At 42.0% G+C, this 72,089-nt stretch overlaps 2 protein-coding genes and 1 pseudogene across 2 annotated transcripts; 2 read left to right on the top strand and 1 right to left on the bottom strand.

Moving 5' to 3' along the window:
• The first annotated feature begins 26,355 nt into the window (after positions 1–26,355).
• On the top strand, positions 26,356–28,345 carry LOC122008386 (60S ribosomal protein L36-2-like). The gene is made up of 4 exons (XM_042564100.1): positions 26,356–26,410; positions 26,531–26,650; positions 27,254–27,453; positions 28,073–28,345. Exons 2-4 carry the CDS (start codon positions 26,549–26,551, stop codon positions 28,101–28,103), a joined length of 333 nt encoding a protein of 110 aa, XP_042420034.1. The 5' UTR covers positions 26,356–26,410; positions 26,531–26,548; the 3' UTR covers positions 28,104–28,345.
• An 80-nt stretch (positions 28,346–28,425) lies between these two features.
• LOC122008385 lies at positions 28,426–30,900 on the bottom strand (annotated as a pseudogene).
• Positions 30,901–31,103: 203 nt separating this feature from the next.
• On the top strand, positions 31,104–35,153 carry LOC122008387 (syntaxin-52-like). Its single transcript, XM_042564101.1, has 7 exons — positions 31,104–31,254; positions 33,109–33,359; positions 33,668–33,769; positions 33,957–34,060; positions 34,139–34,239; positions 34,353–34,397; positions 34,634–35,153. The coding sequence occupies exons 2-7, from the start codon at positions 33,142–33,144 to the stop codon at positions 34,763–34,765; spliced, it is 702 nt and encodes a 233-aa protein (XP_042420035.1). The 5' UTR covers positions 31,104–31,254; positions 33,109–33,141; the 3' UTR covers positions 34,766–35,153.
• The last annotated feature ends 36,936 nt before the right edge of the window (positions 35,154–72,089 follow it).

The following is a 72,089-nucleotide window of genomic DNA, read 5'->3' on the forward strand; positions in this document are numbered from 1 at the left end:
TTATCGTCATGTCGGACTAAGTCCACCTGCAGGGTTTAACATGACAATCCTTATGAGCTTCTCTTGGGGACATTATCAACCTAGTATCTCTAGGACACAGTTTCCTTCTATAATCAACAACACACACTATAAGTGATATCATTTCCCAATTTATCGGGTTTATTGATTCATCGAACTAAATCTCACACATTGATAAATTAAAGAAATAAATATCAAATATATGTGCTTGTTATTATATTAGGATTAAGAGCACACACTTCCATAATAACTGAGATATTTGTTCCTTTATAAAGTCAGTATAAAAGAAATAACCTCAAATGGTCCTACTCAATACACTCTAAGTGTACTAGTGTAATTATATAGTCAAGATAAACTAATTCCTAATTACACTACGACCTTCCAATGGTTTGTTCCTTTCCATTTTGGTCGTGAGCTACTGTTTATAATTTATAAGGTACTGATAACATCATCTTCTATATGTGACACCACATACTATGTTATCTACAATATAAATTAATTGAACAACTACAAACAAATGTAGATAAATTGACCAAATGTGATTCTTTATTTAACATAAATGTTTACAAAAGCTTAGGCTTTCAGTATACACTCCAACAATGTGCTGAAACCAGATGCTGATAAGTTAGAATCTCGTACAGAAGTTCGTGTATTTGTGGGGTATCCCAGAGGAACGAAAGGTGATTTATTTTATAGTCCTAAAGACCAGAAGGTCATTGTTAGCACCAATGCCCAGTTTTTAGAAGAAGACTATATAATGGATCACAAGCCCAGTAGTAAAGTTGTTTTAGAAGAACTTAGGGAGGACACGTCTACTTCAGTACCAATAGTACAAGATGAAGTACCACAAGAGACTGCAACACGTGTCACACATGATACACAACCACAGACTGTGCCTCGTCGTAGTGGGAGGGTTGTTAGGCAGCCTGATAGATTCATGTTTTTGGGAGAGTCTTCGGACTTGATCCCGGGTAAACATGAACCTGATCCCCGAACATATGACGAAGCACTCCAAGATATAGATGCATCATCTTGGCAAAAGGCAATGAATTCTGAAATAGAGTTTATGTACTCTAATAAGGTCTGGGAGCTTGTAGAACCACCTGATGGTGTAAAAGCCGTTGGATGCAAGTGGATCTACAAAAGGAAAAGAGGGACAGACGGGAAGGTAGAAACCTTCAAAGCTAGGCTTGTTGCGAAAGGGTACACTCAAAAAGAGGGAATCGATTATGAGGAGACCTTTTCACCAGTAGCCATGCTTAAGTCTATCCGGATACTCTTATCCATTGCTGCTCATATGGATTATGAGATTTGGCAAATGGATGTCAAGACAGCTTTCCTTAATGGAAGTCTTGAAGAGAACATCCATATGAAGCAACCAGAAGGGTTCATTGAAAAAGGCAAAGAGCATCTAGTGTGCAAGCTCAATCGGTCCATTTATGGACTGAAGCAAGCTTCAAGGTCTCGGAACATCCGGTTTAATGAAGTAATCCAGTCATATGGATTTATTCAGAGTCCGGATGAGTCTTGTGTATACAAGAAGTGTAACGGAAACGTGGTGGTATTTCTTGTACTATACGTAGATGATATTTTGTTATTTGGCAATAATGTCAAGGTATTATCAGACGTAAGGGTATGATTGTCCAAACAATTTGATATGAAGGACTTAAGAGATTGTGCACACATTCCTGGGATCAAAGTTATAAGGGATCGCAAGAAAAGAATGTTGTGTCTGTCCCAAGCTTCATATATAGATACAATCCTTGCTCATTTTAGCATGCAGGATTCCAAGAAAGGTTTCTTATCTTTTAGGCATGGAGTAGCTCTATCTAAAGAGATGTCTCCAAAGACATCAAAGGAGATAGAGGACATGAAAGCAGTTCCTTATGCTTCGGCTGTAGGAAGCTTAATGTATGCAATGCTATGTACGAGACTTGATATCTGTTTTGCCGTGGGCATGGTTAGTAGATATCAGAGTAACCCTGGACAAGGGCATTGGACTACGGTAAAGCATATATTAAAGTACCTGAGAAGGACCAGAGATTATATGCTAGTTTACCAAGCAGACGATTTGCTCCCTGTGGGTTACACGGATTCAGATTTCCAATTAGATAGGGACAACAGTAAGTCTACATCAGGCTATGTGTTTACTTTGGGAGGTGGAGCCATAGCATGGAGGAGAGTTAAGCAGAAATGCGTTTCAGACTCAACCATGGAAGCTGAGTATGTAGCAGCCTCTGAGGCTGCTAAAGAAGCAGTATGACTCAGGAACTTTTTAGTGGACTTAGATGTGATTCCTGGTTTGCCCAAAATCATCACAATTTATTGTGATAATAGCGGTGCAGTTGCAAACTCGAAGGAACCACGAGCTCATAAGGCAAGTAAACATATAGAGCGCAAGTACCACCTGATACGAGATATCGTGAAGCGAGGAGAAGTTGTCATCGCCAAGATTGCATTAGCAGATAACCTGGCAGATTCTTTCACTAAGGCCCTTCCAGCAAAAGCTTTCGATCGGCATGTGGAGGGAATGAGAATCAGATGTATGACAGAAGATATGACAACTTAGTCATTAGTATAAGTGGGAGATTGTTAGAGTGTATACTGAAAGCCTAAGCTTTTGTAAACATTTATTTTGAATAAAGAATCACATTTAGTCAAATTGTCTACATTTAGTTGTTCAATTAATTTATATTGTAGATAACATAGTATGTGGTGCCACATACAGAAGAGAATGTTATCAGTACCTTATAAATTATAAACAGTAGCTCACGATTAAAATGGAAAGGAACAAACCATTGGAAGGTCGTAGTGTAATTAGGAATTAGTTTATCTTAACTATATAATTACACTAGTACACTTAGAGTGTATTGAGTAGGACCATTTGAGGTTGTTTCTTTTATACTGACTTTATAAAGGAACAAATACCTCAGTTATTATGGAAGTGTGTGCTATTAATCCTAATATAATAACAAGCACATATATTTAATATTTATTTCTTTAATTTATCAATGGGTGAGATTTAGTTCGATGAATTAATAAGCCCGATAAGTTGGGAAATGATATCACTTATAGTGTGTGTTGTTGATTATAGAAGGAAACTGTGCCCTAGTAATCTAGGTTGATAATGTCCCCAAGATGAGCTCATAAAGATTGTCATGTTAAACCCTGCAGGTGGACTTAGTCCGACATGACGATAAGGTTGAGTGGTACTATTCTTGGATTAAGATATTAATTAAATGAGTTGTCAGTAACTCACTTAATTAGTGGACATTCGACATATTAAACACAGGGAGACTAACACACTCATAATAAGAAGGAGCCCAAAAATGTAATTTGGAATTGGTGCGGTAGTTCAATAATAGTTCTCTAGTGGAATGAATTATTATTGATAAAATTAAGTTGTGTATTCGGGGCGAACACGGGATGCTTAATTTTATCGGGCGACCAAAACCAATTCCTCCTCTCGGTCCCTATCGTAGCCTCTTATTTATAGAGTATTATATCCACCTATACCCACCTTCATACCCATGATAAGGGGGCCGACCAAGCTAGCTTGTGGTTCAAGCTAGGGTCGGCCAAGCCTTGGTTCATGGGTGGCCGGCCCTAGCTTGAACCCAAGCTTAGGTGGCCGACCCCCATTAAATTTAAAAGAATTTTAATTTTAAAATTTTCTTATGTGGAAGATATAATTTATTGAAGAGAATTAAAATTAAAATATCTCTTCTACAAAAGATTAAGAAAAGAGATTAGATCTCTTTCCTTATTTGTAGATAGGAAAGATATTTTATTTTTTCTCTTTGAAAATTATTCACATGTTGAAAAATTAAAATTATGGAAATTTCTTTTTATCAACCATGATGGGATTTTAAAGGGAAATTTTATTTTTTAAAATTTCCGAAAATAAATAAGGAATTTTTAATTGTTGATTGAAAATTGTCTTGTTTGATCTCCATGAGGTGGCCGGCCATTACAAGTTTAATTGGAAAATTTTATTTCATTTTTCTCAATTAATTCATGTCAAGGAAAGTTAATAAAATTTTATTATAATTAAATTTCCTTATTTACCAAAGCTAAGGAATATAAAAGAGGGGGTTGGGGTGCCTTCATGAGGGACAACCTCTATTATTCTCTCCCTCTTTTCCTTGGTGTTGTGGCCGGCCATCCTCTCTCCCTCTCTTCCTCTTTGTGGTGGCCGAAATCTTCTCTTGCTTGGAGCTCTTGTGGTGGCCGGATACTACTTGGAGAAGAAGAAGAAGAAGGAGAGAAAGCTTTCATCCCTTGGAGTTTGGTTGGTGTTTTTTTTCTTCATCCTTGGTAAAGCTTTTGATTTGGCCGAACCTAGCAAGGAGAAGAAGAAGGTGCTTTGGTAGTCCTCATCTTGGAAGATCGTTGCCCACACAACGTCCGAGGTTAGAAGAGGAATATGGTAGAAGATCAAGAGGTCTTTTTAGAAGGTATAACTAGTATTTTTCCTTTCCGCATCATACTAGTTATTTTTGGAAATAATACCAAATACAATAGGCATACGATTTTAGTGTTTCGAATTTGTTTTCGATGTAATGTTCTTTTGTTTTTCTTTTCCTTGTGATTTGATTGTTCTTTTCGTTTGACCTAAAGTTATTTTAGGAAATTAAATATTAGCTTTCCTTAAAAGGTTTTGTCTAGTCGGTGGTGGTTGCTCCCATATCCAAGAAGGTCATGTGCCTCGCCACGTCAGTACTGGGAACCAATTATGGAAATTAATATTTAATGGAATTAATAACCTAGGTGATTTGGATCGAACGTGTTAAGTTCCGCAGGAGATCCAAGTCAAAACCTAAAAGAACAAATAGATTAAATTTGGATCAAACGTGTTAAGTTCCGCAGGCGATCCAAGTTTAATTTAAAAGAACACATGGTAGCTAGAAAAAAGGTTCAGACCTTTGTACAAAAATTTTGTACAGTGGAACCATTAGGTTTTCCGAGTAGCAACCAACACTTGCCCCCTTAGATTTTCAGTTAACAGATTGTATTGGTTGAATACATTGAATATTTCTTTTTTCAAAGTTAATGCACTTGCATTTTCAACGTGAACAACTTCAAAAAATCGTTCTCTAATGAACCCATCCCGATCAACATATATTAAAATGATATCCATTTGTTCTTTACTTGACTCATCAATTGCTTCATCAACGAGGATACAAAACTTGGCTTCTCTAATTTCTGCACGAATTTTATCCCTCACAATATCAGCAATAATTTTCAAAATCTCTCTTTGAATTTCTGGTGATGTTTACTTTGCATTTTTAGATGCTTTTTCCAAAGTATTACCAATTTCTGGATTCATTCTTTCCAACAAAGCTACCAATTCCAAATAATTTCCACGGTTTTTAGAGGCAACTGATTCATCATGACCCCTAAAAGCACAACCTTGCATTGCAAGAAACTTTACACTTTCTATGGACACCTTTAAGAGTAACCGATTTTGCTCAATTTGCTTAGAAGATTGTTTTTCTAATCTTCTATCAATATGTTGATCAAGATTTTTCAAATCTCCCCATTTTCGCATGGCAAAGCTATGTCTTGAATTCCCATCTCCTTCATGTCTCTTGAATGGATAATTTTTACAATTAACTATTTTCCAATTTTTAAATCCCGTGACAGTGAATGTGTCAAATTGTGCTGAATTAGTGTCAAAAACATAGCAAGGGAAACAAAATGCACTTTGTTTCTCAATAGAAAATTCAAGCCAAGGATATTTTTGAAACCAAGAAGATTGGAATCTACGCTTTTGATCTTCACATTCAGTAAAAGGATAATCATATATAGGTTGAATTGGCCCTTTATCAATTTATGCTCTTCTTACCTCATCTTGAAGTTCAATGGGATGTTGTAAAATTGGGATGCGAATTCCAGAATCAGAAACATATTGCAAATTGTTACTCGAATTCGGAAGCGGTTCATCAAGAGTCTCATTTTCAAGTCTTGGTCTTTTAGTAGATGCTGATTCTGAAATACAAGGAGATATGTTATTTGGCCCATTTAAATCACTTGTTGATTCATCATTCTTCTTTTTGAAGAAATCAAAGATTTTTTTTATTCTTCATTGTAATATTTCACTTGTAATCAAAATAAATTTTATAAGTCTAAATTATTTAAGCTAATTCAATTCAAATTGCAAATTCTTTACTTTTTTTTAACCTATAATATAAGTTCAATTAAAAAGAATCAGCACAATTATAAATATAAAATAACAAGAAAAATCATTTTTCAAAAATAATTTTTTAAAAAATACACTTCGAACATGTGGGAAGCTAACAAATGAAACAAATTTGTCTACATTTTCAAATATGAAGATAAAAATTTCAACCGTACACAACATTTTCAAATTTCAACCCTAAAAATTTTCACAAATTTATCTTCTTTGAACAAATATAAACTAGATACTAAGTTCAATATTTACATTTTCAATCCTAAATATTAGAAATCTTAAAATCCCCAGTATTCAATTTCAACCCTAGAAAATAAAAAACTTAATATATTCACATAATATAAAAATGAACGTAATCTATATACTATGTAATTGATTATACTATTATATATAAATAAAATCGAAACACAAACATAAGAGAATTTTAGTTTCTTCAAATTTTTCCAAGCCACCACTTTTTTGTCTATGTGCCAAGCCGCCACTTCTTTGTGAATGATTTAGGGTTTAGTAACTTTAGTCGGTGGCTTTAATACTTTATCAAATAATGATTTAATAATCAACTATTAATAACCTAGGCCTTGAATTGGGCTTTAAAAATGATTTGAGTTTGATTTAATAATTACCTCTAAATGAACTGGGCTTTAAATATATATACCTAGGCTTAAAATTTTAAAATTTCTGCTGGGCTTGTGCCCAGCTTTGCCCATATTATTCTCTGTCCCTGGATGAATGAAATAAAGCTAGAGACATGCGAAGAAAATGAGAAAGGAATTTTATTTTTTTTCTACATGTTTATTTATCTTGATTGAAAAAGATAGATATATAAATTTTTATAACTAACAAAGAATACATACGTCATTTTTTGAATATATTTTTCTGAATGAAAATGGTATATACTTCATTTTTTTTTTCATTCATTGCTTTCCATCTGATTTTATGATAATCGATTTTGACTCTAAAATTATCTACCGATAGATTATGTTTCTTTTAAACGCCGAAAATTTTTCTTTAATTTTACTTTTTACTCTCCCAAATAAATAAAGCATTAGAGAATTTCTATGTTATCACGTCCATACCATATCAAAATAAAAAAATTTACACATCTTTTTACTATTAAAAAAATCTCTCAACAACATAGATCCTATATTTTTTATTATATATATTTATCATATTTTATTTATATTATATTATATATAATTAAATTTTTATCAAATTTAAATTTAGAAATTATTAATATGAAATAACATTAATAATTTTCTCATATCTTAATTTTTTAATATTTTTATTTTTTAAACCAGAATAAAAAAAACATTTAACAATAAAGAAAGGATGCTTTTTCAAAAAACAAAAACGAAGGGCTCCTTCATTACATCCACGTCCCAACTCATGGGAGTTCTCAAAACTCTAATTCTTCTTTTAATAAGCCGCATCTTTTGACACTTCAAAAATTAAATTAATACGGCTGTAATTATGTGGTTGTTGTCGCTGTAAGGAGCACCAAAATCTCTAAGATCGGAAAAAAAAATCAATGATATACCTTATGTAAGTATACTAAATCATATTGAGTTAATAATATATTAAAAATTTTAATGTGATATTAAAATTTTCAATATCAATGTCGAAATTTTCAATATATGGTACTAATATTGAAATTTTGATTATAAATGGTACGAAGTTTATATCATATTAAATATTTGGTATATCGAAATTTTAATAACATAATTTATTTATATACCAAATTTGTTGATACAGTATGCAATTTTAGATTTAATATACCGTACAAATCATCCCTACCAACTATGCCACAACTTGACATTGGACCATGACGATGTTGAGCTAAGTCCGACGAGAGTGTGTCATTGATGAGTTTTCGACGCAGACCACTCTCGAGGAGAAGAAGCACACTGGGCTCAAAGAGATAATGGAGGAAGCATTGGTTCTTTTAGCTCCTTCTCGTCTCCCCCTTCCTCTACCTTTTTCATCTCAGTATTTACATTTGATGATTTCAATATCTATTAAAACAAACACTTACACTGATACCAAATATGTTGATCCGACTTCTACTCAATGAATCATAATGTTTAGATAATGTTCACAGAATATATATTTATCGGAAAACAACATCACAATAATACATGACTTTAAGTCATCAAAAAAACACACTAACAACAAAACATAATCAATCTTCGAAACTAAACTCATGAAATTTATAATAAAAAAAATTCTATTTTTGACACAAAAGATGAGAACCAGAAAATTAAAAGTTTACACTAAGCATGTTTTTTATAATTGTTAAATATAAGTCTAAATATTTTAATATTATGGATAAATCATCAAAAAATTATTTAAAATTTTTAAAGCTTTTATAAATCACATTCTAAGTCAACTAGCCCATCTTCTAAGGTCTCTCCCTCTCACATTTGCAATCAACACTATCTCCATTGATGCAAACTCCAACCTTTAAGGTTGTTAATATGTCTGAAATTAAAAAAATAATTATGGTAAAAGATGAATACGTTCGTCCTTAGCGTCCCGCCGATTCGTCTCAGGGCCAACACAGAGGAGGTAAATCACGGACAACTATTAGTCTTTGGAATAGTGACGATTAGCACATAAGGAAGGTATTTATCTCGACTTTGCCGAGATTCAAACCTCAGATTTCATTGTGAAATCAAAAAATAATGATACACTGGGCAGGGGATTTCAATGTTAATCATGAAAATATTTTGAGCTAGGAGCGGAGGACGATCTTGTGTGTAAAAAAAAGAACATAGAAACATTCCGATGCCCAAATCAAATAAGTGGTCGAAAGAAAATAAAATTCAACAAGCAGTAAAAATGAACAATGAGTTCTAAGTGCGTAATATTGTATATCTATATTTTTAGGAGAAGACCTTTTATATAATATTAAGGAATGATACCTGATTGAGGACTTAACTTCTACTCTGCCAAAAAATATGATCGGACCGTACACCTAACATATCCGATTAGACTAAGAAGATTCAACTAGACCACTCGACTAGTCCGATAGGTTAAACCACTCGACTAGTCCAATCAATTAGACCACTCAATCGAGACATATGACCGTGTTAGTGTTAGCCGTAAGTGTTAACTCCTCCTTGACTTTGACAGTCCTATCAATCATAACTCCAATTTTGGAGGCTATTGGCCGTATCAGATGATGTCAACCCTTACCAAAGCAAGCAGCGATCCAGCAAGCAAAACTCAATCTAGCAAAGTAAAAAAAGGACAAAGCAAGCTAATATCAATCAAGCAAAGACCGAGCCAATCATCCCCACCTTCAGTGACACCACCTCAATAATCAAGGACAACAAGCACAAGTACAATCAAACAAAGCAAGATCAAGTAGGCATAGCTCAATAATGCAAAGAAAGAGGATGACGCAGGCTAAGATAGAGCAAGCGACGCTCGACTGACTAAGAGGCTCCCAAATGTCAAACAGTTTGCAGAACTGAGGAATAGCTTTTGTTTGCCTGTCAATTGTTAACATTCATCACTTCCGCTTGTGGGTCTTCCATTGCTTCAGGATGTACTGTATTCCATCCTGTAGCATAGCCTTTTTGTCCTCTTTGAAGTTCCACAGCTCAGGAACAGGATATCTGCCGCTTGGATTATACTCATTCATCTCAAGCAAAGCTGTAGTTACAACTTTGAAAGATCTTCCTTTAGAGCTTGTAATTTTTCATCATCTACTTGTATAATTTCCCGTAATCAAGCATCACCATCAATCACACCATGAGATAGTGTTACAATACCTTATCTAACCAGGAATTGAATTTGAAAACTCAAAGTTGTGTTGTGCTTTTGCCTCTTATTACCGACCAATACCTACCTCTCAAGTACCAAATCATGCAATTATTTCATACCTTAGACTTCCCTTCAGTCATAATAACTGTAAACGGATGCCAGCTTGACTGCTGCAATTCCTCCTGCCAATGTGAGCAGTATAATGCAGAGCGGGACTCGGCTTCATCTTTTCCGAATTTCTGCTTGCATGTAGGTAAGAATTGTTTCACCTCAAGTTCACCCATCCTCTTGACGTCAATTGTGGCATGCACTGTACCCATGTCTTTCAGACCCTACACAATAGCATTAGATTTGTGAATTAAGTTCTTCAATCAGGAAACGCAATGTGGAAAGATGAAAGGCATACATTAATCAGCTCTTTCCGAGCATGTTGAAGTTCATCATTACTCTGGCGCTCTTTGACAATGAGAGCCTGGTTCAGATCCTCCAACCCTTCTATTTCTTCCATTTTTTTCTCAGTTGCTCTGTCATCTCATCAATTTTTTTCTTCATTGCCGCAACTTCCTCTCCTTTCATATGCTTCATAATTTTAAGCTGCCCCTGCATTTGTTGTATTTCTAGTAAAGTGAATGTATAACATCTTATAAAATCCGACAAAAAATCACAATTATTTGGACTCTACCACATGGATAATCTCTCACCGTTGAGCAATGTCTAAGGGTCATATAATATTATTACAGTATTATTAATATTTCTTCTAATTATATTTGTGTTCTCTCCCATATGAACCCCGCACTTAAATCCTAATTCTCAAAATTTTCATCTCTGCTACACTAGTTTGAGTACGTATTCCTTCTCAACCAGCACACACTCAAGCACCCCAAAATGTTATAGCATCGTAAATGAAGTGACAAGCTGTTGCACCAAAGAAACATATCATAAAGATATAAATGTGCCTTATTGAAGTAGAAAAATTTAAATCGCAGGATGTCGCGCCAAAAAATAACATAAAGACACTACAACAAGATATTGGGCCAGACTAACAAAAAATTCCCTAATAGTAAAACAAAGTAAAACTCAGGAAACCCATAAAAGGAGGAAAGGAACTTTAGCATCAAGTTTCCTTTTGTCAGTATCAATTATTCTCAGCAATTAGCCTATCAAGTTGTTTGCGTTTAGCTTCAAAAAAATATGGAACCGTCATATCAGTGGCCCCCTAGAGCCGGTTCCACAAATATGGAGGGAGGTAAATACAGATACATAGATGGAAAATGCATGGCGGAGACGTTAACCCCAGGCAATGATATCCCGGGGATCGACCCCTGGACCTTTCAACCACAGAACCATGCACTCCCCATCTGTGCTACACCCTGGGGACTGTTTGCGTTTAACTTCAAGTTCTTGCCTTTGGGAGTCCAACTCTGATCGTAACTTTTCATTCTCCATAATTATCTTACACGAATGATTACAAGCAAGTTGATGCATCTTTTTAATTACAACAAGATATTGGGCCAGAATGAAAAAAAAAAATCCATAATAGTAAAACAAAGAAAAACGGAGGAAACCCAAAAAAGGGTAAAAGGAATTTTAGCACCTTTAACAAAGGTCAAGCCAGTTAAGACCAGAGGTCAACCCAGTTTAGGTAGGATAGCATGGCAAGATGTCACCAAGAGGCCAAGCCAGTTAAGGCCAGTTCAGGCTAGAGATCAAGCCAATTCAGGTCAGATAGTAGAAGCAGGCGTGAGATCAGATTTGAAGGCAGGAGCGCAGCTCCAATACTGGTCGCAACCTCCCTACCACAGCACCCTACGGGAGGTTTTCTACAGCCTTGGAGGAGAGCATTTTATGAGTATATAATATGTGATTAAGTGTCACTTGTATCGGCCAATGCAGATGCTTCGGTTCAAGTAAGTTTCTGACTATAGCAATATAACATTGACAAGGCTTATCCCACTTTCCTTGTATATATTATAGTAATCGAAACTCAAACATAAAGAATTAAAAATAAACAATACGAATATAACTTTGAGCATTATTTAATTAATTAGCATTAGAAGCATGTAGGCAATAAAAATTGATGGTTGAATAACAAATGATTAAGGTTGTACTCACTCATCTGCCAAATGAGCACTATTTTAGGTTGAATAGCATTGCATGCCACCTAACATCCACAAGCATGTGGGAAAGAGTGTTCACTAGTATTTCTGCGACTATGACATGGTAGTATTCATACTAATAAGTTCAGATAGTTCCTAAAATCCATAGGCTTTTAAATTTAATGCTCCGTTTACATGAAGGAGTGGATGATGAATGAATGAATGAATGAATGAATGAAATAAATCTATGAGCATGGGAAGAGAATAGAAAGGGAAAGAAATTTTGATTTTGAAAGGTGAATACATGTGGTGTAATTTTTATCACTTAAAATAAGTACATGTGATATTTTTTGAGTATATGATGTAATTTTATGAGTTAAAAAGGGTACATGCGTTATTTTTTTATATACGGTCTAATTTTGTGAATAAACAAGGGTACATGTGTCATTTTTTCCATTTGTTGCTTTCCGTCCGATTTTGAGATGATCGATTTTAGCTCTAAAATCATCCATAGATTGTGTTTCTCTTTTTTCTTAAAATTTTAATGATGTAAACGATGAAAACTTTTTCACTACGCAAACTTTCTCTTAGTTTTGCTTTCCGCTTTCCCAAATAAATATAGCATAAAGGGGTATACAACAGATGGATATTGATGTGGTGATGATGAGGGGCCCCATCCTACGGAGGATAGCGGTCAGCCGGTCACGGTGGAGGTCAAAATCAAGACGGTCAACGCGCAGGTAGCATCTGTCGGTTGGGCGAGCACGCTCTACCGGGGGGAGAAGATCCTGGTCTGATCCCGCCTTCGACATGGGGAGTTGTCAAACAACCGACGCTCAAACGACCATCTCAGCATTGGCAGAGCGGAATTTCGATCAAACGGCTACCCCGCTCAGCCAGGCAGCAGGGCTCGACGTTGATAGAGCGAAACTTCGACCGAGCGGACAAGACGCACGAATAGTGGAGTTACAGCCGGACAGACGAGATGCACATCCAGCGGAGTTACGCCCGAGCGAATGCGATACAAGGGCAGCGAAATTCCGGCCGAGCGGCCAACCGCTCGGCCTAGCAGTACACTCCCTCTGATATCCATCGACATCCTTTTGGGAGTTGGTGTCATCGACACTGGACATGGACAACCAGAAGATCGTACGGCGGAAGCTTCCATTGTCACTTCAGAGATATGCTCGGTCTGTTAAGGTACTGTGTCAGAGACACTTTACTAATAAGCCTTTTCAGGAAAACTTTTGGAAGTGTGCACGCGCGCTACAAAAGCTCTATATAAAAGGGGATCCAAGCATCGGTGGAGGTACGTAATACGCGATAGACACTGTTCTCATTACTATTCATTCTTGTTGCTCCGTCTTCTCCTTCATCGTCGGTGATTGACTTGAGCGTCGGCGGACCGACGCGGGGACCCCTTTCCTGGTTCGGTATTGATGTAATCTATATCGCAGGTCCAAACGGAGTCTACAGATGATCAACGAGAACACCACATCCTTAATTTTTCATCTCATCGACTTTCGAATAGAATTAAATACAACGACAATATTTTCAACACAAATCATTAGATATGCAATTCTCTGAAGCAAGAGTAACTTACTTTATCTGGGTTGATTGAAACATCAATTCCAGGAACAGCATTTTCCAGTCCTTCCTTCACTTGTATAGCCCTTGTCTTGAAAGAATTGCATTGCTTGCTGGAAAAATTAGTTAATAGAGAAATGTACAATGTAGTTGAAATAATCGGGCTAATGTCATTGTAAGTGTGCCTCTTGACTGACCCCTGTACTATCCAAGTTCTATTTGTATGCAATGCATGCAGAGCCAAAAAAAAAAAAAAAAACAGAGAGAATATGAATAAGACGCCTATCTCAATTCCTTGCAACTTTAGCCTATAAAGTTTCTTATGAATACATGCATACTCTTTGTGCATCAGCTAACATCTTTAGAAGCAAGAAATACAAGATTTAAAGCACAAAAATAAAAGGTTCTTTCTATACTATGACAAATTGCCTATAAAGACTTGTGCTGCTAGAAGGCCAATTAGTGCGATACATCTTAGCACATTCTTAACAACCCTCACAAGAACTGTACATGCAACAGGTTAATTTTGATGGGGGCTGCATAGCAGTCAACACGCGCATATGCACTTGTGTATGCAGTGTAAAAAAGGAAAAAAAATAACATGTTAATTTCATTTAAACCGATTTAGACTAAAAATCACAAGTCACTACAATTGGTAGCTTGTAAATGTTGTTATTAATGAACTATATAAATAGATGAGAATATAGTAGGGGATCAATTTGATGGTGAAAGAGGATCAATTAGATTACACATGCAGTTGTTTCCTTATATATTACTATTTTTTTTTCCCTACTGTCTCTTGTCTAATAAGTCCAAACATTCATTGCAATCCCCTCGGCTTTTGCTACATCTTGCACTTTTTCCGACTACTCGGGGAGTCAATCAATAGGTTGTGCAGGATCCCACCCCAGACCTACACATGCCTGGCTGTAGTCAGAGACGACATGGCCATGTTTAACTAGACCATGCCCAAGTTAGCACAACCAAGTTCTCAATGATGTCATGCCAGAGCCAATATGAGAAAACTGATTTCGACCCAAAACATGCCAGGGGCAGCATGCAAGGACGGGGATCCCAACCTGCAGATTTCTTACAAGTCGGTTTAAAGGCAGCCCAACCCAATTGACACTTCTACCATCCAACATCATGAGCCATAAAATGTGATAATTCATATCACAACAATATAAATTTTTGCATTTTAGCCTAATGGCTCACATCGATAACTAGGGACAACAATTTAAGTGAAGTAGTCATAGATGATCTTGTCATCTTTCGAACAAAAACAGGCAAATATAATAAACAACTTAATCTAACATTGTTTAATAAAATTATATTCATTTTAATATAAGGTTAAATTAATTTATAAAGATAAACAAAATTATCTGTTTTGGGCTTATGTTTTATATTTTTGACAGATAAACCTAAATTTAAAGTTTTCTTTCCTTATCCTTTCTCTCCAAAGAAATAACCAGAAGAAAACCTCTACTTTCAGTCTTTCTTCCAAGGCAACCAGTATAAGAACAGTTCACCTCTTTTCTTTTCAATATTATATATATATATATATATATATAGTTCACCTCTTTTCTTTTCAATATATATATATATATATATATATATATATATATATATATATATATATATATATATATATATATATATATATATTTTAATACTATTATGCTATCTGAATGTATTCTAGTTACTAAAAAATTGTAATTTCTATCAGACTTTTGATTTCCTTAAATTCTCATTCAATTAGAAGGTTTCAGAGGGGAGTAGCTATAAATTTAAAACAACGCCTTGTAAGTTTGGAGAACCAACAACCATCATTTTATTTTTACATCAAATATGTGGTAGAGAGTAAAGGTATGATACGATACTATTAGCCGTATCTCACTCCCCATGCTGTAGACTTAAACCCTATGGTAGCACCTCCAAATTTTATTTTATTTTATTTTTTTAATAAAGAGCATGGTAGCACGTGTTGAGTTTATAGAAGGGAAAGATAGAATTAAGTTTTAAGAAACGATACCATACCAGGCCCAACGTGGGCTTGATATGAGCACGGTGGGCCTGATATGCTCTCATATCAGGCCCAACGGTGGCTGAATTTTGTTTTTCTTCAACACTTTCTACCACACTTACGGAGCTTTAAACCATGATTTGCTAGCAAAGTTGGAGTCCTTGCAATTCCATAATCCCACTCAAACTGAAATGGGTCAAATCAGAAATGTCTAGGTCCATCAGTGGGTTTTGAGCAAAACTCACTAATGGTCCTCCCCTATTTGGATTTACTTGAAATAAAGTTCCCTGTGAAGGTCTGGGTGGAGAGATGGTATATATGGTGTCAAAACGAATTTATACACCCTGAAAACTAAGTTATGGCTCCGTGCCAGTTAGCACAGAACCCACTGATGGTCATGCTGTAGACTTAAACCCTATGGTAGCACCTTCAAATTTTATTTTATTTTATTTTTTTATAAGGAGCATGGTAGCACGTGTTGAGTTTATAGAAGGGGGAGATAGAATCAAGTTTTAAGAAGCGATACCATACCAGGCCCACGTTGTGCATGATATGCGCTCATATCAGGGCCACGTTGGGCCTGATATGCTCTCATATTAGGCCCAACGGTGGCTGAATTTTATTTTTTTCAACATTTTCTACCACACCTACGGAGCTTTAAACCATGATTTGCTAGCACCGTTGGAGTCTTTGCAATTCCATAATCTCACTCGAATTAAAATGGGTCAAATCAGAGGTGTCCAGGTCTATCAGTGGGTTTTGAGCAAAATCCACTGATGACCCTCCCCTATTTGGATTTACCTGAAATAAAGTTCCCTGTGAAGGTCTGGGTGGAGAGATGGTATATATGGTGTCAAAACGAATTTATACACCTTGGAAAGTAAGTTATGGCTCCGTGCCAGTTGGCACAGAATCCACTGATGGCCATGCTGTAGACTTAAACCCTATGGTAGCACCTTCAAATTTTATTTTATTTTATTTTTTTATAAGGAGCATAGTAGCAGGTGTTGAGTTTATAGAAGGGGGAGATAGAATCAAGTTTTAAGAAACGATACCATACCAGGTCCACGTTGGGCCTGATATGCGCTCATATCAGGCCCACGTTGGGCCTGATATGCGCTCATATCAGGCCCACGGTGGGCCTGATATGCTCTCATATCAGACCCAACGGTGGCTAAATTTTGTTTTTTTTTCAACACTTGTTACCACACATATATAGCTTTAAATCATGATTTGCTAGCACCGTTGGAGTCCTTACAATTCCAGAATCCCACTCGAACTGAAATGGGTCAAATCAGAGATGTCTAGGTTCATTAGTGGATTTTGAGCAAAACCCACTGATGACCTTTCCCTACTTGGATTTACCTGAAATAAAGTTCTCTGTGAAGGTCTGAATGGGGAGATGGTATATATGATGTCAAAACGAATTTATACATCCTGGAAACTAAGTTATGCCTCCATGCCAGTTGGCACAGAACCCACTGATGACCATGCTGTAGACTTAAACTCTATGGGAGCACCTTTAAATTTTATTTTATTTTATTTTTTTATAAGGAGCATGGTAGCACATATTGAGTTTATAGAAAGGGGAGATAGAATCAAGTTTTAAAAAACGATATCATACCAAGCCCACGTTGGGCCTGATATGACTCATATCAGGCCTACGTTGGGCTTGATATGCTCTCATATCAACCCACGGTGGGCTTGATATGCTCTCATATTAGGCCCAACGGTGGCTGAATTTTATTTTTTTTCAACACTTGCTACCACACATATATAGCTTTAAATCATGATTTGATAGCACCGTTGGAGTCTTTGCAATTCCATAATCTCACTCGAACTGAAATGAGTCATATCAGAGGTGTCTAGGTCCATCAGTGACTTTTGATCAAAACCCACTGATGACCCTCCCCTACTTGGATTACCTGAAATCACGTTCACTGTGATGGTTTGATTGGGGAGATGGTATAAATGGCGTCAAAACTTATTTATAACCCCTGGATTAGAAGTTATTGCTCCGTGCCAGTTGGCACGGAACAGTGACCTATTTTCTTTTTCAATGACTCCAATCTTATTTTTCAAGGATGACTACAATCCCTTTGTCTGAGTTTTAACTCATTTATATTTCAAAACATATTTACATTACTTTGAAATTTCAAACCCCTTGCTGTTGAATTGAAATGCAGAGATATACTAAACCTATATGGTGTGAAGTATTAATTATGCCTTCCAGGTGATGGTTGACACTTCTCATACCTACAATACCACTGTATCATAAAATAAATACTACATAAAACGATATAACATAAACATCACTTTCCAAAACTATTTTTCTTACAATCCTATGTATGTACTGCATACAAAACATATGGATCAATTCCTCCAATTTACAATTAATTCAAGAACCAGGGGTTGGCGGCATTCTATAGGTCCTCCGATTATGGCCCAATTGTTTGCACCTGCTACATTTGACTTTTACCTTCCAATTATATTTTAACTCGATCCTTGCCTTCTTTCACCTACCCGGTTGCACAAGGCTACTGGGACATAGAATTATAATGTTGTTTACTCCCCTAGGCCAAAATTCCTTGCTTCAACAGGGGTAAATATGATCCATGTATGTCACATTCTAATTCTGTGAATGAAAATAATGTTCACAATATGGGAGTGTATCCATGTTCTGGTGAATGATGACGACAATTGCATGTGAGCAAGGCAATCCTGAAATTTGAAACTTCCCGCAGTTATAATATTTTCTCTCCAAATCAACAATGTATGAAGTGCCTCATGTCTCTACTTCCATTTTAGATTGAGAGTAGGGGTGAACTTTATATCATCTAGCTTTCACCCTCCTTGATTCCATTTATTTGGTAGGATGAGGTGTCAACGCAACATACCATTTCGACACTTCCTCTCTACGGTTAAAGAACAATTGAGCAACTTTTCTTCTGGTATTATCAATTAACATGTTTGTGGGAAGTTCACGCGTCTCCTTGAATAAAGTATTTAAACTCTCTACACAATTGGTTGTTTGCATTGTGTACCTTCTGCCACTAAAGTGTGCATTAGCCCATCTTTTAAGGTCAATGTTCTGAAGCCACTTATGAGCATCTGAATATTTTTCAAGCATGGACTACATTATGAGATCATATTAGAGTGTTGTGTTTGCTCGAGCTGCTGCCCAAAACAAGCCTAAACCTGACCTACTGCCAGTATCTGTTACCATATTGCAAGACATGTGGTGGTAACAAAAACCATGATGAGCGGTAGGATAGACTTTCCTAACCGCTGATATAATGTCGCGATGTCTATATGATACTATAGTTATTAACTCTGGATCAACATTAAAGAATCTCTTCGTATGATCCAAAAACCACTCTCATGCAGACCCATATTCAACTTCAGCGATTCCAAAGACTACTGGGAGGACATTGTCATTAGCATCAATTGATGTTGCCATTAACAACACACCCGGATATTTGCCTCTTAGGTGTGTAACATCAATTCCAATCAATTTGCGAAGATAAGACCTGGATACTCTTCAACAAGCTCCAAAACCCCAAAAACAGCGTTGGAACTGATTATCCCCATTCCTGTGTAGTGACACATAGGTTTCACTATCCCTGACTCTTAACTCACGCAGATATAGTGGAAGATCTCTATATACTTGGTCATAATCTCCAACAACTTTCTTCATCGCTTTCTTTCGAGCTATGTATGCTTTTCTGTATAATATGGTCACTCCAAACCTAGCTTTTGTAGATGTAGCGGAGGCCGGCAAGAGGGGGGTGAATTGCCTGAGAAATAAAAATAACCTTCCTCGGATCTTTCAACTCGAAAATGCAATAGTAAAATAATAACAATTAAATCAACAGAAATGAAAAGAGACTCAGCAGTTAACCTGGTTACAACCAAGGAGGTTGTTAATCCAGGGCGATGAAAAGCACACTAGAAAAGATCTCCTTTATTGAAGGCTTCCAGCCTTTTACACTCTAACAGCTCAGAACTATTGCTAGGAATTGCTTACAGAGTTGAATACTCAATTGATGTTGAATTCCTAGTTCCAGGGGTCTTTAAATAGCCTCTGGAAATCTGATCTCGAGGGTCCGAGGCGCCTCCAACAGGGGTCCAAGGCGCCTCCATCGAGTGGGCGGATAAAACTTTATCCGCAGCACAAACAGTCACTTTTGACCAGTTGAAGGCGCCTTCATCAAGCCTGAGGCGCCTCCAAGGCAGATGGAGGCGCCTCCAAGGTGGAGGTGCCTCCAGTACTGGCTTGAGGCGCCTTAAGCTCTATTTCCAGCATCCTTTCGCTTTTGCTTTGACTTTCGAAGCTCCGTTCTTTTGGGTGATTCCGGCCAACCGAAATAGGGCTCACCCGAACTCAATTCCCGGCCTTCTCCTCGAGCAGCCTTCCTCCCCGACTTAACGTCCTTCGAACGTCGCGCACATTCTTCTCGCCCACCGGTGTACTCTTCCGCAGCTCTCTCGTCCTTCGGACGCACTGAGCCCGTCGACTCCTTTCCCGTGCCGTCCTTCTCGCTAGCTGCGTCTTCCGCTCGACTTCTTGCGCTCCTAAACTCCTGCACACTCAGACACAGAGATCAAACACAAAACATGACCTAATCAACTTGGTTGATTATATCAAAACTACCACGGGGTTCAACAATCTCCCCCTTTTTGATGTGCATCAACCTAAGTTCAAGTTAGGGTAAAAATAGACAAATAGTAATTTTAAAGAAAATGACTAAACTAACATATTTTAGCATAAATTTGCAATAAATAAAATTGCAACTACTTAATAAAGATTTAACCAGAATTTTTCAAAAAAATATTTTAAAAAAAAATCTCTCTCCCCCTAAACTTGTACTTCCCTCTTCCCCTTTGATTACAGCAAAAAACGGGGCAAGAATAAGAGAATATGCTTTTGAAAAATATTAAGTTAGAAAATTTTCTAAGTAAACTGAATTTTTAGAGTTTTTCAAAATAATTTCTAAGTCAAACTTAATTTTTAGAATTTTCCAACAAAATTTCTAAGTAAAATGAATTTTTAGAATTTTTCAAAATAATTTCTAAGTCAAAATTAATTTTTAGAATGTTCCAAAAAAATTTCTAAGTAAACTAAATTTTTAGAATTTTTCAAAATAATTACTAAGTCAAAATTAATTTTTAGAATTTAAAAAAAAATTCTAAGTAAAACTTTCAAGAAACATTTTTCTAGATAATTAAATTTTCTTTTCTTAAATTTTTAAGGAATTTATAAGGAAATGTTTAAAAACTTTTCAAAGTATTATTTAATTCTAATTTTAATGCTTTTATCAGAAAGTTAATTAAACATTTTTATTTCGATATTTCGGCTTCCAGGTAGTGGCGAGACACTAGGCCTTTTTGATTATTGGAGCAACAACCACTTCCTTAGACAAAGCTTCCATAAAGAAACTCAATGTTTAATTTTCTCACTGTAAGTTTTTAACTAAAAGAGAAATTTAGACTAGCAAGGATTTTGGAACCCAATAAAGGTTCCTTCCTACAGGGTTGGTTAAAAACTTAGGGGTACATATTCTTTAGGTATTCTTCTAAGTTGACCCTGATGTTTTCTTATATACCAGTTCAATTTTTCATAAATTCTTAATTTTGATTTTGGAAATTTATTTAAGCATGTATCATTCAATTTCTCAATTTCAACTTTTAATTTTTCATTTTCTAATTTTAGATTATCATACATTTCTAGTGGACATGTTTTTGCTAGGTTTAATTTCAATTCAGCATTTTCTTTTTCTAATTTGAATAAGTCTTTAGAAAGACACTTAATAAAGCGAAAAGATTGAGTCAGGGTTAGATTACGTACCTTACTTACCTGACTAGGTGAGGCTCCCCCTTCACTGCAGCTTTCCTCTTCTGATGTTCCTCCCCTTTCATCTATGCTCATCTCTGAGCTTGACTCTTCTTCCATCTGATGGTTAGCCATTAGCGCTAACCCCGAGAAGGCTTCGACGTCTGATTCGGAAGACGACGAATCTGACCAAGTGACCTTCAGGTTCTTGTGCTTGGAGGTTTCTGGCTTCTTGTACTTGACCTTTTCCTTTTCTTTCTACTTTCTCTTTAATTTCGGGCAGTCATCATTGATGTGCCCTTCTTCGTTGCAGTTGTAGCAACAAACTGTTCTTTTTTTTCGCTCATGCTTCTGCGATCTAAATTTGTTAGATTTAAAAAACTTATTAAATCGTCTTACCATTAATGCAGCTTCAGATTCGTCGATTGAGACTTCGGAGTTAGAATCGTTTGTTCTTGCCTTCAAGGCAATGTTCTGACTTGCGTTCTCCACTTTAATGGGCTCTGCAATCCGAGATTCGTGAAGTTCAAATGTAGAAAATAAATTTTCTAAAGTACTTACCTCGAAGTCCTTAGAGATGTAGTACGCATCTACTAAGGAGGCCTACACTGGAGTTCTGGGGAAGGCGTTGAGCACGTACCGGATTGAGTCCCAGTTCGTTACTTCTTCTCCAAGATTGGTTAGTTGCGTGATCAGCTCTTTGATCCTTGCTTGGAGTTGCGCTACTTTCTTGCCTTGGTTCATCCGGAGGTTCGTTAATTGAGTCCGGAGGATGTCGCGCCTCGCTAGCTTTGCTTTCGAGGTACCTTCGTGAAGCTCCAGGAATTTTTCCCAGAGGTCTTTCGCGGAGTCGTAGCTTCCGATTCGACTTACCTCTTGTGGTGGCAGCACGCTAAGCAGGTGGAATTCCGCCTTTCCGTTGGCGACAAACTCGGCTTGCTCCTTCTTGCTCTACTGATGCTCTTCTTTGTCTTTCGGAACTTCAAAACCATATTTTATAGTTATTAAAATGTCAAAGTCGGTTTTGAAAAATACCTCCATCCGGCGTTTCCATGTTGCGAAGTCTCCGTCGAACTTCGGGGGATGAATATTCGCTCTGACCATCGTCTTGATCATTGTGTTTCAGTCGGCGGTTAGTCCTTTTGAGGCGGTCTCGCTCTGATACCACGTGTAGATGCAGTGGAGGCCGGCAAGAGGGGGGTGAATTGCCTGAGAAATAAAAATAACCCTCCTCGGATCTTTCAACTCAAAAATACAATAGTAAAATAATAATAATTAAATCAACAGAAATGAAAAGAGACTCAGCAGTTAACCTGGTTACAATTAAGGAGGTTGTTAATCCAGGGCGATGAAAAACACACTAGAAAAGATCTCCTTTACTGAAGGCGGAAAAACCTTTTACACTCTAACAACTCAGAACTATTGCTAGAAATTCCTTACAGAGTTGAATACTCAATTGATGTTGAATTCCTAGTTCCAGGGGCCTTTAAATAGCCTATGGAAATTTGATCTCGAGGGTCAGAGGCGCCTCCAACTAGGGTCCAAGGCGCCTCCATCGAGTGGACGAATAAAATTTTATCCGCAGCGCAAATGATCACTTTTGACCAGTTGAAGGTGCCTTCATCAAGACTGAAGGCGCCTTCAAGCTTGAGGCGCCTCCAAGGCAGATGGAGGCGCCTCCAAGGTGGAGGCGCCTCCAGTACTGGCTTGAGGCGCCTTAAGCTTTATTTCCAGCATCCTTTCACTTTTGCTTTGACTTCCGAAGCTCTATTCTTTTGGGTGATTCCGGCCAACCGAAATAGGGCTCACCAGAACCCAATTTCCGGCCTTCTCCTCAAGCAGCCTTCCTCCCCGGCTTAACGCCCCTCGAATGCCGCGCACGTTCTTCTCGCCCACCGGTGTACTCTTCCGCAGCTCTCTCGTCCTTCGGACGCACCGAGTCCGTCGACTCCTTTCCCGTGCCATCTTTCTCGCTAGCTGCGTCTTCCGCTCGACTTCCTGTGCTCCTAAGCTCGTGCACACTTAGACACAGGGATCAAACACAAAACAGAACCTAACCAACTTGGTTGATCACATCAAAACTACCACGGTGTTCAACAGGTTTTATATTTGCTATAATCATACTTGGCTTGTATTGTTCATTAGCAAGAAATTACTCTTCAATAAAAGAAGTTACAAAGGATGAAGAGCATGCTTGATGATCAACATTTTCCCTAATGGTGCCACATTGGTGTTCTTTTATATATTTCGTAACAATGAACTCTACATCCCCTGGGCAACTACTCTCCATTTACACGGTTGATTGAAGCAGACGACTTTTACTTTATTTTTCCGAGTGTCGACTGGGATATATCTCATATGTTTAACCATGACATGTTTCACAAGTGCATTCTTGAACTCTTGTCGAGACGAAAAAATCTGTCAAAAAAAAATTCATGCTCATCCGTTGCCTCTTCAACTGGCCTTTGAAGCAATCGAGAATTTAGAATATATGGATCATCAGCTATTGGGAACTCCTCCTCTAAGTCACTGTACTGCTCTGGAGATATTTCATATTGTTCAATCTGCATATCATCAGCTAAAATTCTTGTACATCTGTATTACATTGCAATTCCTCTCCAATTCGGTTATAATACCCTTCCTCCTCTCTCCAAGTAGGCTCAAAGTAAACATCAAGTGTTGTACAAGGATTCAAAACTTCATCTTCTTGAATACTAGCTTCTTCATTTAGATCAAATGTTAAATTACTGCTTCTATTTCTATTTGTGTTAGACACACAACTATACTGCGAAGATGATGGAATATTTGTTCTGGATACTTCTCCTACATTAGCTCCATGTCCAATGCCAGAATTTGTATCAAGTGTATTCCATATCTCAGAGAGAATTTCTTCAGTTATATGATCGCCCCTGATAAATAAATTCCAAACTAATTTAGTAAATTTGCAACTACATAATCAAGTGTTGTCGTTAATTTATAATTTTTCTCAATTGAAACCACTAGGAAGGGTTGAGCGAGGAAAAGATCTATATGATGTAAAATCCAACTTTTAACCACAGATCACGTTAGACCTGATATCGATGATATCAGGGCCAACGTGGGTCTGATATCATCGATATCAGACCCTTACTAAAGTAGACACTTCTTGTAAACTAGGACCACCACTGACTAAACCCTAAACCCTGAATAAAAAATGGTTAGTCAAACTTAACTATCAACCGCAGAAAATAACAAGACTTAAATCGATTAAGTATCCTATTACATCATATTGCAGGTGTTGTTGAGTATTTATTCCCCACACAACCAAAATAAACCATAACAACCATTTTTTCCACCACCCTTTGCTACAATACTGTAATTTTTATTTACCATCACTACCCTAATTTACAGTAATAAATCTATGCATACATGTCTAAATCTTTAAATGTATTCTTCTACTAATTTCCCTCTTGCAAGAAGTTGCTGACGTTTTTAACTGCAGTTGTCCTTTGGTTTTCTCTTGAAACTCTTACGCCAATATCCCGAAAACCTAACTGGTCTATTTCAATGCCACCAACCAACACGAGCAGTGATGACAAGCGCAGGGTTTATATTTCTTTCGTGTTTATAACACTACGCAGAGGGATGGAGGGAAAGAGACGGTGAGATGACGTACATCCGAACCACATATTATTTTTCAATTCGATTTGTGTCTTGGATGCTTGGAAAATGGTGATTGAAAAACGTGGTTGCCAGGTAGCCAGAGGGGTAATCTGAGAATTGAATTTGTTAAACTGCGTCCTTTGATAAACACCAACCTACGATGTGTCTTTTGGTAAATACAATATCCAAGCAACGCCCTTTGGTAAATTGCCGTTGTTTTAACCATCGAACTCATCTGTCATGACAAAAGATAAGTATGAAAAGGGCAGGGTAACGATTATATAAATTTAATGAATAAAAAAGTATTATATATGGGCTGGATTTAGGGCTGTAAACAAGTCGAGCCGAGCCGAGCTTGGGGGTATTTAAGCTTGTTTGATAAGATAATCGAGCTGAGCCGAGCCGAGCCGAGCCGAGCTTAAAATGAACCAAGCTTTTGAAATGAGTGTTCAAGCTTAGTTTGATTTATTTTTTATGAGCTTGAGCTTGTTTGAAGCTTGACTTGCACTTGGTTCGTTTAAATGTTATTAAGCTCTCAATTCAAGCTTGACTTGAGCTTGGTTCGAGCTTGGCTTGAGCTTGGTTCGTTTAGATATTATCAAGCTCTCAATTCAAGTTTGTTTGATTGTTTGAAACTTTTAATTATTTGATTGGTTATTAAGATTGATAATTTAAATTTATTTATTTTATTTTATTTTATTTTATTTTATTGTTTATTTAGCATATTGAAAAGAATTTTATTAATAAATATTATTTGTGAATATTGTTCATGAACGTTGTTCACGAATATTGTTCACGAACGTTAACGAGCTGAACACATATGTGTTCAAACTTGTTTGTTTAGCTTAACGAACTGTTTAAGCTTGTTTGTTTAATTAATCTAATGTATATTGAACGAATATAAATAATTTCTTATCAAGCTGAATACTAAACTTGTTCATGAACGCTTGATTCATTTATAGTCCTAACTAAATTAGATGCGACTTGATGGACCACACAATAGTGGTTCCCACTACTTGTTGCCAACTGGACCGGTCATTTTCTTTGAACGCTGACTGAGACCTTGTACACAATCCTTCGGAGCGTTGCCGACCCTAACGGGCAATCCGATTCGTCAATCACCACACAGTTTTATCCAACGGCTCTGATCGACTCAGGCCTGCTGGTTAAATAAACCGCCTGCTATTTAAGCGTTCTTCGTCCCCGCTGCTAGGGTTGATCGTCCGCCGCTAGGGATTTTGATCTCAGAGGTAAGAGCTCATCGCTTCATGATCACTCTCACTTTTCTCATCTCGAAACCTGCTGCTGCAAATGTGATATTTTAACCTTCGACTGGATTGACCGTTGGATGTTTTTTGTTTGATTAATAGGAATAGAGAATTCGAGAGATGGCCCCTCCTCAGCCGAAGAGCGGGCTCTTCGTCGGGCTCAACAAGGGGCACATCGTGACCAGAAGGGAGTTGCCTCCTCGGCCTTCGAGCAGAAAGGGGGTATGGATCTCGAACTCATTGGAAGTGATGTTCAATTCTGCTGATGATTGTCTACAATCTCATTGTTTTATTCTTCGTATTGGAGTTGCATGAACTTGTAGATCAAAACTTGTGTGTTACCTTTCAATCAGTAGCTTGTTTGCATATAAACACTTCTTGCAAGTATCAGTGCTTATCGATTTCCAATCTTGGTTCCACAGCCACGGCGTTGTTGCTGAGAATCCTTTAGATGTGTTAGTAATTATCACATCTTTAAACTGTTTCAATGCATATTTATCACTGCACTTAGCTTTTGTGTTATTGTCCCTTTAATCCCTTGATTTAATCCCTTTAATCCTATTTCATACTATGAAATAGGATGAATCTATGATTCTGGAATAGTTAATTTCATTGAGTGTCTATGCTTCTTTTTGCATTTCCATATTCTCTAACGGTCGGGTTTTGCAATGTATTTCATTATTATTTTCAATTAGTGGCCAACTCCATTCTCACGTTTGGCAAAAGTTTTATTCACACTGCAAATTCATATGCACACAACTTAGTTCTTTGTAGCTTGAATGATTTTGGATAGCTTAAGATGTATCTTTTGGAATTCTTTGCCAGAAAACTAGCAAGAGGGTCCATTTCGTGAGGAGCTTGATCAGGGAAGTTGCTGGCTTTGCTCCATATGAGAAGAGAATCACTGAGCTTTTGAAAGTTGGGAAGGACAAGCGAGCACTTAAAGTTGCCAAAAGAAAGCTGGGCACACACAAGAGGGCCAAAAAGAAGAGAGAGGAGATGGCTAATGTTCTCCGAAAGATGAGGTTTATTACTCAATCACTGAGTTAATTATTTTCTACAATGCAGCATTCTATCAATATCTAATAAATGATTCAAATTGATTTTGCTTTTCTGAGTTTTGAATTTTTCATTCTACTTCCATGCAAGTGAGTTTTATTAATCATAATCACACTTGCTGAGATGTTTAATTCAATATATTGATATTATTTGTCACTGTTTGTCATGCCCTTGCAATTAAGGAATTATCACGGATTAGTTTTTTTAATGAGAAATTGAATCTTTGACTAGTCATACTTGTCATGCCCTTGTACTAATCACTGATGCCTTTTATATCAGGTTGAAGGCTCCTATAAGACCACTTGTTAGTTTCAAAGTTAACAAAAGAATCAGTGGTAGTATCAATCCTAATAAAATATATGCTTGAATCTTTCATTTCAATTTGCTCAAACACTCAAAAGAAAGAAAACCTAGCTTATATAACGTTGGCTTCCCTTTGATATTTTCTTAGCTAATTGTTAACTCTTCTAAACCCATGAGTGATTCATAAAGGTGTTGCTGCACTGTTGTCTATACATGCTAAGAGTTTGTATTGAAAATTTTCAAATGCAAAGATATTCAATCACTAACTCCTCGTGTATTTAGGTCGGCTGGAGTGAGTGACAAGAAGAAATGAGGCTGTCTGCAGGATCCGAAGCTTCAATCTTAATCATACATTGCTGGGGTTTTAATTCAGTTGTTTGCAAAAGTAACTTTTTGACTCGTGATGGCTATTATTTTCAGCAACTGATCTGCTTCATCTATCTTTGGAACTGCTTTTAACTTGTGGCTTGAGAACTCTTCTTGTAATTTTTAGCCTGTCAAAGCTAGATCCTAAGTATTATCATAATGAAGTATGGCTAATCATTTAAAACTTTATGTCATAAACTTTCATCATCCAAATTGAAGAATTTTGGCATCAATGTTTCATTAGTTTGAGCAGGGACTCATCTGGGGAATTGATTCTAGTTTACACGACTGCACTGTTTATTACCCAAAGATAAACTCTTACATTAACTCAGTGGATTAATCGACTTCTTCGATCTTCGGCCCTGCTCCGGCACCAGACGATGCTGGAGCATCTTCATCCATGCCAGAAGCTGCTCCTCCCTGATACATCTTGGCTATGATGGGGTTGCAGATACCTTCCAGTTCCTTCATCTTGTCCTCGAACTCCTCCGACTCCGCCAGCTGATTCCCATCCAACCATCCGATGGCCCTCTCCACTGCATCTTCGATCGTCTTCTTGTCAGCTGGGGGCAGCTTGCCGGCGATCTTATCATCCTTGATTGTGTTCCTCATGTTATATGAGTAGTTCTCTAGGGCGTTCTTGGCCTCCACCTTTTTCTTGTGATCCTCATCCTCGGCCTTGTACTTCTCGGCCTCTTGGACCATCTTCTCGATCTCTGCCTTGCTGAGCCTGCCTTGTCATTGGTGATGGTGATCTTGTTCTTCTGCCCGGTGGTCTTGTCCTCTGCCGAGACGTTGAGGATGCCGTTGGCGTCGAGGTCGAAGCAGACATTGATCTGAGGTACACCTCTGGGGGCCGGAGGAATGCCGGAGAGCTCGAATTTACCAAGGAGGTTGTTGTCCTTGGTCCGAGCTCGCTCGCCCTCGTAGACCTGGATTAGTACGCCGGGCTGATTGTCAGAATAGGTGGAGAAAACTTGTTCCTTTTTGGTGGGTATCGTCGTGTTTCTCGGAATCAAGACCGTCATGACGCCACCGGCGGTCTCCAGCCCAAGCGAGAGAGGTGTGACGTCAAGGAGCAGCAGGTCCTGCACTTTCTCGTTTCCCTCGCCGCTCAGGATGGCGGCTTGGACAGCGGCGCCATAGGCTACGGCCTCGTCCGGGTTGATGCTCTTGCATAGCTCCTTGCCATTGAAGAAGTCTTGGAGCAGCTGTTGGACTTTCGGAATCCTCGTCGATCCACCGACGAGCACCACGTCGTCGACGCTACTCTTATCCATCTTTGCGTCCCTCATACACTTCTCCACCGGCTCCATGCATTTCTTAAAGAGGTCCATATTGAGCTCCTCAAATCGAGCTCGGGTGATGGTGGAGTAGAAGTCGATGCCCTCGAACAGAGAGTCGATCTCGATCGTGGTTTGGGCGGTTGAGGAGAGAGTTCGCTTTGCCCTCTCGCAAGCTGTTCTGAGCCGCCGAAGAGCTCTAGGGTTGCCGCTGATGTCCTTCTTGTGCTTCCTCTTGAACTCCTGCACGAAGTGGTTCACCATCCTGTTATCGAAGTCCTCGCCGCCGAGGTGCGTGTCGCCAGCTGTCGCCTTCACCTCAAAGATACCCTCTTCGATGGTGAGAAGAGAAACATCGAAGGTCCCGCCTCCGAGATCAAAGATCAGCACGTTCTTCTCGCCAGAGCTGCTCCCCTTCTTGTCGAGGCCGTAGGCTATGGCTGCTGCCGTGGGCTCGTTGATGATTCGCAGTACATTGAGGCCGGCAATGACTCCGGCGTCCTTGGTGGCCTGCCGCTGCGAGTCGTTGAAGTAGGCAGGGACCGTGACCACGGCGTTCTTCACGGTGGTTCCGAGATAGGCTTCGGCGATCTCCTTCATCTTGGTTAGCACCATGGAGGAGATCTCCTCGGCGGAGAACTGCTTCTCCTCGCCTTTGTACTGGACGACGATCATGGGCTTGTCGCCGGGGCCAGCAATCACTTTGAAAGGCCATAGCTTGATGTCGCCTTGAACGGAGGGATCACTGTAACGCCTCCCGATCAAACGTTTGGCATCTGACGAAACAGAGAAATTTGGATCAGAATCTTCACTTTTCTACGATTTCAAATCAGCGAATCACAAAAGTAAATTGTTAATTCGTCTAACAAATCAGAAAATTGTTAATCACATTACTACAATTCTGAAGACGGAGCGAAATGTATCGTTAACCTAACAAAAGTAAATTGTTAATTCGCAGGGACTACAACACGATGCAGCATATCTAACTCTGCGACCAATCGCCATAGAACAAAACCATCGTAATTGTGAACAAATCGAACGCACAAAAGTGCACACTGATAACGGTTCTAGGCCAAACTTAAATCAAAACACCACATCCATCGAAACAAGGAACAGAGAAGAAAGGGGAATCTTCTACTTACCGAACACCGTGTTGGTAGGGTTCATGGCGACCTGGTTCTTGGCGGCGTCGCCGATTAGCCGCTCGGTGTCGGTGAACGCGACGTAGGAAGGGGTGGTGCGATTGCCCTGGTCATTGGCGATGATCTCCACCCGGTCGTGCTGCCACACTCCGACGCACGAGTAGGTGGTTCCCAAATCGATCCCAATCGCCGGACCCTCACCCTTGCCACCAGCCATTGCCTCCGAGAATAGAAGAGATTCTGTAAAGAGGAGGAGGAAGAAGATGATATCGCTCGCTTTGTTCTTCTTGAGAATTTCGATTGCTGAAGCAAAACGCTACGAATCGAGGAAAGAGAGGACGGGCGGGGTTCTATATATTGACTTCGGGCGGGAATTCTGGAAGCTTCCCTTGGTCGATCATGGCCGTTGGATTCGTTTGATTGGATATTGGACGGCGATGGATGATACGTCTGGGCGTCTCCGGTTGCTTTGAGAACTATCGAGTCATCATTCAAATTCCATGACATAGCACGCGGGCTATTTGATTCCTAATTGGGTCTTGACGGATACGAAGGCCCAGCCCAACTAAGTTGATGTATTATAACTTTTCCTCTCAGTTGCCTTTCTGTAACGGCGGAGCTGCCGTCGCCTCTTCTCGGCTACGTCTCACCTTCGCTTCGATCTTCACGTCGGGTACGCTTATTATGTCCTTTACAATCGTCTCTAGTTTAACCGCTGGCGTTGTTGGATCGGGCAACGCAGGGTTGACCTTGTTATCGTTGTCGCCTGCGTCTCCCGGGCAATTGGGCGGTGGCATATTCAATTATGATTCGCTTTGGATTCACATGGATCGATTGGTAATGTTGTGGTGCGGGATCGGGTAGATGGTATAGATGGGGATTTGGTCGATTTAAGGGATATTTGAAGTGGACGCAGTCGTTTGTTAGGGTTTGGGTTTGGGTTTGGGTGGGGTAAAACGTGGGGATATAGCGGAAAAGAGGGATCTTTAATTGGTTACGCTGATGGTTCGTGATTCTAGGTATTTGGGAAATTTGGGAGGGACAAGGAAAGAAAGAGTCGTTTTTTTTTAATATTATCCTCCCCCACTAAAAGGTTTGCAATTTCTTCTCTGATTGCTTTTGTCACTTTTTTTCTTCTCTTCGACAATCAATAATTGATCTGGGATATTGTCATAATTATCTTCGATTCCTGGAGAATGATTTTTCTTTTAAATTTGTAGCATCGGACTTAAGCTTATTATCATTGGAATTGAGAATTGGCAGTGGTTTTCCATTGTGCCTCTTTGTATTTCTCTTGTTTAAATGTTTTTCCATAGTTCGTCTTTCTATTTCTCTTGTTTAAAACTCTGCCACATCGAATTTGTTTCAGTCGAGATTGTGGTTTTGCTTAATATTAGTAGGGACTTGGAGTTTTGGACTAAGTTTGTCTCTAGGAGAGCATAACCAGAATTGCCAACATAGTGTTCGATTGGTTCTGATTCAAAATGATAAATTTTGATCAGACCAATCAAGTGCATCAGAACGCTGGAATTGGTATGATGGAAAGTATAAAATGCAAAAAATTGTATCAAAAAGTTAAGATGGAATGATTTTTCTTCATTAGAATAAGTAGATTCAAGAATGAATATGTAAACTGTAATTATTTTGTAAGAAAAGAATGTCTCATTCTTGTGAGTAGGACATTTAGATATTGGATCTACTATTTAATAAGAAGGGATATTGATGAATTTATCATTTAATAGGATAAAGAACTGTTGGTTGAAACAGAGTGAAGTATATATTTTTTATCCACAGATATAAAAAAAAATATTATTATCTGATATCAATTAAGTACAGTGCCAATAAGTGATACAATAAGAGAAAATAAGTTGAGATGATTTTTACTTATTCAAAGATGATCAATAGATTTCATAATTTTAAAAGTTGAATCTAGTAGAGAGATATGGGTATGGGGAGGTAAAAGAAAATGTTACTTGATGTAATAGAATTGATATAATTTGATTAAAATTAATATTCATGTAACTGACTCCAAATAGTTGGGATGAATGTGCTTACCTGAAAGAGGGGAGTGAGACTAATATTTCGGTGGTTAAAGGATTGTATTCAAGAAAATTCATCATTTATCTAGAAATGCTACGCAATAGCTGTTTTTGGAAATCTGGTTGATGTTTTTTGGATTAAGAGCCTTTGCCTCTTGAATATGGTCCATTTTCTATTCTCATTCTGACTACTCCATGTATATCATCCATTATTGTTTTTTACTTTCTTTCAAGTTGGCTTTATAATATCATTTCTGTTATTATCATTATAATTGTACATCTCTATGCAATAATCCTGCTCTTCTTATCTTAAATTTGTTGACTATGCTGTCCTTGATGTAGCATTGTTTCAATAGTGCAAGGCCATGTTCTCATTAATTTTATCTGTTCTCTCTTGGGGCTTATCTTATCTGCTTCTATATGATATTGTGCTATATACTGTTACAAACTTTCAACATAATCTATTAATTAAATATACTCTCTGACAGTGGAGGCAATCTTGGTAGATCCTGTCACTAGCAATGGCAACTTCTTTGGATCAATGGATGAGGGAGTTCAATGAAGCATCAAGGCTTTCTGACGAAATTAATGCTATGATTTCTCAAAGGGGCTCTTTACCTCCGTCAGGTCCTGAAACCCAACGTCAATTAACTGCAATGAGGAGGAAGATAACAATTCTTAGGACTAGATTGGAGAACTTGGAGGCCCTTCTTTCAAAGCTTCCTAGCATACAGCCAATGTATGTGTTTCTTGTTCCTTTAAACGTAAAATGTTGAAGCTTGTTTTTTTTCGGAAATCATCCTGGTCTTGTAAAAGAGTCCCTATGCTGCAAATATTTCTTACAAGTTCATATTGTTTCACTTATCTAAACTCTAGTTTGCAAGATGTTGTACCATCCTTTTTGGTACAACATCTTAAATTGAATTGCTTATCCTGTTCAAGCGAAAATTGAATTACTTTATTTTATTGGTTGTACTTAGTATCACCCATTGATTCCTGTTTGGAGCATGACTATTTTGACACATTTTAACTGACTTCTTAGCACAGAAAGGATAAAGAGTTGCATAAGCGACGAGAGATGCTATCAAATCTAAAATCTAAAGCAACTCAGATGGCATCCATATTAAACATGTCCAACTTCGGAAACAGGTTTGCCTAACACAGTGCAATACACTCAGATGGCTTTACAATGTTGCACCCATACCTTTCAATTTTACCACAATAAAGTCTGTTTCAATTCAAACTTGATGGATCACATTTAGATAGTTCGTATGCATGTGATATTTTTTTGTCAATTACTTAATTAGATACTGGACTAACCATTTATCAAAGATAGGGAGGACTTGCTTGGAGATAGTAAAAAGCCAGTTGATGTAGCAACAAGAACTGCTGAGTTGGATAATCAGGGTATTATTGGTTTACAGAGACAGATTATGAGAGGTATAATCTTTATTTTTTTCCACATCTTCAAATAAGTCTCTATTCAACACATTATTACCAATTTATCTGGTTTCATAGAGCAAGATGAGGGCCTTGAAAAGTTGGAGGAGACTGTGTTAAGCACAAAACACATCGCATTAGCAGTTAACGAGGAATTGGATCTGCACACAAGATTAATTGTATGTAATTGCATGACCAAGTAGTATATTTCTCTCTAATGCAGAATGATTCAGCAACAACTTTCAATCTTTAAGGCATCCATTGATAACTGAACATTTTTGTAATGATGCAGAACGATCTGGACCAGCAAGTTGATGTAACAGACTCAAGGCTACAGGTAATATCAGCTTTTCTCTGTTCTAAATTACAACCTTGTGGTCCTTTTGAATTTTGACAGCCGATATATACACTACAGTGGTAAAATGGTGCTGAAAAGACCATGCTTTGAGGATATTGTTATACTTAGCTGCTTATCTTAGAATCTAATCATTTTTGCAATATGAATCTATCGTTGTATTTGACGTGGAAAATTTGTGAACCAGTGTTATTTGACTATTTGCCGGTTTCATGCAGAGAGTTCAAAAGAGACTGGCAATCCTCAACAAGCGCACAAAAGGCGGTTGCTCGTGCATGTGTCTGCTCTTATCCATCGTTGCAATTGTAGCTCTGATTGTTGTGATTTGGGCTCTCATCAAGTACTTGTAGTAGGCGGGACACATCAAGAATGTGACGATGCCATCTTCAAGTGTGTTAAGTTCCTGCTAGTATTTGCTTCCGAGGCTTTATTTGTTGAGTTGCACTCGATACCCGAGAAAGTAAGGATACGCAATGTCATATTCAAGCAAGCCAGTCATTCTCATGTGGTTTACTTGTCGAGCTTGCACTAGTGAAAAGTGAGGATAATGTTGGGTGACTTTTGCATTTATTCAACACAAAAATGAAATTTGAGGTACCGCTTAGGATCCGAGCAGTGTTATGACCTTATTGTGCTATATGATGTGTGCTTTAGATTGTGGAACTTAAATGTTTGGATTGAAATTGTATTGATGAATCTCCCCTTTCTTCTATAATGAATGATTGAGCTTGTTGTGAATACTTTGCCTCTTGTTGATGTTGAGCACATCCACTTTTTTCTAGGGTTTTTAGAGTATAAGGTTTGTGACGCCTTCCGCCATTTTCTATCACAAAATAGCATTTTATCTGTGATTGTGGTTGGAGCATGTCACTGTCTTCCTTGATTGGCTTTTCCTCCTTACTTTACCCTCTCAGGCACTGCAATGACGATCACAAAAAAATAAATTGATGAGGGCATTATGGTTCTTTTGATTATAAAATTATTAAAATACCTTTAAAAGGAAAAATAAAATTTATACATGCCTTATAAAATTCTTCTCAAGTTTTTTTTTTCTTTTCAAAACTTTATGATTTTCTAAATTTTAAATTTTAAAAATTAAATACAAGGATATGTTTACAAAGCAAGCAAACTAAAAACGGATGAATTAATAGGAAAGGGAGACGGATGATAAGAATTAATGAGTCGGTCAATCTTAGAATTAGTCGGTATAAACTAAATACCTAATATTGTTTGAAAAAATAAATAATATTCTATTGTTGCAAAAGTAACCTGCTCTGATTTCAGGTAGATAAATATTTTATGTAGAGATAGAATATTTTTAAATTCTAAATGAGTATAAATTGTATTTCAAATTTATTTGGTAGGTTAATTAGAGAAAAGAGCCTCCATTATTAGTTGGACGAATCTAATTACTTGGATTATTTTAAAAAAATAACCTACAGGATATTAGATAAAAAACATATAACATACGCATCATTTCTAGAAGCACACATGATAAAGTATTATGGGAGTGTATGTTGCAAAAGGTTGGAACCGCCAACCCAGCGGCCCCCTCACCCCGGCCCCACAAGTATGAGAGGGAGTAAATCACGGTGAATACGGGCCCGGCTATGACATGGTGGTCTCAGGTGTTTAGCACGGACAGATATTGATGTTATCGCATTTGCTGCCGCAGACCCTCGACCTCTCGACCTATGTTGCAAGAATCCATGTCATAACCGGCTGATCCCGCCCGTGGGGGCAGTATTATGGGAGTGTAGATCATATGGTAGAGTGCTTTTTTTTTTGGCATGTGAGAGGCATGGGGTTTGATTCCATATACAATAATTCCACTACAATATAATGAAATTATATATATATATATATATATAATTTACCACTATCTAAGCTAGTTAATAAGGTTAATTGAATTTTTTTTTTAGAAAGTCTTCTTCTTGTTGGTGCGGGAAGCATCCGACGATCGAACCTTAGTTTTGATAATGGCAAAGGATTCAAAGTTAAGTTAGTGTGTGATCCAACATGTTTGAATGAGTGTTTCAAGAAAGTCCTAGCTGCGGTTAAGCAAGTGAAAAACCCTAAGGGGTGGTAACCTTAGGTCCTAGGGGGCGGTAACCCTAGGTGGAGGAAAACCCTAAGGGGCGGTAACCTTAGGTCCTAGGGGGTGGTAACCCTAGGTGGAGAAAAACCCTAGGGGGCGGTAACTCTAGGTCCTAGGGGGTGGTAACCCTAGGCGAAAAGTCCAGTCGGTCTGGAGGACCGGACTGACATCAGGTAAATCTCCTGAGTGGAGTAGGTGAGGACGCATTCCCCGTAGAGGGAACAGTAGGCGTCGAGTCGACCTAGGGTTTCCGGTTGGGAATCCGAAGTCAGACTCGGACAGTCCGAAGACTGTCAGCTCTTTTTCACTTATGAATTATCAGATTCTAACATTGTCTTGCAGGGTATGAAATTGCTCGGACTAACCTTGTTTTGCAGGAGAAGCGGCTCCTGGAAAAAGGAGGTTCGGGCGCCCGGGATGGATCCGGGCGCCCGGAGGTCTGGGCACCCGGAACAGGTCCGGGCGTCCGGGACCAAATTTTATCCCCTGCGCGACTTCACCACGTGGAGCAAGCTAGTTGGCTGGCCACGTCACACTCCAGGCGCCCGGAAAGGTCCCAGGCGCCCGGAACCTCATATAAAAAGAGGGTTGAGGTGCAGCTTCAAGAACAACCATCTTCTAAGCATTCTCCGTGCGACAAGCTGCTAACGTCTCGACTCAGAAGTGCTGCAACGACAATTCGGAGCTTCAGCTTTATTCTTTTTATTGTCGGTACAATATTCTTTTCTGCTTGAATTGTACTTAGCGTGTAATAGATTTTACGAATTATAGTTGTTGCCTACCGGAAGCGATCAAGGATCGCGGGCCTTCGAGTAGGAGTCGTCACAGGCTCCGAACGAAGTAAATCCTTCGTGTCTACTTTATTTACTTTTCCGCTGCGTTATTTCTGAACAAGCTTTTACGATTTCGAAAAACGAAATAGCCACGAGCGCTATTCACCCTCCCCTCTAGCGCTTTCGATCCATCATCTCCGTCATAAACAAAATACATAAGCAAATGGACAAAATGGGGGTATTTCAGGATTCACCGTCAAAATTTCAATCCACCTACCATGAAATTAAAAGTGATAAAAAAAACATAAATTCTCAATTACTTATTTAAAAATTTTAGTCTTAACAAATTAATGGATAAATTTTCTTTAATATATGGTTAATTTAAAAATATTGGATTAATAAATTACCTATTACAAGTACCTTCATGAAATTAGATCTATCAATCTTAGAATTAATCGGCGTAAACTGGATATCTAATATCAACTGAAAAAATAAGTAAACAATATTCTATTATTGCAAAAGCAACCCGCTCCCGTTTCAGGTAGATAAATATTTTAGTGTAGAAATGAATATTTTTAATTTCTAAATGAGTATAAGTTGTATTCCAAATTTATTTGGTAAGTAAATTAGAGAAAAGACTATTTACCTCCATTATTAGTTGGACGAATCCAATTACTTGGATTATTAAAAAAAATAACCTATAGGACATTAAATTAAAAAACATATAACATACACATCATTTTAAGAAGCACACATAATAAAATATTATGGGGGTGTATATTATGGGGGTGTAGCTTATATGGTAGAGATCTTGCTTTGCATGCAAGAGGCATGGGGTTTGATTCTCTGCACCTTTAATTTTTTTATTTTTGAGCAAATAATTCGTTGACAATATGAATGACATAATAAAATCTATATATATATATATATATATAGATATATATATATCTATATATAGATATTTAATTTACCACAATCTAAACTAGCCAATGAGGTTAATTGATTTTTTTTTTTAAGAAATTATCTTCTTCACTTCATCATAAACAAAATACACAAGCAAATGGATAGAATGCGGTTGATTCTGTCCGAAAATTGATGAGATGACAAGTTGGGGATATGACACTCCCGTTGATCTCCTGTGGACTCCGCTCCGACCTATAACACAGATTACGTAGTACCAAGTCAAGGAAGGGATCCCTAACGTTGGCCCTCCGATGCTCAAGTCAGTCACCAGCGAGAAAGTAGAAGGTGGAGCAACAAGAAGACTGTAGTACAAACAGTGAATATCGCGTGTATTGTGTACCTTCGCCAATGTTTGAATCCCCTTTTATATAGAGCTCCTGTAATGCGTGTGCACGCTCCCCAAGACGAGTACGCTTCCCCAAGTTTTCCCTGAAAAGACTTGTCGATAAAGTATCCTTGGCACAGTACCTTAATAGGCTGCGCATATCTTTGAAGTGACAGTAGAAGCTTCCGTCGTACGATCTTCTGGTTGTCCATGTCCGGTGTCGACGGTACTAACTCCCAAAAGGATGTCGCTGGATACGAAAGAGAGTATGCTGCTAGGTTGAGCGGGTTGGCAACTCTGCCAGTCACCTCGCTATTCCTCGTGTCTCGTCCGCTCGGACGGAGTTCCACTGTGGTCGCGTCACGTCCTCTCAGCCGAAGATCCAATGTGCCAATGTCGAGTTCTGCCGCCTGGCCGAGCGGGGTAGTTGCTCGGCCAAAGTTCCGCTCTACCAATGCTGAATCCTGGTGCCTGGCCGAGCAGGGTAGCCGTCGCTCGGTCGAAGTTCCACTATACCAATTCCGAATCCTGGTGCCTGGCCGAGCGTGATAGCTGTTCGGCCAAAGTTCCGCTCTACCAATGCCAAGTCCTGCTCCGCTCGGACTAGCTTCTGCACATCGTTTTCTCCTCCATCCGTGTCCCTTACTCCATTGAGCGTCGGCTGTTCGACGCATGCCCGCGTCAGAGGTGGGGTTGAATCGGGCATCCTTTCCTCCTAGTCGGAGCACCTCCGTCCGATCGACCGATGATAATTGAGCGTTGACTGCTTTGACTTTGACCTCCACCGTGACAGCTATCCTCCGCGGGGTGAGGTCCCTCCTTACCACCGCATCAATCTCCTAAAACTACTTCAATTCACATTCCCCCCCCTTTTTTTTTTAAAAAAAAACCACGTCTCGTGGACTTGTCTGAATGCAGGAATAAACTCGGTTTATGGAAATATTCATCTCCTAAAACTACTTCAATTCACATTCTTCTTCCCTTTTTTTTTTTTGAAAAAATATTTTCTCGTGGACTTGTATGATTGCGGGATTAAACCCTGTTTATGGAAATAATCATCTCCTAAAACTACTTCAATTCACATTCTTTTTCCTTTATTTTTTTTTTTTGAAAGAAAAAACTACTTCTCGTGGACTTGTATGATTACGGGATTACACCTTGTTTATGGAACTACTTAAATTCTCAGTTTAACTTTGTAATATGAACAACCATTAGAATACACAGGTTTAATTAAACAAATTACAGAGACTATATTATGCAAGCTGGTGGAGAGGGGGTTGTTTATAGCTTCTTCAACCTTCGCGTGTTTTTGTCGACAAGAGAAATTGCAGGCAGCAAGAGGACGAAAGGGAGAAGAGAGCAGTGGCCTGCCTCTTCCCCTGGCTTCCGTTTCTAATCTGCCTCCACCAACACCCACGGTGGCAATCGACGACGGCGTGGACGTCGCCAAGGCTAGCCCATCACCACCACCCACCAACTCGCATTCCCCCGCTTGGAAGCGAGATCTCATCTTCCATCCCGAAACGAATTCTTTTAGTCCCACATTGTTCTATCTGATCTTGCTTTCACCATTTATATTAGTCCTCATCTGTACCTCGATCGCCGAGCTGGGTTGCGATAGCTAGTTAACCTAGCGGGGGCAATGAGTGGTTTGGATGATGTCGCAGGGGTTCGTGGCGTGGATTCTCAGTGTACGATATCTGGCCTGCCCGTTCAAGTTGGTAGTGAGCCGGTTTAGTCAGGCGTAGGCTTGGTATTGCCGGTTCATAATGGGTTGGACACTGGATCAGGCTGGTTTCACAGAGCAATCACATCCACCTACCTTCAACATTGGAAGGATAACAGGCCGGTGTACATGGGATCCACACAATACCTCGGACTCCGCTTCTATCAAACAAATCATTTTTTTTCACCGTTTATTTTCTCAATAAATTTGAGTTTTAAAACAAATAAAAGAGTGCTCCAATAAATTAAATTAATGCTTATCATATTTTTTTAATTTTAAAAATATCTTTATCTTATTACATACTGATATAACAGTTATATATTAAAGTAATTATTTTTAAAAATTTATTAAAAACAATAATATATTTTTATATTAAATTTTTTACTAACTTAATAAAAAATTAGTAAAAATACTTTTAAAATATTATTATAATATTTTTAATTAAATTGATTTATTTTAATACATAGTAAAATATTATTAGTATACAGCTACTATAACAATATTTTCAATTGAAATAAGACTATATATAATTGGTTGAGCTGGAATCGAGGATAAGTTGATGGCCGACGGAAAGGTGGAGTAGGTCAACAACGAAGAAGAAGTTGAATGCCGAATTCGAATTAGGGTAGTATTCAGACCATCATGAAAGAAAGTTAGAAGGAGAATTGAGACAAACCTCGATGAGATCCATTTGACGCTCAAATCAAACCTCAGAGACACAAAGGAAAATAGCAAATATACGAGACAGCGAAGTCGCATACCTCTCAATGTTGGATTAAGTAGGAGAGGATTAAGAATAATCTCATTCAATTTATCTGCAAATGCAAGCTGGTTGAGAGGTTGTTTGTAGATTTCTTCAACCTTCGTCCGTGTCCAGCCTTTATCCTTGGCTTCTTCTTCTAGCCTTCCTCCCCTGCCTCCTGCGGTGGAAATCGACCATGGTGCAGCCGCCGACAAGGCCAGCGCCACCACCCACCTGGTCGCTCGCACCGCCTGGAAACGAGAGCTCATCTACCATCCCTAAGCAAACTTTGTTAGTCCCACATCGTTCTTTCTTTACTTCACCAAATATATTGGTTCTCCTTTGCGCCCCGCTTGCCGAGCTTTGCAGCGGCAGCTCGTGATCCAAGCAGGAACAATCAATGGCTTGGATGATTTTAGTGGTTTCCGTGGCGTGGATTCACCGTGCGATCGCTTGCCTGCCCATTCCAAGTTGATAGTGAATCGTTATAATCGGCTTAAGATCCGGTTTGTCCGGTTCATGATGGGAAGGGCACTGGATCAGGCTGGTTTCATAGAGCAATCAAACCTATCATCTTTCGAAGGTGGAAGAAGTCCTCAGGGCGTAATACATATAGGGAGTGTAGGGTTTTGTGATCGAAAAGTTCAAAGGTCGATCCCTGGGTTGTCATTATCTGGGGTTAACGTACTTTTCATCTGTGTACCTGTATTTATTTCCCTCCATATCCGTAGGACCGGCTCTAGGGGGCCGCTGATGTGACGGTTCCATATTTTTTTTTTCGAAGGGGGAAGAACAACAGGCTAGGCTGTGTAATCCATCATCTTTCTCCTTTAAATGTATATATCCTTCGTATTATTTACTGGCCGCAAAAAATGAATCATTAGTATTAAAAATTAATCATAACTACTATTAAATAGTTATTCATAAATGATCATGTCTGGAATCTGAGTTAAATGAAGGCCAGGTGAGCTATTACTGGCATTGACGGAGGGGGACGATGACTGAGCCGATGGTACCTGAGCTCTGCACATACTCAGACAAGCACACGGGCGTTATAGACCAGAAACTAGGGGAAAAAATCTCCGGAGCAGCCCCTTCGACGCTCAAGTCAGGTACTTTTTTTCCAGAAGAACAATGTACGAAGAAGAAAGAAGACAAGTGTGAATGTGCGAGAGAGCATACCTGCGCAAGGGAGAGGACCTCCCTTTTTATATGACAGTGTGTACCTCTGGAGGCTAACCGACGTCAGAGAATGTTGGGTGTCAGGTCTTGTCGGGTGATGGAGGACACGTGGCATCCTCCTGTAGGCTGAAGGAAGCTTCCATTCGCAGATGACCGCAGACTGTTGGAATATTCTTTGATATGCAACAGTTATTTTCTGACAGGCGGTTACGATTCCCTGACCTTATTGTCCTATAGCGCCTTCTGTCTCGACCGAGTATGAATAGGGTAGCTCGGGATGATCAGTTAGGTATAACACCTGGCCAAGACCCTGGGAGGCTGGGAGCTGTGGAGAGATCGTCTGGGAGTCGACCGGAAGTTGGCTAACCGGGAGTTAGCTTACTGATAGAACTAGGTCTAGATACAGCCAGTCCGTGAGAGCTCGACCAGTCAAATACAGGTTAGATATCACCTCGATCTCCTACCAGGTTTAGATCGGGGTATCTCAAATCTGGAGTCCTGATCTGTGAGAACCCGACCGGGAATCAGGTTGCTGACATCGTCACACGGTCCTACTTCCTCTTTCCATACCTATTGATTGCCCCACCCCCTTGACTTTTGACTGCCACCTCCCCTTGACTTCTGACTGCCATGCCCCCTTGACTTCTGACTGCCACGCCCGCTTGACTTCTGACTGTCCAACTTTATCGGACCCCACCATTATGCACCGTATCACAAGCCCCCCCTAAGTCTAGTCGAAGGAGGCTTAGGCCCGACTGACTAGATCCAATCCCTAGTTTCATTTACTTTGCCACGACAACTACACCTGTTGCTACTTCCCTTCTTGGCGCTATCCTTCTTTATGTCGATCTTGAGGGGTAGTTAAGGAAGGCTCTGCTTGTTGATAACCCGCTCGGGAGTGAGAGTGTGGAAAGCTGACCCATTAGCTATTAAGTATTAGAATACACTTGTTTATAATTTGCGCTCAGGCGAGAGTCTAGAATCCTGATCGAGAGGTCGTTGGGCGTGAGAGCATGCTCACTTATAACTCTGCTGGGGCGAGAGTCTAGAAGCGTGAGAGTAAGCTCACTTACAACTCGTGCTAGGGCGAGAGTCTGGAAGCGTGAGAGTAAGCTCACTTATAACTCGCGCTGGGGCGAGAGTCTGGAGGCGTGAGAGCAAGCTCACTTATAACTCGCGCTGGGGCAAGAATCTGGAATCCTAACTGAGAGGTCGTTGGGCGTGAGAGTATGCTCACTTATAACTCGCACTGGGATGAGAGTCTGGAGGTGTGAGAGCAAGCTCACTTATAACTCACGCTGGGGCGAGAGTCTGGAAGCGTGAGAGCAAGTTCACTTATAACTCGCGCTGGGATGAGAGTCTGGAATCGTGAGAGCAAGCTCACTTATAACTCGTGCTGGGGCGAGAGTTTGGAAGCGTGAGAGCAAACTCACTTATAACTCGCGCTGGGGCGAGAGTCTGGAATCGTGAGAGCAAGCTCACTTATAACTCGCGTTGGGGCGAGAGTCTGGAGGCATGAGAGCAAGCTTAATTATAACTCGCGCTGGGGCGAGAGTCTAGAATCCCGACCGAGAGGTCGTTGGTCGTGAGAGCAAGTTCACTTATAACTCGCGCTGGGGCGAGAGTCTAGACACGTGAGAGCAAGCTCACTTATAACTTGCGTTGGGGCGAGAGTCTAGAAGCGTGAGAGTAAACTCACTTATAACTCACACTGGGGTGAGAGTCTGGAATCCCGACCAAGAGGTCATTGGTCGTGAGAGCATGCTCACTTATAACTCATGCTGGGGCGAGAGTTTGGAGGCGTGAGAGCAAGCTCACTTATAACTCGCACTGGGGGTGAGAGTCTGGAATCCCGATCGAGAGGTCATTGGTCATGAGAGCAAGCTCACTTATAACTCGCATTGGAGCGAGAGTCTGGAATCCCGACCGAGGGGTAATTTGGGGGCCTGACTAGGAAGCGATTGAGAGGTCTAACCAGACTTGATCTAGAGACCTGACCAGGGATGGATTTGGAGGTCTATCCAGGAATGAGTTCGGAGACCTGACCAGGAATGAATCTGGAGGTCTGACCAGAAATGAATATGGAGATCTGACTAGGAATGGATCTGGAGACCTGACCAGGACTTTATCTGGAGACTTGACCAGGGATGGATTTGGAGGTCTGACCAGGAATGAATCTGGAGACCTGAGCAGGAATGAATCTGAAGGTGTGACCAGAAATGAATCTGGAGGTCTGACTAGGAATGAATCTGGAGACTTGACCAGGACTTGATCTGGAGACCTGACCAGGGATGGATCTGGAGATCTGACCAGGAATGAATCTAGAGGTCTGTCCAGGAATGGATCTGGACACCTGACCAGGGATGGATCTGGAGGTCTGACCAGGACTTCATCTGGAGACCTGACCAGGAATGGATCTGGAGGTCTGACCAGGAAGTGATTCAGACGAGTAACATCTATGACTTGAAGGTATCGTGCTCGAGGACTTAGCTTAATGCTCCTACGATCACAAAGTGCAATTCATAAGGCTTTAGTCAAATTTAAACCTTACTCTGATTTTGAGGAGGCATAGAGGTGCCGAATTTGGAGCGACACTTCTCGCCGCCTTTTTCTTCATTTCTCGAGGCAGACGCATGGAATTTTCAGTCTCCGAGGCATGATCTTCACAAGGTAGGGCATTCCTGTTTGTATATTCCTCTCCATGATTTTCCTGTCACTTCCATCAAAAATGTCTATTCCTCAGGAGATGACACGTGCCCCACTACCTTAACTCGTCATAATGTGTGACACACACTTTTTGCACGCGACCCCAAATAGCTTCCGCTTCACGATCTGATGATTGACGTGTGCTAGGCCATTTCAGTTGTATGGCTCGCTTTCCGATGCTTCCTAAGGGGTTTGATTTAAAAATCCTAAAGGTTGTCTGTCGTCGTTCCTCATCGCTTCGACTTCCTTCGAGTTCTCTTTTCCTTCTTGCTTTCGCTTGCTCGCCTTCTCCTTCGTGCATTTCCTTTGTCCTCTATAAGTACTCTTCCTTCTTCATCTCCCACTCTTATAATGGCCAGTGAGATGGAGGTGTCATGATATGAATACTTCCGTTCCGATATGGATAATAGTGATCTTAGGGTAATTTGGTCGAGTTTGGAACTTTCCGAGGCCTACAAGCTTCGTCCCCCGGGGCCGAATGACCATCTTTCCTCCCCTCCTACCGGTTTTGTGACCTTCTTTAAGGACCAACTCCTTGGCGGTCTTCGCTTTTCTATTCATCCGTTCTTTTCCTCTTTGAGCAGGTACTTTGGCGTTTCGTTGTCCCAATTCTCCCCCAACGCCTTCCGCGCTATGTGCGGAATGGTGATTCGTTGCCGCCTATATCAAATACCCCTGGCCCCGCAGCTTTTTCACCATTTTTGCACCCTTAAACGCTCAGAGCCAGGTGTTTTCATGGTGCAGTTCAGGGTCGGGTACAGTTTTTTGACAGGATACCCTCTTCCAACAAAGGTTGGAAGTTTAGATTTTTTTATGTCCAATTGCTCGAGCCAGCATCCTGGCTAGCTGAGTGCCACTATACTCTTCCACTCCCTTTGAGCTGTGCGACCACCAACATCAACTACCCTGTCACACAGCTTCCAAAAGTTGGAGGGCGTGGAACTACGACTCCCCTTTCTGTTGCGAGAGAGCATGCTATACACTTTTGGGCGCAACCCCATTCGGATGCCTTTGGGTGCTCCTTTTGGTAAGATCCAATGTCTCAACTTCCCGATCTTCGCTAACTGAGGTATTTCTTTTTATTTTGCAGAGGCTGCCATGTTTCGTGCCTACACCATTGACTCTTCTAGATTGCCTAGCGACGTTCTGAAGAAGCTAGGCCTAGAGATTTTAGGGGAACATGAGGTTCCTCATACCCCGTAGGCCAGCGCCTCAGCAGAGGCCTCCTCTTAACCGTCCGTGAACCCCGAGACCCTTGGAACCGAAGCAACCATGAGGGAGAGGGCCCCTATCCTCCTCCAGAGAAGCGTCTGCGCCTCCAGCGAATAAGGAAACGAGTCATCCAATCAGTCCAATCTTTTCCGTCGAGGCCTCCTCTTTCCTTCAAGGACAAGGCGAAAACCCCTACCCGAGTAACTCCTTCTTCAGTAACAGAGGCTGTGCCCTCTCCCGTCCCCATTTTGGTCCCGGACCAAACCATCTCCTGAGCGGGAGACCATCTTGGGGTTTCCGCGACCCCATCTCTTCCACCCTCGACTCTTACTTCGACACCTGCTTCTTCTTCGCTCCCCAAGGAGCGCCTCAAGGGCAAATATGTCTTCACCTCTTCCTTCCAACTGCCTTCTCTGTAGGTACAGGGCCCTATCCCATAGGCCAGCGCCTCTCCTCACTATGGCCATGTGAAATTTCATGGGGCCCTGGATGAGTCATGGAAGACTGCTGCCGACCAGATTTGGAAGACCCCCCTCTGGAGCTAGCCGACCTGTTCTCCAATCGGCTAGTATCAGTGAGTTTTCTCCGTCTTTTTTTTAGATCTTTGAGATAATACTAATCTTTCCCTGCTCTTGACAGGACTGTGCCATAAGTCTGAGCATATCACAGTATGTGACCGGTCTGCAATGAGAGAACGAGTCCCTGAGGGCTCGCCTTCAAGAGTTGGAATCTCCTACTACAACCGACCATATTTTTTTTGACCACTTCTGATAACCCGATGCAATCTTATCTTCAAACTGCCTGGGATCTGGCTCAGGCAGAGTTAGAGAAAGTGCAGACCTTGTAAGCAGCCCTGAAGACAAGCGAGTCCAAGCTTAGGTCTGAAGCGCTGAGACGCACCCAAATTTTGGCTGATCTGGAAGAAAAGGAAACTAAGGTGGCTGCCCTTTCTTCGCGACTGAAGGAATTGCAGGAAGCGCACGCTGCTCTAGTGAGAGATTTGGAGGCAAAGAAGACAGACTTGTCCGCTAGCACCGACCAGGAGGCTGCTCTTCAGAAGTAATGGGAGGTAGCCAAGGCTACCCTCAAATCCTTGCAGGAGGACCTTTCTAAAGCCAAGGATGAGGCTGCCACCACACACCAAGAGTTGGCCCTGGTCCGAGTTGACGCAAACAAGACCAAGGACGAGCTAAAAGATTACTAGGCTGGTGAGGCTGCTCATCTGAAAGCCTACAAGGCCACCTACCTTTCTTCCAAAGAATTTGGAGAAAAGATAGGCAATCTCATCAATCGGATGATCTGCTACGGTGGTGTGGGGGCCTTGCTACAACTTTGTGAGAAAGGCTACCTCCGATCAGCCCCTCCCGATGATTTCCTTGACAGGGGGCGCCTTCTCTGGTAGCTTCCTGATGATGCTTTCCCGTCTTTTAATGATTAACTTGCACTTATCTTGTATCTTTCTCTTTCATGAATGCATACTTAGACTTTGAAAATTATTGCAAGCGTATGTCTGGGCGTATGATCCTAGTGTCATGTGTTGTTCACTTAATACATTCACATATATCTCCCGCTACTCCCCGCTTGCTACGTTCAAGTGCTTTGTTCACTACTCATCCTTCCTGTAGAGGCTTCATTGATTTAGCCTCCCTGTAAGCTTAAGGCACGTGACCGGTCAGGTTTTACCCGATCGGGTATCCATCCCGACCAGTCCGTTTAATGTCTTGATCGGGGTTTGGTGATCGAGCGACCCAGTTAGTTGGTTTGGCTGGCCAGTCTATTCCAGGGCTTTGGACCTAGTTACGCATGATTGAGCTACCTGCCCGGTACTCGAGAGTTTCGAGAGAGAACTACTGTAGCATCGCCTTTTCTCAAAGCCATGGCCAACATGTATTTCCATCATTTTCTCCCCTCCGCTTTTTACGATACACCTCCTTAGCACGATTTTCTAGAAGGATCCTACGGTTATCGTTGCTTTTAAGTTATGGCTGACGCCAACTAATTTAAATCAAACCACTTAATGGGAACTAATGACGAGGCTCTCTGTGCCCCCCTTGGCGGCTATAAATACCCTTTCCCTTCCATTTTAATGAACTTTTCATTTTCCTTCCTCTTTTTGATACCAGCTGTGCTTTACCCCTTGTGTTTCGTGCTTACACCATCTCATGGATTCCCCTGCGCCTACCTATGCTCTCGGAGTGTCAACCTTCACCGGCGTGGACCTGGAAGACCTTCGCTTCTCATACAAGATTCGTGTGGCCATGCACATCATCATACCCTTTGAGATCCACCGGGTTTCTTCACTTTCGGTAGGTACGCGACTTTCTTCAAGGAGTAGGTTGTTGCTGACCCCCGCTTCCCCATTCACCATTTCTTCTCCCAAGTGAGTTGATACTTCCGTATCCCTCTCTGCCAACTTACCCCTAATTCAATGAGGATTTTGTCCAGATTCGTCTTCCTCTGCGAAGTGTGCGACATACCCTAGACTCCTCGCTTATTTCACTGTTTCTTTACCCCTCGCTGTCACAGTGAGAGTCTTTTCTGTTTCCAAGCCCGTACTTGAACAACCTTTTTTGTTCCTCTCCCATCCTCAGACTCAAAGTGGAAAGAAAAATATTTCTTCCTGAGTTTTCCCCTAGCCGTAGAATGACCTACTCAGTGGCGCTCAGCTCTACTCTGGCACCACCTCTAGGGGATTTTCAGACAGATCCCGACTTTACAGAGGTCTCTGCACAACTAGGATGCTGGCTCTTGGACCTGCTCAGACTGCTGTCAGAGGACGTACTGTTTCTATTCAGGTTGAGCCACACCCCTTCAGAGCTACCACATTTCTTTGGTACGACTTGCCCTACCTTGACTGACCTTCGTTTCCCTATTCTGATTTTGATGCTCTTCTTGTAGCCGACACTTTGGCCCGGGCATCCCCGATCAGGCCTCTTCCCTTGAGTGATATAAAAAATACAACGTCAGGGACGCATAATATTGGATAGGAGGGGTCTATTGCACCTTGCTCCCCTTCCCTTAGGGGCAACCGCCTCAACTGCTCCTCGGTCGGCCGCTCGAGCAACCCCGCGCATTGACTTCGCTCTTGAGTCCTCAAGACACGCTCTGCCCATTCCTCCTGCTCATCGGCCCCAAACTTCATCAGAGGAGTCGGATTCAGATGAGCACTTTCACGATGGACCAGACACCAACCTATGGGACCAGGCCTGTCCCCCGAGGTCCCGACTGTTGCTTTGTCATCCCTACCAGCCTCTACATCCGTTCCAGATCAACAACCCCTGAGCGATCCTATTAGGCCGTCTCGAACCAGGGCTGAAGCTGAACGAGGGAAGGCCCCGGCTGTTAAAGAAGAAATTGACCAAGGGCGGCAACATAAATTTAGCATCCTGGCCAGACCTTCTCCTCGACCGGTCGCGTCTTCTCAACCTATCTACCCCCTCTCCGTCGGGCCCTTCTGTTCAACCAGGGTCTGCTTCTACCTCGACTGGTCCATCTCCTCTAACAAGATCTGCTTTCCCCTCACCAAATTGATCTACTCAACCAAGGTCCACTTCTACCCAGCCTAGCCCGAGCAGGACTGCCCCAGACTCTTCTCGGCCTCGGTATCTCTGCTACCGCGCCACTCTGCCCACAGAATGGGGATTACGTCGCTCTCCTGCTGCTATTGCTCACAATGTCCTGTTGCTGGGTCACTTAGCATCTCAGTGGGAGCACACCATGCAGACGATGGATACCCACACTCTGCCTGGCCTGGTGGACTCATCCACTAAAACTGCTACTAGGTTAAGCTTCCACTCTCTTTTGCGGTTATGCTCCTCCTACTTTGTCTTTCTACTCTCACTTCTACATGATTATGAACAGATGTTTGGCCAGCCACTCCGCTTAAATCAAATAATTCTGCACATATACCGACTTAATAAGATCTTAAAGGATCAAATTGCATAGATAGAGTCTCAAATCTCCGACCCTGATGCAGTTGTGTCCGGACTTAGAGCGGAAGTGGCAGCCTTGAAGAAAGCAAGTGCCTCCCAGGAACAGACCTTGGTAGAGGCCCAGTTAGAGATCAACCATCTTCGAGATGACAAGGGCAAGCTTGAAGCTCTCTTGCAAAAGTCTGAGGCTAAATGTCAAGGGACTCAATCAGAACTAACTCAGCGATTTGCAGCTCTAGAGGACTTCAAGCTTACACACAAGCAGGAGATGGAGCATATGGCCCAGGAGTTGAGTTCCCGGGACTTGCTTATTATGGACCAGAGGCGGGATCTGAAGTCCCAAGAAATAGAGCTGGGTTCTTTGCAGGCAGAGCTGTCTCAGGCTCAGTCTTCTTTATTGAGCTCTGTTAGTGCCCTAGAGACCTATAAAGCTGGGAGAGCAACCGCTTACAAGCGAGCCGAGAGGAATATTTACGCTCCCCGAGTTTGGCTCATAGGTGGGGGATCGCTTTGTCACATCCGTGGCCTATGGGGTGGTGGGGGCACTTTAACAACTGAAGGAGAAAGGGTATCTGCCTTCTGTCCCTTCTGAAGATTTTTTGGATCATCATCGCATCCTTAGAGAGATGTCCGATGATGTATTCGTAGAATTCAAAGAACTTATGTATGAATTGTATGCACATTTTATTGTACTCTACTTTTTAGATGTTACATATTCTCCTTAGTCTTGACTCAGTGGGGCCTGAGCTGCTTGGGCCTAAGCGCGGGATCCTGATCTGGTCTTAAAAAGATTCATGAGTGTTCTGAACCAAGGTATCCCGACCTGGCATTTCACACCCGATCGGTCATATCTCCCCTCTCTAAAGTCTTGCAGAGTATACACTTAAGTACGATAGGGCTGAAGGTAGTTAGCACTCCAGGGACGGTCTAACTTCCTACCTTGAGCGTCTTGCAGATAGTAGGCGCCTGACGCTAACCTTTTAACAACTTTGTAAAGACCATCTCACTGAAGTGCCAATTTGATTACCTCCCCCATGGGCTTTGTCCTCTTCCACACTAAGTCTCCCTCTCCGAAGAACCGGGGAATCACTCTTCTATCATAGTTTTGGCGTATCCTTTGCCGATATACTGTTAAGTGGGCAGTCATTCGTTCATGAACTTCACTGATCAAATCTAGGTCTAAAAGTCGTCGCTTGGTATTTCCTTCGTATAGCAGTCTTCTCACTGAGGCACCCCGACCTCTATGGGCACCACAACCTCACTGTCGCAAGCCAGGTGAAATAGGGTGAGTTCTGTACTTTCTCGGGGAGTCGTGCGGTAGGCTCAGAGGATGTTGGGCAGCTCCTCTACCCAATCACCTCCAACATGATCCATCTTGACTTTCAACCCCCGAACTATCTCCCTATTGGTAACCTCGGTCTGCCCATTGCTCTGAGGGTAAGCCATGGATGTGAAGACTTGAGTTATGCCAAATCCTTGACACCATGCCTGGATCTTGCGGCCCTAGAATTATCTTCCATTATTTAAAACTAACTTGTGCAGTATTTTAAATCGGTAGAGGATGTTTCTCAATAAGAATTGGATAATATCTCTTTTAGTAATCCTGGCCAGGGTTTCTGCTTCCACCCATTTAGAAAAGTAGTTTTCTGCTACGAGCAAGAATCTCTTCTGACCTGGCGCCATCGAGAACGGTCCTACAATATCCATGCCCAATTGGTCAAAGGGGCATGAGACTATTGAGATTTTCAGTATATCGGTCAACCGATGGGTCAGGTTCTGATGCTTTTGGCAGGATAAGCAAGTGTTCACCAGTCTTTGAGCATCCTTCTGCAGAGTGGGCTAGAAATACTCGACAAGTAATACTTTTCGGGCCAGCGTCCTTCCTCCTGCATGGTTACCGCAACATCCCTGATGTACTTCCTGCAAAGCATACTCCGTCTCTTCTATTCCTAAGCATTTGAGTAGCGGTCTGGAGAATGCTCGCTTGTATAGCTGATCCCCGATCAGGGTATACATATAAGCTCTTTTCCTGATCAACTTGGCCTCTTCCGGATTAGCAAGCAAGACACCCTACTGAAGATAAATGATCATTGGGGCCCTCCAATCGATTAACTCATCTATATTATTCTGCAGGTCTATCTGAGCTATTAGGTAGGTCTAGGCTATTGACTTGTCCAGTACCCAAGTGGTCAAAGAGCTGACCATTTTAGTTAATTCATTAGCTCTTTAATTACCTACTCGGGGGATCTTAGTCACCTTGATCTCTTTGAAATCTTCTTTCATCCTCTCATATGCCTCTTAGTATACTTGCAGCTTGTCACTGTTAACTTTGAAGTTGCCTGCTACTTGCTGAGCTACAAGCTGAGAGTCTGAATAAACAATCGCCCGAGCGCCTTCGACATGCCGAGCTTCTTGCAGTCCTACTAATAATGCTTCGTACTCCGCCTCATTATTCGTGGCTCTGAAACTTAACCTAACAGACAACTGTAGGACGTCTTCTTGAGGGGATATCAGGAGGATCCCCACTCCGCTTCCTTGTTGGGTAGATAACCTATCTACATAGATCTTCCAAGTTTCTTCAGAGTTAGGTTGATGAACGTCCGTTAAGATATCTACTAGAGCTTGTGCTTTAATTGCCATTTGGGGCAGGTACCGTATGTCATATTCTCTCAACTCCGTAGCCCATTTGGTGAGGCGTCCTGCTACTTCCACATTAGTGAGAGCCTTTCCCATGGCGCTGTTAGTCAAGACTGTGATGGGGTGTGCTAGGAAATAGGGTCTTAAGCGGCTAGCCATGAATACCAATCCGTAGACTAATTTTTCTAGGGTTGTGTATCGGGACTCGACCCCCTTTAATAAATGTCTAAAGAAGTACACTGGTCGTTGTACATCGTCCTGCTCTTTTACCAACACCGCCCCCATGACTTTAGGGGTGACTGACTGATAAACCCAGAGTGACTCTCCAACAGTAGGCTTGAACAGCGAGGGTAAGGTCTCCAGATGCTTCTTTAATTCCTCGAAGGCCTGGCTGCATTCTTCATCCCATTGAAACTTGGCTGCTCACCTAAGTACTTTGAAGAAGGGTAGGGCTTTATCCGTAGACTGGGATATGAATCGGGACAGTGCAGTTATTCGACCCACCAAATTTTTAGCTTCCTTCAGATTCTGAGGCACCTTCATATCTTGAAGTACCCGGACCTTCTCCAGATTAGCTTCAATCCCTCGCTCAATAATAAGGTATCCCAAGAAATTCCCCCCTCAAGCCCCAAACAAGCATTTCAAGGGATTCAACTTCAGCCCATACTATCGTAGTGTGTCGTAGGTTTTTTCTACGTCGGTAATCAAATTTATGGCCAAAGTGGATTTGATGAGGATGTCATCCACATAGACCTCCATATTCCACCTTATTTGCTCTTGGAAGATCTTATCCATCTTCCTTTGGTAGGTAGCTCCATCATTCATCAATCCAAAAGGCATGACGGTATAACATAAGGTACCATCTGTCGTGATGAAGCTAACCTTCTCCTGATCTTCTTGCGCCAAAGGAATCTGGTGGTATCCTTGATAACCATCAAACATGTAAATCCTTTCACAGCTTGAGGTCGAGTCCACCATCTGATCAATTCTGGGCAGCGGGTAGCAGTCCTTAGGGCTGACACAGTTGAGGTCCCGGAAGTCGATGCAGACTCTCACTTATTGTTGGGTTTAGCTACCAGGACCACATTAGAGTGCCAAGACGGGAATTGTACCTCTCTAATATGACATGCTTTCCTGAGCTGATCCATCTCAGCTCGGATGGTCTTATTTTACTCGGCCGAGAAGTTCCTCTTCTTCTGCTTGACTGGTCATGTATTAGGCAGAAGGTGCAATCTGTGCTCAGCCACCTCGAGCTTGACCCCCCAGGCAACTCTTCGGGTGACCAAGCGAAGACATTCTTGTTACGAGTCAAGCATTGGACCAGGTCCATCTTGACTTCGATAGGCAGGTCGCTTGATATGCGGGAGATGCTCTCCGGGTGTTCAGGATAGAGCTGAACCTCCTCCCAAGGGATGGACTCCTCTGCTATAGGCAAAAACTCCTCTTGAATGATGTGGATCCTGCCATCCTGGGTTCGTTGAGCCTTGCGAGCCTCCACCTTCACCATGTCAATGTAACACCTACGAGAGACCAGTTGCTCACCTTTAACTTCCTGACCTGATTTCCCACATGGAATTTGATATTCTGATGAAAAGTGGAGACTGCTGCCCGGAACTTGTGCAGTGCCGGTCTCCCTATGATGACATTGTATGAGGACGGTGAATCCACCACTATGAAGGTGCTCCTCTACATCCTCACCAAGGGCTCACTACCCAAAGATATGGCTAGCTTGATTTGGCCCATGGGTCGCACTTCATTGCCGGTGAAGCCATACAATGAAGTAGCCACCGGCTGGAGTTCACTGGCGTCGATTTGCATGCTCTCAAAAGCACTCTTGAATAGCACGTTCACAGAGCTTCCGGTATCCACAAAAACTTTGGCCACGTGACTGTTGGCGATGACCACCTTGATTATCAGGGTATCGTCATGAGGGAGCTCCAGCCCCTCCAGGTCTTGTGGCCCAAAGTTGATGATGGGCTCTGCAGCTTGCTCCCTGCTGCATCCGACAGCGTGTATCTCCAGGCGCCACTCGTGAGACTTCCGAGCCCTAGCGGAGTCTCCATCTGTGAGACCTCCTGAGATTATACCGATCTTGCGAATGACCACGTTTCCCCTGTTCTTCTCTTCCCGGGTTTCCCCTGGCTCCTGGTTGTGGTCGTGCTGCTGATTTCCTTGCCCCACATTGTCGGGCAAGGGTCTACCAGACTGACCTACTATGGGTTGTTAGCTGGCCAACATCCTCTGCTGAGTCCTGGACGCGATCTCAGGTGGAGGTAGGCCCAACTCAGCTGTGCCCCGACAGTCTTGGGTGAACTGGAAGCAATCACTTATGGTATGGGTGTCCGACCGGTGGTAAGTGCAGTAACGCATCCCCCACTGCTCGGGCCTTGGGGCATGGACAACTACCATACGTTGGGTCGGCCTAGGATCCTGACCGGGAGGGAAGGGCGGTCGGGCATCTCGGGTGCAAGGAAGAGGCTGAGCTGGTGGTTGAGGTGACCTCTTCTATGGTTTGTTGGCGGGAGTAGACGCCTTGTCTGCCCTCCGCCGAGCCGACTGAGCCTCTTCTACATTAATATAGCTGGCGACATTCTCGAGCATCTCATCGAAGTTCTTCACGGGGTCTCGGATGAGATCTTGGAAGAACTCCCCCTCTACTTGTCCATGAGAGAAGATGCTCATCAGTATTTCCGAGGTAGCGGATGGGACGTCTTGGGCCATGTGGTTGAAGCGCTTGATGTAGCTCCTCAAGGGCTCGACCGAACCTTGCTTGAGGGTGAAGAGACAGTGGTCAGTTTTCTGGTACTTCCTGCTGCTGGCGAAGTGATGCAGGACGACAGTTTTGAAATCATGGAAGCAGATGATGGACCCGTGCGGCAATCCATCGAACCATTTCTGTGCCGAGCTAAATAAAGTATTCAAGAACACTCGGCACTTAATAGCATCACTGTATTAATGCAACATCATAGCATTCTGGAACTTGCGGAGATAATCTTCCGGATCCTTGCTGTCATCATATTCTCCGATGGCCGAGGGCTTATACCCCTTCGGTAGCTTCTCCTCTAGTACCCTTAGTGAGAAGGACACTTGTTCATCAGGCTCTCCCCGAGGCTCCTCCCTAAGGACTATGACCTTCCCCTTCTTTTAGTCCCTGGGCGGGGAGCTTTCCGCCATAGAGGCTTGTGGTTGTTCCTTCTTATTATAACAATCAGGGCCCTTGTGGTAATATTCTGGGTTAGGTTCCTGATAGAAGGTCGGGGGAACTCCTTGGGTTATTTTCTCTTTGACCCCCTATTTGAGACATGAGTGGGTCTTTGGAAACGGCAGACATTTTGTATGGTCGCGAAGCAGTGATCTGTTTTTCAGAAGTCGCTCGTCTCTTGGCCTCTTTGAACATCTTGTATTCTCCTGTTGTCATGGTCACGTTGATTCGTCCGGTGTCCTCCATCTTCACGCTCCAGAATAGGTGAAGAAAATTCTCACAAACGGTGCCAAATTGATTCTGTCCGGAATCTGAGTCAGATGAAGGCCGGGTAGCTATTGCTGGCATTGACGGAGGGGCGACTGAGACACTTTTCTCGTATACGCTTCCAAAAATGGACTCCCACGTGGTGCTGATGGACGACGACGACTGAGACGATGGTACCTGAGCTCTGCGCACACTCAGACAAGCACACGGGCATTAGAGGCCAAAAACTAGGAAAAAAGTCCCCGGAGTAGGCCCTCCGACGCTTAAGTCAGGTACTTTTTCCACAGAAGAACAGTGTACGAAGGAGAAAGAAAGTAGAAGACAAGTGCGAATGTATGAGAGAGCGTACCTGCGCAAGGGAGAGGACCTCCCTTTTTATATGACATTGTGTACCTCTGGAGGCTGACCGACGTCAGAGAATGTTGGGTGTCAGGTCTTGTCGGGTGATGGAGGACACGTGGCATCCTCCTGTAGGCTGAAGGAAACTTCCATTCGCAGATGACCGCAGACCGTTGGAATATTCCTTGACACGCAATAGTTATTTTCTGACAGGCGGTTACGATTCCCTGACCTTGTTGTCCTGTAGCGCCTTCTGTCCCGACCGGGTATGAACAGGGCAGCTCGGGATGATCAGTTGGGTATAATACCTGGCCCGGACCCTAAGAGGGCGGGAGCTGTGGAGAGATCGTCTAAGAGTCGATCGGGAGTTGACTGACCGAGAGTTAGCTTACTGATAGAACTAGGCCTAAATACAGCCAGGCCGTGAGGCCTCAACCAGTCAGATATCACCCCGACTGCCTACCAGGTTTTAGACCTGGGTATCTCAGATCTGGAGTCCTGGTCTGTGAGAAACTGACCGGGAATCAAGTTGCTGACATCGTCACACGGTCCTAATTCCTCTTTCCATACTTGTTGATTGCCTCATCCCCTTAACTTCTGACTGCCACGCCCTCTTGACTTCTGACTGCTCAAATTTATCGAACCCTATCATTATACACTGTATCAATAGATAAATTTGCATGTAAAAAAAAACAAAAGTGTGGTTTAAATTTTTTTTAATATCCTTATTACAATGTAATAAGTGCTTGTCTATGTCATAAGTGTAAAAAAACAAAAGTGCGTTTTAATTTTTTTTAATATCCTTATTACATACTTGTATAACAATTATAATATATAGCACTAGTTATTATATATTAAAAAAAATATTCTTTTTTAAGTTTAACTTAATAAAAATAATATATATTATATTTAATAGTTACTTTAATAATATGTCAATTGAAATAAAAGTATTTTTAAAATAATAAATATATTAAACACCTTTTTTATTATTGTTTTTTAAAAACATCCATTCAACTCCGCCCATGATGACCAGTCATGATCGGTCCCAAGCCCGGATAAAGGAGGAGGGTTGCGTTAGGTTGTCAGCCAGCGTCAAACTATGACAAATATTTCCTGAATGAATCCATTAAACTATTGTGCTAATGCTAGGTTGTTCCCCGGAAGGAACGCGTTGCAGGATCCAACTGTAACGTCTCGGCAAGGACCGCTACATCTCCAGAACTCGGGTGTAGTGATAAATATGCAAGAGTTCGCGTTACAGGGTCCGACTGTAACGTCTTAGCAAGGACCACTACATCTCCATGAGAACTTGGGTGTAGTGTTAAATAGGCAAGAGTTCTCACACCATAGGTTAGATAAGAACAAATATGATAGGAAAACTAATAATCTAAGATTTGGAACATGGAACATAGGAACTCTCACTGGTAAATTAATGGAGGTAGTAGATATGATGATTAGGAGAAAAATTAATATTTTATGTGTACAAGAGACAAAATGGACAGGTGAGAAGGCAAAGATGATAGAGAACTCGGGTTTTAAGTTCTGGTACACGGGAAATAGTAAAACAAGAAATGGAGTGGGTATTATTGTAGATAGTTTGTTAAAGGATGAAGTTGTAGGAGTAGTTAGAAAAGAGGATAGAATTATAATCCTTAAGATAATAGTGACGAAAGAAACTATGAACGTAATTAGGGTATATGCACCACAAGTAGGATTAGATGAAGCTACCAAATTAAGGTTTTGGGAGGACTTAGATGAAAATATTACAAAATATTCCACCAAATGAAAGGATTTTAATAGGAGGTGATCTAAATAGGCATGTCGGAGTAAAAAATGAGGAATATGAGAGAGTACATGTGAGTTATGGGTTTGGAACGAGGAATGAGGAAGGGAAAACTATATTAGATTTTGCGATAGCATATGACCTTATATTAGCTAATACATTTTTTAAGAAAAGAGAAGAACACTTAGTCACATTCAAAAGCGGGAATAATAGATCACAAATTGACTTTCTTATAGTTAGGAAGAAGGATAGAAAGATTTGTAAAGATTGCAAAGTCATCCCTGGAGAAAACTTAACTACCCAACATAGGGTAGTAGTGTTGGATATACGCCTCAAACATAGTATCAATAGAAAGAAAAGACTTCAGGTGGAGTAACTGAAGCATTTCCAATAAAGATAGGGTTACATCAAGGATCAGCTCTAAGTCCCTATCTTTTTACATTAATTATGGATGAACTCACTGCACACATTCAAGACACAGTACCGTGGTGCATGTTGTTTGCAGATGATATTATTTTGGTAGATGAGACACGTGAAGGAGTAAATGCTAAGCTAGAATCTTGGAGGGAAACACTAGAAGGGAAAGGTTTTAAGCTTAGTAGATTAAAGACGGAATATATGGAATTTAAGTTTAACAATATTAGAAGTAATGAAACAATTGTTAAGATAGGAGAGGACGAGTTGCCTGGAACCGAGAGATTTAAATATTTAGGATCATTTTTACAAAATGATGGAGGGATTGAGAGAGATGTCTTACATAGAATACAAGCAGGATGGGTGAAATGGAGGGGAGCGTCGAGTGTTTTATGTGACCGTAAAGTACCTCTTAAACTTAAAGGTAAGTTCTATAAAACCGCAGTTAGACCTGCTATGTTATATGGAGCTGAATGTTGGGCTATGACTCGAGCACATGAGCAGAAGATGAGAGTTGCAGAGATGAGGATGTTAAGGTGGATGTGTGGACATACGAGGATGGACAAAATAAGAAATGAGAGCATTAGAGAGAAAGTAGGAGTTGCATCTATTGAGGAAAAACTCAGAGAGACACGTTTAAGATGGTATGGACATGTACTTAGACGACCAATAAATGCTCCAGTTAGGCGATGTGAAACTATGATAAACATGCATATAAAACGAGGAAGAGGAAGACAAAAAAAGACTTGGTTAGCAACAATAAAACAAGATAAAATTTATTTAAATATAGATGATGATATAATAGGAGATAGAGTTCAATGGCGTAAAAGGATTCATACAGCCGACCCCACTTAGTGGGAACAAGCTTGGTTGTTGTTGTTGTTGTTGTTGTAGTAAAAACATCCATTCTAATAATTAGAGATGCTTTTGATTTTTGCTAAATCATTCATTCATAAATGGACAATCCGGCCGTTCTCATCCTTTGTATGATTCTCCGTTTAATTAATAAACATCTCTTATCAATTTACCTTTTCAATGCCCATCCTCAAGAATAAATTGAGAATTAACACCAACAGTTGCACATGTGTTGTTTCATAACGAGTAAAACCCAATTCTTACAAAATGGACTCTGTGAATCATCTCAATTGTTCCAAGAAATTGAAAAAGGAAAAAAAGTTGTCAAGGATAGAGAATATAGTTAGTTAGTCCTTTGTTAGAAGCTGGAACACTCTTACGGAGTGTCAGATTCATCATGTGTGTATTGTGCTCACTGAAGAAATCAAAACACAGATGAACCACCTCTAAATTTACCCGTTAGCATGTCCTTGGCCTCGTTGATCTTCAAAGCGAGGAAATGGCTTCCTCCGCTATCCGGGTGGTTCGCCACCATGACTCTCTTGTGAGCCTCCTTGATCTTGTCCGGTGGAGAATGCTCTCTGTGACTAGTCCAAGTCCGAGTTTGCTCAAGGAACCAATGAGACAACATTCAGTTAAGGAACCAGAGTTGGACATATCTCACGCCAAGGATCAATGAGGCTTCTCGCTTTGTCATATGCTGCTAGAAATCGGGATAATCGCACGGCCGAAGTTTCGCTCTGCCAATATCGAATCCTAGTATCGGCTGAAGTTCCGCTTTAGCAATGTCGAATCTTGGTGCCTGGCCGAGCGGGGTAGCCGCTCGGCCGAAGTTTTGCCTTACCAATGTTGAATCCTGGTGCATTGCCGAGTGGGGTAGCCGCTCAGCCGAAGTTCCGCTCCGCCAATGCCAAGTCCCGCTCCGCTCGGACTAGTTTCTGCACATCGTTTTCTCCTCCGTCCGGTGCCCCTTACTCCATTGAGCGTCGGCTTTTCGACACACGCCCGAGTCAGAGGAGGGGTTGGATCGGGCATCCTTTCCTCCCGGTTGGGGCACCTTCACTCGATCGGCCGATGATAATTGAGCGTTGACCGCCTTGACGTTGACCTCCACCGTAGCAGCTATCCTCCGTGGGGTGGGTCCCCTCCTTATCACCGCATCACATGTCTCCCTCTCAAGTCTAGTCGAAGGAGGCTGCAAGTCCGACTGACTGGACAAATGTTTATGAAGCTTTTTACTTGATCGGCTTCGACATTTCTTGGCCTCTGATCGGACAAACGTGGCGCAACGGTCGGCTATGTGGCCGCTTTCTGCTGGTCGGCCTGTTGAATCTTGTCGTTCGATCATAGGTCTGCTTCTTAAGCCGATCGACACAACAAACATTTACACTTGTAAAATCTTTTCTCGGGCTTCTCTGGGTGAGCGCGATCCTGGCTCACGTCACCTAGATTTTTGAGAAATCATGCAAATCTCTTCGCATTAAGGCTAAGCGCGCCCCCATGCCTTTTAATTGCCCTCATTAAATGTTGGCCCGTGGTGATGCGTCACGTGTCATGCCCACTGCTGCCGCACGCATGGCGTGACAGGATATTGATGTGACGTTTGACGATTTAAATTCAACGGTTTGATCTCTGCCTGGGCTTCAGCGACCTAGATCGGACGGCTCCGGTCGGCCAGCCTCAGAGTTTATAAGCATCGCATGCCTACATCTTCTTCACTCTGCGTCGTCGTCTTCATCTGCAAGCCTCTCGTCGTCCCATTCTTTGCTCCATCGCCCTTTCTCAGGAAATCTCTCGTAAGCCCTCATCTTCCTTCGATTAAAGTTGTTCGTTGCTTGTAGAGTCCTTTTTTCTGAGTCGCCTGTCTTCCCTGTTTTCTGTTGACATTAGTTTCAATGGCAAGCTCTTCATAGCCTCCTGTCGACGTCCCTGGGCTCTGGTACACCTCTACTAAGTCTAGTTTGACGCCGGCGACGTTGAGAGTTTGACCGCTACCTTTGAATTTCCTCGCGGCTACAAAGTTTTTCTTCCTTCCCCTTCCGATCGGCCACACTCTCCACCGCCCGGCTGTCTCACCTTCTTTAGAGATCAATTTACCGTCAATCTGCGGTTTCCCATTCATCCATTTTTTCCCGTCGTTTGTAAATACTTTCGCATCTTCCTTCACCAATTAGTGTCGAACTCAATTCTGTTGGGACCTTGACGTCTGCTAGAGGGAGGTGAATAGCGTCTCACCCAAATCATCACTTCCTACACTTGTTAGTACGCAGCGAAAAACAAAATACAAACTAATAAGAAGAAAACTAAACCCTATAAACAATAAGGAAAGATAATAAACCAAAAACAAACTGTAACACAAAACGTTTACGTGGTTAAGAGATTAGAGCTCCTACTCCACGACTGTCCGTAAGGTGGGCGATCCCAATTTGTCGGTGGATGACTCCCCGGAAACCTCCGGCTAGCTCAAACATCCTTCTCGATGGAGAAACCTCACCACAACCTTGCCCCAAACACTCTTAGATTACAAGAAGAGTTTGGAGACTTTGGAAGACTACTAATAGGGGTTAACGACCTCTATTTCGTCAACCATGCCCAAGCACCCCGAGCTCTATTAAATAGAGTTCGGGAGGAAAACACCAAGTGTTTTCCCACCACCAGTCGACTGGTGTATGCACTAGTCGACTGGTCCTTTAAGTGAAGCTGACCATTATCCAACGGTTGACTACCAGTCGACTGCTACAGTGTATTAGTCGACTACTACAGTAACCAGACGACTGCTACAGTGTCGCTACAGTATTGCTGCAATGCCACTACAGTACTACAGTAACTCCTAAAAACATAGGATTTTTCCCCGAGTACAATTACTCAACACTCGTCATCGCCCGACCAACCTAGACCTAGCATTCTAGCTTCCTTCATCAGCCTCGCGTCCCTCGGATGTCTCCCCATCCTTCACGTCTTGCCTTCTGGAGCTTCTTTCCGCCTTGTCCTTATTGTCGGGTCTTCCTTTGCTAAGAGACTCCTCACCTCCGAGACTTCATCCATTGCCAAGTCACACTTGGACTTACGTTGCCAAAACTACATGCTTGGATTTACACCGCCAAGACTCATCCTTGGACTTTCCTTGTTGTACCTGTATCTTGCACACTACAATGCATATCAAATATAACAATAAACCTAACTTAAACCTTTACCCAAACATCAAAACCTAGGGTACTCAGATTGTTCCAACAATCACTCCCTTTTTGATGTTTGGTGACCCGTTTAAGTTAGGGAAACAATATAGCAATACATATGCAAATCAACTCATGCATAAATAATGAAACCTAAATCCCTAGGCTCCCCCTTCACCTAAGCTCCCCCTTGAGCTAGGATTTCCCGCAAAGGTAAACTTCTCCCCCTTTGCCTAAACAATCGCTCCCCCTTCACCTAAGCTCCCTTTAGCTAGGATTTCTTGCAAAAGTGTGTAGGTTTCCCACTTAAACCTAAATTTCTCTCCCTTTGCCATACATCAAAAAGAGCTCCAATAATATTCCAATTGTTGAAAACTTGTCATCCAAACTGACCATAAACTCATATATTTATCCTCCATGGATCTCATACACCTAAACGAGTTGACACGGTCAAGAACAGTGTTGAAAGATACTTTTAGGCTGGTATCAATCGACTGCACTAGGTATCAGTCGATTGCCCCATTCGATTTTCACTCACAAAGCCCTCTGTGTTCGAAATACACTGTTACCAGTCAACTGATATCATAACCAGTCGACTGCCCTCATCAAAATGAGCTTACAGAGACATTCTGTGCTAAAAAATACTGTTACCAGTCGACTGGTATATGCATCAATCGACTGGTACCCTATTTCTGTAAAAATTAATCTTTTCTAATCAACTTCAGAAATACACCAGAAATTTCACAAACCTCCAAAAAATTCTAAATTTTATGGAGAGGTCTATTTTATCCATGTCTACTTGGAAAAAATATATATAAAAATATATTTATTACAGATCCCAAGATTAATACAAAATTTAAAACGATCTAAATGGTTCAATTGAACCTTGACTTAAAGTCCTAGTTTTGGCTTCCTCTTGATGTATTTGCCTATACTAAACCACAATTCATTTCTAGCATTGGTTTATATGACATATATACATCCAAAACTAATTTTCATGCAATATGAAATGTTTTTCATATTTTCATGCATGATACTCAACCCAATTGTGTCAATTTCTTGGATTTGAGACTCAAGTCTGTCTCTAAACCGCTTTGGCACATTTGATGACTCATTTTGAGTCCCAAGCATGGGCTACTTGAGATTCATTTACCATATATCTCAAAGACTCTTTGAGCTCCTCCTAGAATTCTTAGTTTTAGCCACCTTTCTAGGTGACTCATCCACTATGGCTAGGCCACTTTGGTGCACCTCGGGTGATACTTGGCCTACAAAACTCACCTTATTAACCTTAGACACCTTGTCTTTGATTAATTTCTTCTTGTCGTTAACCTTGGACACCTCATCCTTGCCATAATTATATGCCACCGTAGCATATTCCTTTTTATTGGCCTTGGATGACTTTTCCTTGTCCTTGGTTACTCCTCCCTTACCAATGTCATGTGCCACCTTAGCACTTGACCTCCTTTTGGTCTTGGAGGGACCCAATTTGATATTTTTGGGTCTTTGACCACTCAAACACATGTCAAATCCTCTAGATCCAATAATGAACCTATCTAAGACTTTCTCCATTTCTTCAAGTCTTACCTTCAAGGCTTGATTTTTTAATTCTAGGGTTCTAACCCTAGAGTCAACATGTCCATCTTGGACATTTCTAGACCTACCCATCTTCTTAGGCACATGTCTCCCTTTCTTGGGATTAATGCTTAGGTTTTCACCTACTTTTCTTCCCTTTGGCAAAATGGTTTGGGTCTTATTAAGTCTACTCTTACTAGATTTAGCATGAATAGGTCTTCTAGGATTATCTCCTATATTAACCCTATTCCTATCATTATATCTAAATCCATGATTATGCTTGGGTAAATAATGAAAATTATTTCTAACATGCATGGAAGAATTTAAATTTGAACTTGAATTCAAATTAGGGTTTACCTCCCTTACCCTTGAAACTCTCTTCTTCTTCCACTTCTTCAAGTGCGCCAATTTCTTGAGCTCTCCTCTCCTTGGGCACTTTGTGTGGAAGTGTCCTCACTCACCACACGTGAAACACCTAATGTGCTTCTTCTCCTTCCTACAACTCACATTAGTTAAATCAACCTTGTTGAGTTTAGGTTTTACCTCCCTTACCTTTTGGAGTATTGGGCACTTACTCTTATAGTGCCCCATCTTACCACACTCGAAGCATTTGATGTGGTCCTTTGTGCTCTTCTTGGTAGTTGAGGTTGAGGGTTGAGCTTCCAAGACCTCCTCATCCTTGGATTGCTCTTCTTCTTCACTTGAAGATGTGGATGGTTCTACTTTGTCCTCCCTTGAAGATGTGGATGATACCTCCTCATCTTCCTTTTCCTCCTCGGATGTTGAATCCGTGTCAATATCCGATTGGTCCTTTTCTTCTTGGACCAATGAGTCCTTCTCCTTGGGATCCTCCTTTTCTTGGATATGTGTAGGACTCTCATGAAGCACAATTACCTTTTTCCAAAGGTCACTTGCATTCTCGTATTCACCTACATTCAATATCGCATTAGGAGGAAATAAATTAATTAAAATTCTAGTTACCTCCTTGCCCGTCTCTGATTGCTCTTTTTGCTCCTCGGTCCACTATTGAGGCCGGAGACACTTTCCCTTCTTATCCATTGGAGCTTTAAATGGTTCTTCCAATGTAATCCATTGGTTTCAATTCATTTGGAACCACATCTCCATGTGCTTCCTCCAATAGTCGAAGTCCTCACGCTCGTATGGAGGTGGGATTCGGATGTCCCATCCTAGCGGACATTCTGACTCCATCTTCTTCCTCTAGCACTCGCTCCCTTGGCTATTAGTCCAACAAAAGCTCACCTAGCTTTGATACCACTTGTTGCGACCTTGATGTCCGCTAGAGGGAGGGATGAATAGCGTCTCACCCAAATCGTCACTTTCTATACTTGTTAGTACACAACGGAAAACAAAATATAAACTAATAAGAAGAAAGTTAAACCCTATAAACAATAAGGAAAGACAATAAACCAAAAACAAACTGTAACACAAGGCGTTTACGTGGTTCGAAGATTAGGGATCCTACTCCACGGCTGTCCGTAAGGTGGACGATCCCAATCCGTCGGTGGATGACTCCCCGGAAACCTCCGACTAGCTCAAACCTCCTTTTCGATAGAGAAACCTCATCACAACATTGATCCAAACACTCTTAGATCACAAGAAGAGCTTGGAGGCTTTGGAAGACTACTAATAGGGGTTAACCACCTCTATTTCGTCAACTATGCCCAAGCACCTCAAGCTCTATTAAATAGAGTTTGGGAGGAAAACACCAAGTGTTTTCCCGCCACTAGTCGACTGGTATATGCACCAGTCGACTGGTCCTTTAAGTGAAGCTGATCGTTACCCAACGGTCAGCTACCAGTCGACTGCTACAGTGTACCAGTCGACTACTACAGTAACTAGTCGACTGCTATAGTATTGCTACAATACTACTACAGTAACTCCTAAAAACATAGGATTTTGCCCCGAGTACAATCACTCAGCACTCGTCCTCGCCCGACCAACCTAGACCTAGCCTTCTAGCCTCCTTCATCAGTCTCGCGCCCCTCGGATGCCTCCCCATCCTTCACGTCTTGCCTTCTGGAGCTTCCTTCGGCCTTATCCTTATTGTCGAGTCTTCCTTTGCAAAGAGGCTCCTCACCTCTGAGACTTCATCCATTGTCAAGTTACACTTGGACTTACATTGCCAAGACTACATGCTTGAACTTACACCGCCAAGACTCATCCTTGGACTTTCCTCCTTTGCTAAAATCACACTTGGACTTTCCTTGGTGTACTTGTATCTTGCACACTCACAATGCATATCAAATATAAAAATAAACCTAACTTAAACCTTTGCCTAAATATCGAAACCTAGGATAGTCAGATTGCTCCAACACTTTCGACTGTTGTACGGGGTAGTTATTTTATTCCGCCTGCACGACATTTCTCTTACCCCTGGATCTTCCATTATTTTTATTATCCAAAATTGTCCGAGCTGGGGACTTTCCTTTTCCAAGCCCAAGTGGGCTTGATTTTCTTTGATAAGATGCCAACCTCCAACAAGTATTGGAGAGAATACTTCTTTTTTGTACGCCTTCCCAAGCGGCCAGACTTCCCGACCCACTGGCAGCTCGAAGTGGCGAATCAACCTCCCTTGAAACAGTACAAGAGCCGATCGGACTACCTCAATGCAACTTCGATGTTGGCCTATTAGAAATTCGACATCCATAAGTTGTTGTTGGAGGGTGTCCTCTACATCTTCAGTTTGAGTCCAATCCGTACCTGCCTTCCGTCCATCCTAGGTATGTCATTCTTCAATTATTCTTTTGATTCTAATTGATTTTTCTTCCTCTTTTGTAGCTGAAGTCATGCTACGTGCACATCTGGCCGGCAAGGCGAAGCTTACGGATGCCGCCATCAATGCGGTTGCTGTGGAAGAATTGGAGAGCCACGGCCTGCAGCCGGTCGGCTCACAAGAAGAGGCGCAAGATGAGAGTGAAACGACTCCCGTCTTGGTAAGCGGAGGGGCAGTCAGCTGGACGCCTAGTGGTGGAATTGCTGGTGGCTCACAGCTTCCTTCTGAACAGCTTCCGGTCGTTCAAGTTGAGGGGGAATCTAACTCGCCCTCCTCTAAAGAGACATTGATTAGGCGTAAGAGGCGCCGGGAGGAGACACCATTGCGCTCTGCTTCCTCAGCGATGCGGTCCGCCGAGCGGGTTGGGACTTCAACCACTGTTCCCGTCCAAGAGTCCACTGCCCCTGAGTCGTTGATCGGACGCCATCATTATTCGACCTGCTAGAAGGTACTGTCTGCGCACCGCCAGTGGCCTTCTTGCCACCGCCCTCCAAGGTCAAGAAGTCGGGCATCCGTACGATGTCTTCATCTCGACCGTCCGGACGAGCAACCTCTGGCCAGTCAGCCTCGAGCGGCCAGCGACACATAACGGCGGTGCTTCATCTGCCGACTGAGGAGTGGTGCGAGTCTAGCATTGAATCCCGAACTCTTGAGCACTAGATAATCATCCAAGGGTCGCTCGCACAGATATGGGTGGATGCCCGAGCCCGCACAGCGATGATGCCTCTGGGGGCGCTCACAGATAGCCATACCTAAATGTCCACTAGGGTAAGTGTTGCATTTTCATAATTTTATCTCCGATCAACGCTCATCTTCTATCGGTTATTTGCAGTATTGGGTGGAGAGCCTGGTCATGTGCTAAAGGCTCACCTTTTTGGAGGAGGAAGTGAAGAAACTGAAGGCGTCAAGCGGCTAGTCATCCTCCTCTCAGCAGCAGATGAATGCTGAAGTGGCTAAGATGAGGGCCGACCTGGAGAAGAGCAACCAACTACTAGAAGTCGAGCGCGGAAAAAGCACAACGCATGCCACTTTGCTGGCTCAGCTCAATAAATAGGTCAGCACCTTCGACGCCAAGATTGAGTCGACCAATGCGAGGAAGCTTCGAGCCATCAAAGACCTTGACCTGAAGAATAAGGAGGCACGTGCTCTCACCAAGAAAGTCAAGGAAGATGAGGATTTTCTGGTCGTCGAGCGAAACAGTCGATCGACTGAAGAGGCTTCCCTTCGAGGTCAACTCTCCACCAAAGATGATGCATTGGCCACCGTGAAGGACAAGTTGGAGGTCTCTCGGGCGGCTTTGAAGACTTACCAAGATGTTGAGGCCGACCGGTTTGAGACTATGAAGAAGAACTACATCCGCTTGGATTCTTTTAACGACAAAGTTGCCAACCAGGCCCTTAGCTTATTTGACTTGGCGATCGTTGAGACGATCAACCAGCTCAGAGAGGGGGGTTACCTATCGACAACTCTGACCAGCAACATCATTAGACGGGACAAACTTACTGCGTCGCTGCCTGATGATGCTTTAGATTACCTTGAGTGAGGTTGAGAGTTCCTGCAAAATTTTTGAAGTTTTAATAAATGTTTGTCCGTCCGGCCAAGCCTGATATCCTTGTATTTGTTTTTCAACTCATGGCCTAGTGACTCCTCCGATCGTCCTCGATTAGTTTATCCAGTCGATCGATCCTTTTTGTCTTCAGAGTTCATTATGATTTTGCGACCTTCCGATCGGTCCTGGGAGTATTTTAAAGAATAGTCCCGAAGAGTCACTGTATTTTGAAGACTTCTTGCTTTTGAGTAGGTCGGGTTCACGGTCAGCTATTCATCGATGCTTGCTCGCTTACTGAGCTAAGGATTTAAGGTCCCCGCTCGACCGTTGAAGTAGACCTGTGTTTAAGGTCGCCGCTCGACCACTGACGTAGATTAGGTTGACTGGCGTTTAAGGTCGCCGCTCAACCATTGTCGTAGATTAGGCGAAGACTGGCGTTTAAGGTCACCACTCGACCGTTGGGGAAGACGAGGGTTTAAGGTCGCCGCTTGACCGTTGATGTGGACTAGACGAACACTAGGGTTTAAGGTCGCTGCTCGACCGTTGATGTAGACCTGGGTTTAAAGTCGTCGCTTGACCGTTGATGAAGACAAGGGTTTAAGGTCGCCGCTCAACCGTTGATGATGACTAGGGTTTAAGGTCGCTACTCGATCGTTGATGGCAACAAGGGTTTAAGGTCGCCGCTCGATCATTGATGTAGACCCGGGTTTAAGGTCGCCGCTCAACCGTTGGTGAAGACAAGGGTTTAAGATCGCCGCTCGACCGTTGATGTAGACCCGGGTTTAAGGTCGCCGCTTGACTGTTGATGATGACAAGGGTTTAAGGTCTCTGCTCGATCGTTGGTGAAGGCAAGGGTTTAATGTCGTCGCTCGCCCGTTGGTGAAGACAAGGTTTTAAGGTCGTCGCTTAACCGTTGACGTGGACTAGGCGAAGACTAGGGTTTAAGGTCGCCGCTCGATTGTTGACGTAGACTAGATTTTAAGGTCGCCGCTCGACCGTTAATGAAGACCCAGGTTTAAGGTTACCGCTCGACCATTGGCGTAGACTAGAATTTAAGGTCATCACTCGACCGTTGATGAAGACCCGGGTTTAAGGTTGTCGCTCGACCATTGACGTAGACTAGATTCTAAGGTCGTCGCTTGACCGTTGATGAAGACCCAGGTTTAAGGTCGCCACTTGACTGTTAACGTAGACTAGAGTTTAAGGTCGCAGCTCGACCGTTGATGAAGACCCGGGTTTAAGGTTACCACTCAATCGTTGACGTAGGCTAGAGTTTAAGGTTGTTGCTCAACCGTTGACGTAGACTAGAGTTTAAGGTCATCGTTCGACCGTTAATGAAGACCCGGGTTTAAGGTCACCGCTCGACTATTGACGTAGACTAGAGTTTAAGGTCGCCGCTCGACCACTGATGAAGACCCGGGTTTAAGGTCGTCACTCAACAGTTGATGTAAACTCATCTCAAGAGGCATTCTTCGTTTGTATTCATATTTTGCCCTACGTTCATGAGACATACAAAAACACATGTATTCACTCGCGCACCTCTCATCCGACCCTGTAGGGTTGGAGATGATTCACGCTCCTCGGCCGCTTTGCCTTCTTCTTATGTCCAAGTCGGTCACTATGAATATGGTGACCTCCGTCCGACATGGGTGAATGTGAACTTCCTCCTTTTCTTCGTAGATCAACCCAAGAAGCTTCTTGGTGACGACTCACCTTTAAGCGCAGATTCTTCTGAGCGCTCCTTGTTTCAAACTTGACCATCTCGACATAGTATCGTTGAGCGGCCAGCTGATCGCCTCTGACTTCGCCCACCCGATCGTCCACCGGGAACTTGATCTTTTGGGAGTAGGTAGACACTACCACCCGAAATTCATTGAGGGTCGGTCGACCCAAGATGACATTGTAGGTCGACGGTGCATCCACCACGATAAAGTTTGTGGTCCTTGTTCTCCTTAGTGGCTCTTCTCCGAGTGAGATGACCAATCGAGCATGTCCGAGCGACAGTACCTCGTTGCCCGTGAAACCATAGAGAGGGGTTGTCATGGGTAGTAACTCATTTAGATCGATTTGTAATTGATCGAACGCCTTCTTGAAGATGATGTTCATCGAACTCCTTGTATCAACAAAAGTTCGATGAATAGTATAATTAGCAATTACCGTTCGGATGATTAGCGTGTGGTCATGAGGGATCTCCACTCCCTCCAAATCTCTGGGGTCGAAGCTAATCTCGGGCTTTCTCCTTGTTGCATCCCAAGGCATGGATCTCCAATCGCCGAGTGTACGACTTCCTGGCTCTGTTGGAGTCGCCGCCGGTCGACCCTCCAGCGATCATGCCTATGTCTCCTCGGTCTACGTTGCCTCTGTTTTTTATTCTCGAGCAGAGAGTCTATTTCACTCGCCCGAGACTCGGGAGGGATCAGTGTTATCCCCCCGCTGATGCTAATGGTGCTGCTAGGGCGCCCTTCTTTCGTCTTCTCGTCGACTTGCAGATCATTGTCTATGTCGCCGATCGGGAGTTAGAAATCGGTGACGGTATCCTCTTGGCGCCGGTCAGCTATCGATCGGTGTCAGATCGTAGCAGTCGCGCGTGTCGTGCGTCACCGACTTGTGGAAGGAGTAGAACATTGGCGTCCATACCTTGCCTCTTGTCCTCTTTTGCCAACTGGAGGCCACATGCTGCACGACATGTGTCCTAGCTTCCTGGTGTGAGCGCTCTCCCTCTGCCCTTGGCCCTTTGGGCGGCTGGTGGCTGCTCGATGATCGACACTCGGTCGCCACCGAGGGTTCGGTCGACGCCTCTTTTCTTCTTGCCGCTTGGGCTTCTTCCACATTTATATATTTGTTGGCCTTCTCGAGCTTGTGGTTGAAGTCCCTGGCTAGCTTCCTGATGAGCGATCGAAAGAAATCTCCCTCGACGAGCCCCTGAGTGAAGGCGTTCATCATTATCTCGGATGAGACTGAGGGGATGCCCATGACTACCTGATTAAAACGCTGTATGTAGGCTCGGAGTGTTTCTTTCGATCCTTACTTCAGGGAGAAGAGACTGACGCTCATCTTCTGGTAGCGCCGACTACTGGCGAAATGATGTAAAAAGGTAGCTCGGAAGTCCTTGAAGCTGTGTATAGATTCGTCCGGTAATCGTTTGAACCAACGCTGCGCGGATCTGGAGAGTAGTAAGAAAGACTCGGCACTTTACCCCATCGGTGTACTAGTGCAGCATGACTTCATTATCGAACCTATCCAGATGATTGTCTGGATCGGTCGATCCGTTATATGCCCCGATTGCCAGCGGGGTATAGTGTCTGGGCAGAGGGTCCTGTAAGATCTCCTCGGAGAATTGTCGATTGACCCATTCGGGCGATGCGTTGCTTCAGGACGCCTTGCCTTTTCGTGCATCCCGAATGGGAGCATCATCTGAAGACGATCC

The sequence above is a fragment of the Zingiber officinale genome, chromosome 8A (assembly GCF_018446385.1).
Source record: "Zingiber officinale cultivar Zhangliang chromosome 8A, Zo_v1.1, whole genome shotgun sequence".
Taxonomy (NCBI): Eukaryota; Viridiplantae; Streptophyta; class Magnoliopsida; order Zingiberales; family Zingiberaceae; genus Zingiber; species Zingiber officinale.

Bases quoted from the DNA above. Each gene is read 5' to 3' on its own strand.
- LOC122008387 (XM_042564101.1), top strand. From the start codon at position 33,142: ATGGCAACTTCTTTGGATCAATGGATGAGGGAGTTCAATGAAGCATCA. The intron at 33,770-33,956 runs GTTTGCCTAACA...TATCAAAGATAG, and splicing joins ATGTCCAACTTCGGAAACAG to GGAGGACTTGCTTGGAGATA. The intron at 34,061-34,138 runs GTATAATCTTTA...CTGGTTTCATAG, and splicing joins ACAGAGACAGATTATGAGAG to AGCAAGATGAGGGCCTTGAA.
- LOC122008386 (XM_042564100.1), top strand. From the start codon at position 26,549: ATGGCCCCTCCTCAGCCGAAGAGCGGGCTCTTCGTCGGGCTCAACAAG. The intron at 26,651-27,253 runs GTATGGATCTCG...ATTCTTTGCCAG, and splicing joins GGCCTTCGAGCAGAAAGGGG to AAAACTAGCAAGAGGGTCCA. The intron at 27,454-28,072 runs GTTTATTACTCA...TCGTGTATTTAG, and splicing joins AATGTTCTCCGAAAGATGAG to GTCGGCTGGAGTGAGTGACA.